The sequence below is a fragment of the Hyperoodon ampullatus genome (assembly GCF_949752795.1).
Source record: "Hyperoodon ampullatus genome assembly, chromosome: 11".
In the NCBI taxonomy this organism is placed as follows: domain Eukaryota; kingdom Metazoa; phylum Chordata; class Mammalia; order Artiodactyla; family Ziphiidae; genus Hyperoodon; species Hyperoodon ampullatus.
The window spans coordinates 54,049,355-54,120,291 of record NC_136924.1 but is presented as its reverse complement, the minus strand read 5'-3'; the positions used below and the strand labels follow the sequence as shown (position 1 = coordinate 54,120,291).

General features: G+C 49.1%; 1 protein-coding gene across 1 annotated transcript; it reads left to right on the top strand.

The window, feature by feature from the left end:
- Positions 1–40,856: 40,856 nt before the first annotated feature.
- Positions 40,857–70,614, top strand: VDR (vitamin D receptor). The gene is made up of 8 exons (XM_079714328.1): positions 40,857–41,004; positions 51,950–52,080; positions 59,650–59,834; positions 60,037–60,157; positions 62,602–62,773; positions 68,538–68,689; positions 68,859–68,975; positions 70,262–70,614. The coding sequence occupies exons 1-8, from the start codon at positions 40,859–40,861 to the stop codon at positions 70,519–70,521; spliced, it is 1,284 nt and encodes a 427-aa protein (XP_079570454.1). The 5' UTR covers positions 40,857–40,858; the 3' UTR covers positions 70,522–70,614.
- Positions 70,615–70,937: the final 323 nt, after the last annotated feature.

Genomic DNA, 70,937 nt, shown 5'->3' with positions numbered 1-70,937 from the left:
AAAGAAATATGTCCAAAGAAAGAAAGAAAGAAAGAAAGAAAAAGAAGGAAGGAAGGAAGGAAAAAAAATGTCCACATAGCTTGCTCATCAGCACATCTTTCACTGAGCTAGTTAGTTATTATTGACTAATGGGCACACATACAATACACAAAAGAAAGTACTATTACACACACAGTTAAACACTAATACTAATATTACAATGAATACTCATATACCTAGATTAAGAAAGAGAATAATATCAGTATATCAGAAGCCCCCGTATGCTCCTCCCCCATAGTTCACCATTATCCTAAACTTTGTGTTAATCATTTCCTTGTCTTTATAGTTTTGCCACCTGTGTATGTATCCCTAGATATTAGATCATCTAATTTTGCATATTTGGGACATTAAATAAATGAAACTATTCTGTATGTATTCTTCCGTCACTTGCCTCTTTTACTCAATATATTTTGGAGATTCACCCATGTGGACATGTGTTGTTTTAGTTCCTTCATTTTTCACTGCCATGTGGTATTTCATTTTGCTTAACATACCACTATTTATGTATTCAGTATACCATTGATGGATATCTGTTTTTCCTCCAGGTTATTATTATTTTGGAGCTGTTGTAAATAATTCTGAAGTGAAAATTTTGCACCTGTCTCCTGGTGCACATGGACACGACTTTCTCTAGAGCTCCTATCTAGGAGTGGATTTGTTGGTTGTAAAGTCTGAGCACATTAAACCTCACTAGGTAGTCATAAGCTTCCTGTGCTCTCTATTGTGGTTCCAACTTACCCTGCCTTCAGCAGTGGATTGGAGTTCTGATTGCCCCACATCTTTGCTAAAACTGGAATTGACTGACTTTTTAATCTGAGAGGTGTGAAGTGGTATGTTATTGTGGTTTTAATTTGTATTTCCCTGATTAATAATGAAGTAGGACTCCTTCTCGGCTCCCCACCCAATATGTTTATGGACCATCTGTGTTTCCTCTACCATGAAAGGCCTGTTCATGTCTTCTGCTCATCTTCTTATGTGATAATTTGTATTTTTCTTATGGACTCAAAGTTGTTCTTTATATATCCTTGATACAGATCCTTCATTGGTTATCTATGTGGCAAATATCTTGTTCCACTCTTTGGCTTGTCTTGTGGTATCTTTTTGCAAATTGAAGTTCTCCATTCAAATACAGTCAGATTTGTTAGTCTTTTTCTTTTATTTAGTTTTTTTTTTTTTTTTTTTTTTTTTTTTTTTTTTGCTGTACGCGGGCCTCTCACTGTTGTGGCCTCTCCCGTTGCGGAGCACAGGCTCCGGACGTGCAGGCTCAGCAGCCATGGCTCACGGGCCCAGCCGCTCCGCGGCATGTGGGATCCTCCCGGACCAGGGCACGAACTCGTGTCCCCTGCATCGGCAGACGGACTCTCAACCACTGCACCACCAGGGAAGCCCTTTTATTTAGTTTTTAAAAAAAGTTTTTAAAAATTACTCAGCCATAAAAAGGAACGAAATTGGGTCATTTGTTGAGATGTGGATGGATCTAGAGACTATCATACAGAGTGAAGTAAGTCAGAAAGAGAAAAATAAATATGGTATATTAACGCATATATGTGGAACCTAGAAAAATGGTACAGATGAACCGGTTTGCAGGGCAGAAATTGAGACACAGATGAAGAGAACAAACGTGTGGACACCAAGAGGGGAAAGCGGAGGGGGGGTGGGGGGGTGGTATGATGAATTGGGAGATTGGGATTGACATGTATACACTGATGTGGATAAAATTGATGACTAGTAAGAACCTGCTGTATAAAAAATTAATAAAATTATATTTAGAAATTAAAAAAAAATTTTATTGGAAAATTTTAAAAATAAAAAAGTTCATAGTTGATCTACAATGTTGTGTTAGTTTCTGCTGTACAGCAAGGTAAATCAGTTACACATATACATAGATCCATTCTTTTTAATTTTTTAATTTTTTAATTTTTTGCAGTTCACAGGCCTCTCACTGTTGTGGCCTCTCCTGTTGCGGAGCACAGGCTCCGGACGCGCAGGCTCAGCGACCATGGCTCACGGGCCCAGCTGCTCTGTGGCATGTGGGATCTTCCTGGACCGGGGCACGAACCCGTGTCCCCTGCATTGGCAGGCAGACCCGCAACCACTGTGCCACCAGGGAAGCCCCAGATCCACTCTTTTTAGATTCTTTTCCCACCTAGGTCATTACAGAGTATTGAGTAGAGAGTCTCTTTAAGTTTGCCCATTTTCTTTTTTGTTTAAGGAATCCTCATTTTAAACATTCAATGAACTTTTAATTTTAGAATAATTTTAGATTTGTAGAAAAGTTGCAAGAGTCTTCCAGATAGTTCTCATATACCCCACACCCAGTGTCCTCTATTGTTAACATTTTACTTTATTATTACAGTGTATTTATCACAGCTAATGAACAAATATTGATACAGCATGGTTATCTAAAGTCCATTTAAAAAAAATTTTATTGAAGTATAGTTGATTTACAAGGTTGTGTTAATTTCTTCTGCACAGCAAAGTGGCTCTGTTATACATATATATTCTTTTCCATTATGGTTTGTCACAGGATATCGAATATAGTTCCCTGTGCTATACAGTAGGACATTGTTTATCCATCCTATGTATAATAGTTTGCCTATGCTAATCCCAAACTCCCATTCCTTCCCTCCCCATCCCCCCTTCCCCTTTGGCAACCACATGTCTGTTCTTTATGTCTGTGAGTCTGTTTCTGTTTTGTAGATATGTTCATTTGTGTCGTATTTTAGATTCCATATATAGGTGATAACATATGGTATTTATCATTCTCTTTCTGACTTACTTTGCTTAGTATGATAATTTCTGGGTCCATCCATGTTGCTGCAAATGGCATTATTTCATTCGTTTTAATGGCTGAGTAATATTCCATTGTATACATGTACTACATCTTCTTTATTCATCCATCTAGGTTGTTTCCATGTCTTGGCTATTGTAAATAGTGTAAAGTCCATATTCCATTCAGATTTTCTTAGTTTTTCTGCTCCAGGATCCCATCCAGGATACTACATCACATTTAGTCCTCATGTTTACTTAGGCTCCTCTAAACTATGACAATTTCTCAAACTTTCCTTGTTTTTGAGGATCTTGACCTTTTTGAGGACTGGTCAAGTATTTTGTAGAATGTCCTTCAATTGGGTTTTCTTTGTCTAAAAGAATTGTTAGACAGGGTTATGGATTTTCAGAAAGAAGACCACAGAGGTAAAGTGCCATTTTCATCATATCATATGAAGGGTATATGCTATTAATATTACTTATCATTGATTACATTAACCTTGATGCCCTGCCTGAGGTAGTGTTTTTCGGGTTTCTCCACTGTAAAGTTACATTCCCTACCCCTTTCCATACTGTATTCTTTAGAAGGAAGTCATAATGTACATACCACACTTAATAAGTAGGGAGTTACGCTTCATTTTCTTAAAGGGGGAGTATCTGTAAAGTATTTAGAATTCTTCTGTATGGAAAGTGGTCTATCCTCCTCTATTTACTTATTCAATCACTAATTAATATTTATTTATTTATCATGGATATTTATTTATGGAACATGAATAGTAGAAGCTTAGTTTCTCACTATTGGAGAAGTTACAGATAAGCAAGGGGACAAGGCTGGAATGAACCATGTAGTTCTTGATGAGAGTTGGAGACATTAATATGAACCCATGTTTAGCTTAATAGAGATATAGAAATAATTATAGATGTATGTATACACATGTATAGTATACATGCATATATTTCCTAAGTCTGTCTGCTGAGAGGGTCTACAGTACCCCAATAGCTATGAGCAGACCCAGTGCCAAGATTTTAATTTCTAATACCATTCTCCAATAAAAAGAACCAGGGATTTTTAGAGAAATGGCTTATTCTAGGACTGGGCAGGAAATATACAAGATGAGCCTGGAGCATCTTATAGTGCCAGAAAGTAAGGAAGTACTCAAAACCCCTCAGAATGATGGGGGTATGTTAAAGGGACACAGCAGCCTTCAGAGCTCCCCATGGCCAAAGCTGGAATAATTTTAACAACACAGTAAATGAGGGAGTATTGGATTAATACCCAAAGTATAAAAGAAATCCATTTTTAATGTGAAAGTCCTATTAGTAATCATCTATATTACCTACTAAGAGTTTTCTAGGTCTGCATTTTCCCATTTAAGGCTTGAATCAACTTGTAATGGGTTTGAGTGTACTGTTTGAGGTAGAGATCCAATTTAATCTTTTTCTAAATGGATAACCATTTGTTCCAGCCTATTCAATAGTCCATCTTTTCCCCACTAATATGCCATACTCATTCTGTTACAAATAGGTCTCCATACATGTGTGTCTCAATTCTGAGTCACTGATCTAGTTGTCTTTCTCTGCACTGATATCCCACAATATTAATTATTAGAGTTTTATATTATGATGATGTTAGGTCGAGTGAGTATCCCACCTTGTTCTTTTTTTTATCAGGACTATTTTGCCTGCATTTGGCATTTGATTTTCCAAATAAACTTTAGAACTAGCTTACCCAGTTCCAAGAAAAGCTCTGTTGGGGTTTTTATTGGAATTGCATTGAATTCATAATTCCATTTGTAGATAATTGACAGCTTTATTATATTGAGTCACCTTAGCCAAGAACATGCTGTATTTCTTCATTTATTTGATCTTCTCTAATATATTTCTATAGAGATTTATATTTTTCTCCTTGAAGAACTTGAACGCCTTTTGTTAGATTTTATTCCTAGGAACTTTATATTTTTGCTTTTATTGTAAGGTGTGTCTTTTCACTCTTTTAAATTTTCCATCAGATAGTTGATGGTATATAGAAATGCAATTGCTTTTACATATTTCGTATCCAGCAATTGTCCTAAATTGTTATTAATTCTAGAATTCATTTGTAAATGATCTCGGGTTTTCCAAACAGATAATCACATCAACTACAAATAATGACAGTTTAGTTTTTTCCTTTCTAACCCTCATAGCTTTCACTTTTATTTCTTGGCTTCATTTCTATTTCTTGACTTATATCAACTGTCTAAGATTTCTAGTATGATGTTGAATAGAACGAGTAATAATGGGCATTCTCATCTTGTTCTAGATCTTAGAAATATTTCAAAGTGTCATTATTAAGTATACTGTTTTACATATGTTTTATCAGGTTAAGGAAGTTCCCATCTCTACCAAGTTTGCAAATTAAAAAAAAAATCAAGAATGAATGTTACATTTTATTGAACACTTTTGGGGTGGCATCTATTTAGATAGTCACGTGGCTCTTTCCCCTCTTTAATCTGTTAGTGTTTCACACATTGCTGGATTTGGTTTGCTAACATTTTGTCTTAAGATTTTTCTGTCTGTGTTTATGGGTGAGATTAGCTTGCAATTTTCCTTATACTGTTCTTATCTGGTTTTAGAATCAAAGTTATACTAGTCTCATAAAATGAGTTAAGGAATGTCTTTTCTTGAATATTTTCTAGGACTTCCTATATGTACCACCTCTTGTGCCCACCTCACATCCTTTTGGCACTCCAGCTATGGCAGTGATAACCAGGTTGATACAGGTGTAACATGACAGAATCTTGCCTCAACTACTCCACCAATCTCTCACTTTCTGTCCTATGGCTTCTCCACTATGGATGTTGAGGGGAGCCTGGAAAAACCCCTAGCACTTGAGGGTTTGAAAATCTGGAAGTTCAAGAAAGTTAATAACCTATGGGGCAACCCTTGACCAATGGAGGATGGAAACTGGTGGCTTTCCCCTTCCATCTCTTGGGCAAACAATTCTAAGGTACATTCCATGCAGCAAGATTGAGCCTTAGTTGCCCATACTAGTGACTCCCTTATGTTGGCTGTTCCTCCTTCCCTGTTTCATTTTTCCTGGTTCTCCATTTCCAAAATAAAACATTTCACTTTCCAAAATAAACCATCTACACCCAAATCCTTGACTCTGGCTTTGCTTTCTGGAGGAACCCAGGCCACAACGACTACCTGTAATTAAGTTGCGTGGCCTAGTGTTTTCTTTGAGGGAACAGTTTTAACTGCCAGTTCAATTCTTTTTCTCTAATGTTTATACAATTATTCAGGTTTCTATTTCTTCTTTAGTCAGTTTTAGCAAATTGTATTGTTCTAGGAATTTATCCACTTCCTTGAAAACTTCAAATTTATTGGCATAAATTTGTTTTTAATATTTTCTCAACTATTTAATTTCCACAGCATCTCTAGCTAGATCCCCTTTTCAACTGCTAATATTGTTTCTTTTCAACTTCTTTCTTTTTGTCTTGATTAATCTTGTGATAGGTTTGTCTATACTGTTTCAAAGTTGTTTCAAAGAACCAACTTTTAACTTGTTGATTTTTTTCCCTATAATATACCTTTTTCAACTTAATTTGGACCCTGTTCATTTTTTCTTTTCTTATACTTTTCTGGGGCCATTTAGCTTTTGTTCCTCCCTAACTTCCTAAACAAAATTCTTAGCACATTAATTCTAAGCTTTGAAATTTTTCTAATGTAAGCATTTGCAACTATAACATATGGACTTGGAAGCCACACTGGCTGAGTCCATTTCCTGGCTCTGCCACTTGCTAGCTGTGTGGCTTGGTTCACTTTTCCGTGCTTCAATTTCCCCATTTACGCCTGCCTCAAGGGTTGTTATGAGAATTAAATGAGTAAAATATGTAGAGCTCATAAACCAATGCCTGCCACACAGTAAATCCTAAGTAAATGTTAGTATTATATATTTTCCTCTAAGTACTATTTTAGCTACTTCCATAAGTTTGGATACATAGTATGGTTATTATTAAATTCTTAGTAATTTCTCTTTTGCATTATAATTTATTCTTCAGAAGTGTGTTTTTAAAATGTTAGTTTTCAGTATTTCCAGTTTTCCTCCCCTCCTGGACCTATGAGAAGATTACACTTCATAGACCCCTGGGAGTTCACCATAGCCAAGGGACTTGCTTTGCTCAATGAAATGTGAGTGGAAGCGTTTAAGAAAGCAGCATGCAATTTTCCATGCTCTTTCCCTTTCTGCAGGGATTGGGGAAATACATGTTGAGATACAGGTGCCACTAGGTCAGAGCAGTCTGGAACACAAAGCCGCCACACATAGTGGGCAGCTGCTCTGGATGTCTCTCAGTACCTTGAGCAAAAAATAAACATCATGGTGTCAAGCTACACAAGTTTTGATGTTGTTACCACACCATAATCTAGCCTATCCTACTTGATATTAATTCTATTTTAATTGAATTATGGTCCAAGAATACAATCTGTTTGAAAGTCATCCTTTAAAATGGTTGGGGCTGGATTTATGGCATACTATGTGTCCAGTTTCCATAAACATTCCTTGTAACGTTTGAAAAGAATATTTATTCTCTAACTGTGTGTGTAATGTTCCTTCAATGCATATTAGATCAAGCTTGCAAACCATCTTCTCCATCCTCACTGATTTTTTGTTTCCTTAATCTATCAATTCCTGACCGAGGTAGTAAAATTTCCCACTCTGATAGTGGGCTTATCATTTTCTTATCATCTTGTCTTCTTGTTCTATATTTTTGGGGCTATGTTATTAACACATACAAATTTAGAATTATTTTAGCTTCCTGATTAATTGACTCTTAACAGCTTATATCTGGAATTCTAAAAATCTGATCTAGCTTCATCTTTCACTGGAACACTTATTTAATTACAACTCTGGGATTATTGACATATTTTGATTTATTGCTACCATCTTATTAAGATGCTTTATCTTTTTTTTAATGGATATGTAAGGATATTGACAACAACACTGGAATAGCAGAGGAATTGAAAATGCTATGCATTGATCAATGGGAAACTAGCTAAATTAATTATATTGCATATACACAATAAAATACCATGAAGAAAGCAAACACACATATAGTCTTTGGTTGAACCATATACCATTCTAAGTGCTCTACATTACATATACTATCTCACATAATTTCCCAACAATACTACTATTATCCCATTTTACATATGAGACAAGAAGTTAAGTAACATGCCCAAGATGACACATACATATATATATTTTTTCTATGTCATAATATTGACATTCAGTCCAGTAATCCTCCTAAGTGCTTTATCTTGATTTTTGTATTCATTTCTTTATACTTCTCTTGACTTCTTTTGTTCCCCTTTACTTGAAGTTATCCACTTAATATCATTTTTTTAATGATTAGCCTAGCTATTTCTTTATATTCATTCTTACTTTAAAAAAGTGTGCAATGAATCAATTTCTGTGTCTCCCCCTTGAACAATACAAAGATCTTGAAAACACTTTAAACTTAATCATCCCTACCCAACCTACCTGCTTTTATCATCCATCCATTCTTTTAGTACTAGCCTTCCCCCACTTCACGAAAATAAGACGTTATAATTACTATTTTAACAGTTACTGTTTGTTGGGATTTACCTAGGTATTCACCAATCTCTTTACTCATCATTCCTTCTTGTATTGCAGATGGTCAATCTAAGATCATTAACCTCTGCTTGAAATAAATCGTTGAGAATTTCCTTTAGTGAGGGTTTGTTGGTTATAAATGCTCTCAATTTTTACTGGAAAATATTTTTGTTTTCTCTCATTATTGAAAGATAGTTGCATTGATATAGGATTCTAGGTCCATAGCAATTGTCTTTCAGCACCTTGAAGATACTGCTATATCCCTGTCTTCTAGTCCTCATTTTTGCTGTTGAGAAGTCAGCCATAAGTCTAAACACCATTCCTTTGTCGGTAATCATTCTCCTTGCCAATGTTCACAATCTTCTCTTCCTTCTTTGATGTTTAGTTTCCTATGGTGTTCCTACATGTGATTTTTTTCTTATTTATCTTCTTGGCATTCACTGAGCTTCCAGAAGTTCTCTACAGTTTTGGAAATATCTCAGACATTGTCTTTGAATATTACCTCTTTCCTATCCTTCTATTTCATTCCAGAGTTCTAGTTTGGCACAGTTCGATTTTCTCTCTCCTTTACGTCTTTTAATCTTTCATATTTTCCATGTCTTGTCTTTCTGGATTACATTCTAGGTCATTTTTTCAGCTCTGGCTTCCAGGTTACTAATTTTTTCCCCAGCCATATCTAATCAGCTATTAAATCTATCCACTGAGTTTTAAGATTCAACACCTATTATTTTTTATCCAGAAATTCTTTTTGCTTATTTTCCAAGTCTAATTAGTTATTTATAGTCTCTTATTTCCTGCTCACTTTTTTGAGCTTCTCTTTTGTTTCTTTAAAACAAACAAACAAAAACCTTATATTCTGTGTCTAAAACTTTAAATATCTCATGCCTTTGTGGGTCTATTTCTGCTGATTTTCACTCAACGTGCTTTATTTCCATGTGTGTTTTGTGACTTGGACCATAAGCTGTGATTTTCCCTGATATTTCACCTGTGGCAAGCCTTTGAGTACTAGGATGTGGTTGAGTTCCCACAAAGAGGATTACAATTGATTCAGCAAGTTACCTGAATAGTACCAACCTAGGATAACTTTAAGTTTTCTGTTTGAGTTTTTGGTTTTTGCTTTTTGGGTTTTTTTTTTTGATCACATAGCACATGAATTTGGACTGCAAACCCAGCTGAGCACTGGCTTGTGGTTGTGAATTCTGAGGGAATATTTATTATTTTTCCTACCATCCAGAATGACACAGGCCAAATTCCTTGCTGCTCCTTTCTATATGGAGGTTTATTTCTCATTCTCTTTACACAGAGAGTTCTGGGGTATACCTTTTGAGAGCCCAAATTTATGCAGGATAATCCCTTGGCCATACCTCTTGTCCCATGACCTGTGAAACCATCAAAGTGAAAGCTCAAGGTTCCCAAGACTCTCTCAGGGTGAAGACCAGCTTTGGTCCTTGCATTCCAACCTGTGTTCCTATTTTCACTTCATTTTGAGTTCTGTAGATTTCTTTCTTTTGTGCCAGCTTGGTGATACATTTAAGATTAAATGTTGTTTAATTTAAATGGTTGTGTTTAAAATTGTTATTTCAACTGAAAGGGTCATTCAAGGTATCTAATCCATTGTACTATTAGAAACAAAACATCTTTTTTAGACTGAGGTTGAGACAGAGGTAATGCAACCTTGACACATACAATTCTTTGTCAGTTGTTCTGGTTCCAACACCACTTGTCCTCAAATGTCCTCTACTTAAAGGGTGTATGCTATTTGGGAGAAAGAAACATGGCAATAAATCCTTAATTGCTGCAGATCAAATGTCAATGTATAGTATAAGGCAGTAAGATAACAAGTGATTAGAGGGGAGACTATTATTAATCACAAAGCAGGAATTGTATCTCCTCACATTCAGGGGTTTGACAAGGAAGTAAACCAGCTGTAGGCACCAGATTAGCCTCTCTATCAGGCTAGATTGCATTGTCACAACTGACAGAGTATATGGTATCAGTCCACAGTTTAAGCCTCATGGAATGGGAGAGAAGATGGGAGAGTGAAAGTAATGTAGAGACGTGTTTCTCTAGAGTTCCAGCTCCCAACATGGCGGAAGGGGTTGAATTACTTTGAGCATCTCTAGGAAGCTACAGTGGAGATTTTGGTATTTGCCTTTGGAATTCACTTCTAATTTCTGTCAAGATCAAGCATAAGGTTCTTGGGAAGAGAAGAGGACAAGGAACTGGGATACCAAGATTACTTCAAGGACACAGAACAAAGACTCAGTTGCTATAATTCATTGTTCTGGGTCTAGCATCCTGCTAAGGAACTCCATCCCAACCCTGTGAGGAGCCTACAGCTGGCGTTTTCATGCCTAGGCACCTGGACTACTTGCCTAAATGTTCTCTCTCAACTCATCCTCACCCATATTTTGGGTTTCACTGGGAGGAAAGGCAGGGAGAATGTGGGGGAGTGCTGGCAACTGAGATATTATTCTCCTTTCTGGGCAGGTCCAAGTCATAGACTCACTGATCATCAGCCCTTGATGGCCCTCAAACTCCCCATCTCTTGACAGATGAGGAGCCTGGTGATGAATAAGGTACAGAGGCATGTGAGGTATGTGAAGTAAACTGGGGAGCAGAGGGAGGGCAGGAAAGAAAGATCTAGGGAGGAGTAACTGATTTGTCTGGACTGAGAAGATGGGTGGGAAAAAGGAGGGTTAAAGGGTAAAGAGATGGAAACCCCTGATGGTTCAGGCCTCTTCACCACATTCTTTCTGGGCTTGGCAGCTGGCACTCAGAGGTCAGGCAACCCCTTCTTCCCAGGTTCCAGAAACCCCAACTGAGCGACACCTCTCCTCGAGAATGTGGGTCGAAGGAAGGTCCTTGGTGGTGCCCAAGCTAAGAATTTAAGGTCTATTCTCCTACTTCTAGTTACCCACAAGTGGCCACCACACCCTTTCTCCCAACCCTGGTAGCCACTGTTGGGAGAGCCTGTCCTGTTTGCCTCTCTGGTTTAATCTGGTTGGGGACCTGTGGCATCAGACTATTGGCAGCTGTGGTTCCAGATGTGCACCACAGTCAATTCCACCTGTATCTTGCCTCAGACTCTGCTTAAATAAGCCAATCAGATCAAAGAATTTAGCTTCCCAGCCTTCAAGAGATTCTCCCTGCCCCCCTCCCCCCCACACACAGAAAGTGCTTCCATTTCTCCACAAAGCAGAGGGAAGAGGAGGCACAGGGTGGTGGAAAGAGCAAGACCTGGATTTCAAGGAAGGAGACTTGGCCTCTAGTCCCTGCTTTGCAACTCACCAATTATAAACTTGAATGGGTCACCTAAACTTGCTGAACACTCTGGGTCCAAATCCTGTTTCTCTGTTCTCTGGAGCAGAGATCTCTGAGGGAGGATATGTTACACGATCCACTGGGTATGGGAGGACAATATCAAAGTCTTCCTTTTTCTTTTTTAAAAATTAAGCTTTAGGACTTCTTTGGTGGTGCAGTGGTTAAGCATCTGCCTGCCAGTGCAGAGGACATGGGTTTGAGCCCTGGTCCAGGAAGATCCCACATGCCGCAGAGCAACTAAGCCCTGCGCCACAACTACTGAAGACCGCGCACCTAGAGCCCGTGCTCCGCAACAAGAGAAGCCACTGCATTGAGAAGCCCATACATTGCAATGAAGAGTAGCCCCGGCTTGGTGCAACTAGAGAAAGCCCATGCACAGCAACGAAGACTGAATGCAGCCAAAAATAAAATTTAATTAATTATTTTATTTAAAAAATTAAGCTTTAGTATGTTTAACATACACATTGACACTGAACCCTCACTTGGTCCTCGTATCAGATGGTCTCCGTGTCAGGTATGTTGGGTGAGGTATCTGAGCGCAAAGAAGTGTTAGGGAAGTCAGTAAAAAGTATCAAGAACATCAATTGAAATACGAATTTACATTCATTAATGTTGATGATGAATCTCACCCTAACTGTGTAGTTTGACTTGAAATATGAGTTAATGATAGAACTTTTAAAGTCATATTCATATATGGGGATGGCAAATTTTTTTTTGCCAATAAGGTTTTACAATCAGAAATGTCTAGAGACCACTTCTTGGCTGTAGGACATGTGGATGATACAAAGCAGTACAATACCACTATCATTTAGTCCAGAGTAAACTCTGTTGGAAGTGGAGATGGACACCAGAAACACCAGTCTTAAGAACAGTGACATCTCTAACAACATGAAACAATGAGGCAAATACAAAGAGAGGGGCGTCCATGCTCAGTAGTGTTTGTCCCAGGTCAGAGGCCAAAGGCAAAGGAAAACAGCTGTCAATAGCCACATCTTTCTGGAGTCAAGGCCCCAGGGAAGAGTTGTTTAATGCATTCCTGGGCTGCTTACAGAATGTCCTTCCTGTTCTTCTGGAGAAAGAAGCAGGCATGCCCAGGATGGGGCTTGTGAGGCTTCTGCTTCTTGGTATGAAGAAAAGGAGATCTTTGCATAATCGCCTTCATTGGAGACTCTCCTCTGGGTAAAGGGAGCTTCCTTTGAAAACAGTCAGCCATTTCCTACTGACTTCTTCAGCAGTGATGTGACACTAAGGGCACTCTCACCTTCTCAGAGGATATCTACTCCCATGCCTCAGAGCCTCTCCACCCACCTGCCTCACTAGGCTCTCCAAGATATGCCTCCCTAGAGGAGCAAAATAAGAATTCCCCAAGGGCTAGGGGATAGGGTCACTTCATTTCCTATTAGAGTGATCGTAATTGTTGCAAAACTTACAGCCACAGACCCTCATAGGTGGGAAAGGATCTTGAGCCTCTTGTTTATTCCACTGGTCTCTGTAGTTGATGTCAGGGCTTGAAGAGTCATCATTGTATGCTGGGGTTTGGATGGGAGCCCAGCAAATACCTGGGAGCCTAGGAGAGCTCTGGAGCTCCCTCTGCTTGGAGATGCAGGTGGGAGTCTCCACCTTCCTTCATCCGGCCCCTAGGCTCTGCTTTACCATGCCAGCAGACACTGTGTGCGGGCCAGCAGGCAGGCAGCCTAGGGCTCAAGGATATGGGAGCAGATGCGAAAGACAAGTGCCAAAAGCCCCGAGGATGGAGACATGAGCTGGGCTACTGGGAATGGAGCCCTGGAGCCACATGCATTTGGATTGAACAACCAGGGGTGAGCTACACTTTCTAGGGCAAGCTGAGTCTGTGGACACTCACTTCTCATGATATTGCACACTACTCCCCCACAGCTGTCCTGCTCTGGGGAAGTCAGGACTTCTGAGATGCCATAAAGCTTCCTGAGGCTGAAAGAAGCCCCCGTGCTAGAAAATGCAGGAGCATGGTAGGATAACAGCTGAGTTAAGGCCATAAAGGCAAACATTGGGTAGATACACGTTGCCTCAGTGACCTAATCCTGACAATGTGGCCTTGGAAGTAGAATCCTCCAAAGCCTTGGAGCCCCCATGGGCTTCTGAGGGTGCTCTGTGCAAGCCAGGCTGGGCTGTCAAAGACCTTTCTGTGGGGCTTCCCTGGTGGCGCAGTGGTTGAGAGTCCGCCTGCCGATGCAGAGGACACGGGTTCGTGCCCCGGTCTGGGAAGATCCCACATGCCGCGGAGCGGCTAGGCCCGTGAGCCATGGCCGCTGAGCCTGCGCGTCCGGAGCCTGTGCTCCACAACGGGAGAGGCCACAACAGTGAGAGGCCCGCGTACCGCAAAAAAAAAAAAAAAAAAGGCCTTTCTGTGAATCTCATGTTGCAGGTTCTAAATGAAGGGATCTCATGATAACAGGAACTTTTTCAAACTTTGGGTCACAGCCCACTGTGGTCTGTGGAATCAGTTTGGTGGATCTGAAAAGATCTGAAAGACAGAAAGACAAAAAGAAGGGAGGAAGGGAGAAAAGAAGGAAGGAAGGGAAAAATAATGGAAAACATTGCAGGGTATCTCTTGTGTTATAAAATGTATATCTGCATGGGTATACTAGGTCATGACAAAAAATTGTTTCTTACTACGGGTTGCAGTTAAAATTTTGGTAAACACTGTCCTGGGAAGACCCTTTTGTTTGGGTTGCTTTCATTGCTTACAGCTTCTTCCATTTATTCATTCCATTTTCACCATCCGGAACATAAACACAGAACAGCCCTAACATGGCTTAGAAAAGATAAATAAGTTCACCTTTCTGGACTTAGTTCTTTTTAATCTAGTTTTTTTAAATCTCTAAAACAAGAGAACTAACTGGGATGGCCTGGTAACTTCTGTCTTTATGAATCCATGACTCCGTGTCTCTCAGATGTTCTGGAGTTTGCTGAGTAAGAGTCTTTCCTTCATTCCCATCATACCTATAACCATAAAATATTTAAGGAGAAAAATGGCCCTAAAAAAGGGAAAAAGAAACAGATGGGAGTGCTCCAGAGAGGGCTCAAAGGGCACATTTTTACCTGGAGAGCAGCCCGGAAGAGGACAGGGTCTGGAGGGACAGGTGAGAGGGAGCAGTTCAGGTATTGGGGGAAGATAAAAAGAAGTTGGTTAGGGATAGAGAGATGGGCTGATGAGCACATATGCTGGGGACTGTGATCACATCGATAATCTTGCAAATCTGTCAGACTCAGAACCTCTGAGTTCTCCAAGGCTGGGTTATCTAGATTGGTGAAACAGGTGGAAAGCCTATGGACATTTTTTTTTTTTTGAGAGGCAGCATGGAACAGTGGAAAGTGCAGAGAGATCTGAGTTCAAGTGGCTCTGTCACTCACCGGCTACAAGAGCTTTGGCAACTCCGCACATCAGTTATACAACAGGGAGAGTACTTCTAGCTGGCCTGACTCAAAAGGTCATGATGAAGATCAAACGAAGAGCTGTAAAAAGACACTGCCAATTACTGTGGAACACTTAGGACTCATCTTCTACCACTTTTTGATAAGGTTTATTTTCAAGATGCCAGGTTCACCTGTCTGGCCAGCTAAGCATTACGAAAGTGACTTCTGAGTGATCAACCTCTTCCAGAGGCTCATGGAACTTTCTGAGGATGTCCCAAAGTGTTGGTTGTTAGAGATTTCCTCTGACACTTTCCTGCCCACGAGAATCACTGCTAGCTTTCCCATGATGCTCTGGGCAAGGGGATTCTTTCTTTTACTTTCATTACAAGCAGCTAATCCATCCATCAGACTGGCAGGACCTCCAAAGGAGGCACTTCCTTTCATCTGTTTCTCAGAATGGATAGCCCATTCCCAAGGTCAATCAAACAATCTGCGTCTCTTCTATTTTTTTTTTAACCTGTCCAGAGAGAAAGTGTCCATGATACTCCCTTAATGAACTGTTACAGTGCTTAACAAACTTCACTGTTTGAAGGTCCTTTTTTCTGTTTAGCCTCAGTCCATTTCTCTTGATCCAGTTATTGAGAGTTTGAGAGGGGCTGGTTATCATACAGTCTAGCATAAGTGTTTCAGAAATGGATCAGAGGCTATTATTTGCTGAGCTCTAGTACTGCCCTTCATTGAATAGGTATGTAATGCTGGGCAAATCAACCTCTCTATACCTCATTTTCCCACCTGTTCAGCTTGTCCCTCTGAGCCGTGGTTTCCTCCTCTGTAAAAGGTGAATGACAACATCTTCCCTCCCTAAAGGGGGTCACCAACTGCTGGATGACTTCCTGGGCATCTCTATTATAGAACATTACATTGTAATTACTATTTATTTATATATTCTCCCACTGGACAGTGAGCTGTACGGAGGGAACCACATCTTTTTCGGCTCTCCTCTAGCATCTAGAGTGGTGCCTAGCACATAGCCAAGGAAACGGAGTAATTTTTAGCCAAGATTTTCTATGGCGAATTTTCCGCATCCACCTACAATCCCAGGTCTCAGATGTACTTTTGACCTCCTTCCATCCCTTCACACCAATGTCGGATGAGATGGGTATGTGAGGCTGGGGTCCAGGGCCCAGGGAAGCTGAGACTAAGCTTGTTTGGATGAGGTTCGCGACGGGCCGAGAACGTGGTCGGCCGTGGTCGCGCCCGAGGGGACATCGAGTAGGGGTGACAATGCAACTCCAGCCTCCTCTTCGGCCCCGTTTTCGTTCGCTCTTTTATACCAGCGTGTGGGATCGGGCTGAGCTCCCTGACGCTCTGCAGGAGTAACACGACGGCGTGCTGCACTGGGATTCTCCAAGAGCGCTCAGAGAACCTTTGGTGCCCGCCGCAGCACCTCTCCACCCCCACCGCAGAGCCCCGCAGACGACGGAGAAGTCCCGGCCGGGTCAGCCCAGGTGGGGGCGACGCACCTGGAAGAGGCGTCCGCAGCAGGCTGGGTAGAACCACTGCAGTGGGGGGAGAGGGGAGGCATCACGGATTATCGCAGGCAGAATCGTGGATCTGCACACACATAACCATCGAAAGCTCTCACGCACGGAGGGCAGAGCTTGCCTTGCCCCGTGGACGGCAGTCTTGGAGGACTGAGCAGAGTCTCCCAGGAGACAGTGCAGTGGTTGATTCCAAGTCAAGATGGTTGCAGCGCAGTTGGAGCGCTGGGCAAGAGAGGACTGGATCTGTGGGCGGGGCCCAGGGGCGGGGAGGGGCGGGGCCCAGGGGCGGGGAGGGGCGGGGAGGGGCGGGGCCTTGCGAGGGGCGGGGCCAGGAGCTGGGCTGTCTCTGCTTGTCAAAAGGCAGCCGCCGATCCCCAGGCGCCGGGAGCGCGGAGCAGTGTGCCCACACGCAGGACCAGGTGCGGACCCAGGACCGGCGGGGAGGGGGGCCCCAGTGTCGGGATTAGGCGCGGGGTGAGGGCGTCGGAGGTACCGGGCCTAAGTGCCCGTGTGCAAGCACTAGAGTCTGGGCGAACTTGGCGACCGAGATCTGGGCTGTCGTGCCTTGAGGCTGGGGCACTAAGGGGACCCTGAGGTCTGAGAGAAAGCTGAAGTTCGTGCCAGGCTGGAGAGGGGAGCAGCGACCTCCTCGGGGCTCAGGCAGCGGATCACAGAAACGCTCCTCCAGCAGGGTGCTTGGCACTTGGGCAACAAGAAACATTTGCTTCCTTCCTCTGTCGGGCCGCCTTGGCATGGACTGGAGGAAAAAGAAAGGGTGGGATTGGCTTTCTAGGGTGCTGAGGTCTTCTGGGGATGGAGTGTGTATAGCCTTGTTATCTTATAGGACCCACACATGGTTACCTGCGATGATGGAGTCGGATATTTTAAGTAGAGGTTTTTTTTTTCCTTTCCTTTTCTTTTCTCGCTATTTTTTTTTTAAAGCCACCAATTATTTTAGACCTGGGTGATCCAGTGCACTGGACTTATTTTCTCAGGAAAGCCCATCCATACATGTCCACAGGAACTCAGGAGCAAGCGTCTAATTGAGGAGGGGGCTCAAGGAGTAGCTTCTATTGGGGGAGTGAGGAGTCCCACATCTGTGGGTGGTGGATGAGGAGGATTTCAGGGGAAGTATCTAGGAGGGAACATCCTATGGTCTCCGGGGAGCAGTTTAACATGGCCCCCCTCCCGCCATGGACCACTGAGGCTGAGACCTAGGCTGCCTAGGCTGGGAGAGCCCTGGGTCTCTGAACCCAGGCCCTTCCCTCACCTCCTCCTCCTCTTCCTCCTTCTCCATGCGGTGAGTGAGTCAACCTCCTGTCTGGGCTCAGCAGCCAGAGGGGCCAGAGCCCAGGCAAGCAGTTGGGCAGGCATTTTCTGAGCATTGCAAAAGCTCTCCTGGGCAGAGTTCAGCTCTGCACCAGCTCCCTGCTGGAAGGCCGGCTTCCTCATGGCTGGTGGTGGCCACTTCTGAAGGGGACACTCTGCACAGCAATGATTATGGGATGGCTATGGTATGACTCCAGAATGGGTTGACTGGGAAGGGATTGTGGCTTTGTGGTAAATCCACATCTCTTATTCTCCCGGGATCAGGAGGTGCATCCCAGCATGGCAGAATTTTCCAGCCCCTCATATGCCATTTCTGCCTAGTGATCTTGTTAGCTGCCTATGTGTGTTAGGGAGGTGGGCGTGCACAAGAGATTGGGAAAGACTCTGGGATAAGGGAAGCCGTGGTGCTGGCAAAGGTTTTAAGTCAGACTGGGAAGTGGGGGTGGTTTGCTGAGGTGGAAATGGATTATCTGGACACTGGAGCCTCAACTTTATGAACCAAGAGTGCTGTGTTTCGGGGGACCTTCCTCATCCCATCCCTGTCCAAGTGCTGGAGGGGATGGTGAGTCCTTCTGGAATGGTGTCAGGATTGTATGCAGCCAGACCACGAGGTTATTAAGACTGCAGATTTCTCTCTGGCTTTTGCTTTGGGTGTTTCAGATCCTTGAGCAGAAGTAGGGGCCCCATTTGGCCCCTACTCAGTGGCCTCTCTGGACCCATTTGAAGACAATCCACAAGCAGGCTAGGGGGCTGACTCAAACTGCAAACAGCTGGGGAATTCACAGTCTGTGCTCTGGCTGGGTCCCATGACTTCAGTTTGGCTGTCCCTCATCAGCCATGACTTGGACCCTTTCCAGGGTAATGGATAAGAAAGGGGGGAAGAGGAAAAGGATAAGAAAAGAGGAGAGTGGGATAAGGAAGGAGGGAAAGAAGAGGGTTAGGGTTAGGGAGCTTTCCTCACCACTCACAGCCAAGACCATCACACTCTATTGGTATAAATACTGTGGAAGGTCTGATGCTGTTTGAGGTGCCCTAGTTACTTGTGTTTATGGTTTCTCGGTCTTCTTTCCCTATTTGACCTCAGAACTGATCTCCTTTGGGCACCGAGTCCCAGAGAAAGCACCAGGAGGACCTCTTGGACCCACACCATCCACTCCCAGAACAAATAGCCAGTGTTAAAGCCAATGTCTTTCACATTTGGAGGAAGGCCTGGGGTCTAGTGGGCCAGACCAAGTGGTTATCCAAGACAGGAGAAGGACTTGCAGTTGTTCATTTCTTTACCCCACATCCTGGGGAGGCAGAGGTCATCCTGCCTGAGAGCCAGAGTTTCTCTGGAAGAAACTGGCCGGTGCTTACATCCAGCAGGTGGGCTCTAGTGGCCGGAGAGCCAGAGTCATGAGCACCTGGAGGTCTGAGCTAGGATGTCACTCCAGTGTGTTGCTGGACAGGATGAGTTATAGGAGCTCCAGCTTTCCATTTGTTACTGCTTACGTCTGGTTTGGATGCAGGTAAAGAGAAGTATGGAAATGACAAGCTTTTCTTAAGAGCCTCTTGTGTGCCCAGCGTGGTACTAGGCCCTCTGAGGGATGACAGGGAACAGAACCCACTAGACTGGGCCTCCTCCCCCTAGACGGTCTGAGCTCAGGCTGGGCAGTGGCTGGAGGGCTCTTCTTACACTACAGTCCAGTTCTCAGGGGGTCCAGCTGGACAGGAGCCAGCCTGGCTGTAGCTCTGGACCACTAAGGTCTTGTTTCTAGTTATGCTTTTCTCCGGTTCCCCATTGACTGTCTCCTGTCTCAGTGCCCTCCTGGATGTGCTAGAGAGAGTGACTGTATAATTTACTGCCCAAACTGGGAGACCTTTGAGAGTGAGAGGGGTGTGATGAATAATTAAACCCAAGCTGTTCAGGAAAAATTGGAACCTTGAGGCATTCTAGCGAACCCCACCCCACACCCAGCAGAGGTCATGGTGATGAGGGGAAGATGGGTGGGTGGGGGTTTAATGAGGAGAAGATGGGGGTGGTGCTTAATGATGAGGGGAAGATGGGGGTAGCCTGCTCTGTGGTGTTATCGCTAAGTGCAGTCTCTCCCTGAGGGCAGCACTGCTCTCGGCCGCCCTCTCTCTGGACTAGCCTACTGTTCACTCCCTTCCCCTTGCCTGTGACTTCCCTTCACCCTTGACTTGTGACTGGCCTCACCTTTGGTTTTCCTGCCCCACCCCTACCTCAGACAGGGACAGGAAGGCCTGCCAACTCCCCTTCAGGTGCCCCTGGGGAACTGGGATTTATACTGAAGCCAAGACTCAGGCTCATGCTTCCTCTTCTCTCTTCCCCCAAATCTTTAGCCTCTTCATTCTGTCCATCCATCTTCCCAGACCTCCTGGGGCCACACCGTCCTGCAGGAAAGCTCAGCATTAAAGCAGGTAAACAACCAGGAAGGGAAGGATAGTGAAACCTTGCCCATGTGGATAAAGGGCACAGGTCACTTGTAATCAGGTTCTGGGGAAATGGTAAGCAAAGTGGAGGTCAGGGCCGAGAGAAGCTGCATAGCAGGAGGGGGAGCCGGGTCCCCTGGACACTGGAGCTTGACTCTTGCCTTGTCTGACTACTGGGGAAATGGTCCAGGGTAGGGACACACTCTTCTCAACCCCGACTAAAGGCGTTGGTGGCGGCGGGTGACTGCAGCCTGCTGTGGAGACACGTGGAAGAGAAACTGCCTTCCCTTCTTGGTCCTTGTGGCCCAGATGCTCAGGGTAGGTTCCCTGGAGAGTCCCCAGAGGTTCAGTATGAGAGACGGGGTGCCGGGCATGGGGGTGGAGCCTCCTTGATGACTGTGTAGTGACTCTGTCCACTGTGGCAGGAAGGAAGTCATTCTCATCACCGACAAATGAAAACGGCAGGTGAAGACCTCTTGGGAAGTCCCACCCTTTGAAGTGACTTATGGGGAGGGGAGAGGAGAGAGCTTTAGGGGTGGCAGGGGTGACAGGCTGGTAGGTAAATGGCAGGAGCCAAAGGCAGAAGGAACAGATGCTCGGGGAGTCTGAGTGTGTGTCATACCTTCGCAAACCTGCCCTACAGGTCCCATGCCAAGGAACAGACCAAGCAGTCTATTCCACAGTCTTTGCCACACGAAGTTCCCATTCTGCACAGGGCAGGGGCCTGATCCTGAGCATGGTGTAGGTAGCTGCACCAGTGAGAAAGTGGAGTTTGGGCAGGACCAGCAGCCAGTTCCTGGGAAGCTGCTGCCTCTCATTGGCCTTCTGATGACAGCTTGAAGCTTTGAGGTGTTATGCAAAGTGTGATATTCTAGGCCCTGTGAGGCACCCATGTGGCCCAGAGCTTAGCTGGTGACACATCCAGTGTGTGCCACCTGCTGGCACTGGAGTTGTAGCTCCAGGAACAGCTACTTACTGAGCACTCAGCCCAGTGGTACCAGGTGCTGGGCCCCGGATGCCGCGTGCACTGCCCCCCAGAGCTGTCACAGCTTGTGAGACGAGAACCACCACCATGTTTGTTTTACAAAAATGGGGAAACCGAGGATCAGGGAGGTGGAACCATGTGCCAAGGTGACACAGCTGGTGAGAGGGAGAGTCAGGACTCACACTGGGTCTGTCTTAACCTCAGGGGACCCTGCCACCTCTGCCCTTACCAGGCGGCCACAAGCATTCAGGGCCTGCCTCACACATACTGGGCCTGCAGAAATGTCCCTGAGCAGCAGGCTTAGATTTATGTAGCAGTTTGAATGAATTGACCTGGGAGCAAGTTCAGTTTGTCCAAAGGTTACTCTGGGGACAGTGGCCTCTCAGAGGAGGCTCCCTCTGCCATACCCTCAGGCCTCGGTGCCTTTCTGGCAGTCTTGGGTACCTTACTTGGGTAAAAACAGCAGACAAGAACCTGAGAGAGATAGCTCTGTGTGGAGAGATTGCAGGGATCAAAGAAGACTTGGATGGTCTGGAAGGCAAATAAGACACTCTCAGTTTCAAACAGACCACTTTATTGATGACCTTCTATGTGCTAAGTGCACCAAGGAAGAAAAGGCCATTGTCCAACTGGGAGCTATTCTCACCTTGTTTACCTCTTCCTCTCCTGGCTACCCCTTAAGGAACACTCCCGAACCTACGCACCTGGAAAGAGAAACAGACTCCAGCCTCACCTGACAGCCTCTGCCAGGCACTGTGCTGATCACTTTCCTTGTCTCCTTTAATCTTCGCAGCTTTTCTTTGGAGTAAGTTACTAGTATTCTCTCCAGCATGCATATGGGAAACGAAGGTTTAAAGAGTTGCAGTAACCTGCCCCATGCTGTAAAGTTAACCCATGACCTCAGCTCTACGTTGTGTGCTGGTGATGGGCCTGGCTGTACAAACCACTTTAAGTGCCAGAGCCAGAGCCTGGAGACAGGTAGAAGGAGGAGAAAACACTGAGCCTACCCCTCAGCTGGGGTTCCCAGGGTTTCTTGGTAAATGACTGAAATTTTAGATAGTGCTATTAGAAGCTGTGCTAGCGGCCTTGCGGAATGGGAGAAATACTGGTTTTGAGTTAGACACACTTAGGTTTAAATTCTGGCTTTGTCACTTTGTAGCTTGTGACCTTGGGCATGTTTCTTAATCTCTCTGAATCTCAGTTTTCTTATCTGTAAACTGGGATAAGAATAACTCCCTTGCAGTGTTGTGTGAGGATTAGAGATGATACAAGTCGAGCGCCTGGCACGATGTAAGCCCCGGAAGAGCTTGTGCAGACTGTCATTCACTAGATATGCACTGAGGACCTACTGTGTGCCAGGTACTATTCAAGACACTGGGAATTTAACAGTGAAAAGAAAAGACTCTTGCAATTGTTTTCAAATTTCCTAGACCAGAAACTCATCATTGTGAGAGGTCCTTTTAGAAGCCAGGAATGGCTAAACTCAGATTCAGTAAATTGATTTCTCTTTCTGTTATTTGTTAGCTGGTGAGCTTGGAAAAGTCGTTTAGCTTCTCCAACACTCTTTTTTTTAAAACTGTGAAATACATCATACACACAAGAGTACACAATAGACCTATGTATACATTAAAGAGTAGTGTAATATATCCTGACCCACCCCCTAAGTTTGGAGTGGAACATTTACAGAAGCTTAAAAGCCCCCTTTCCTCTTCCCATTTGCATCCCCTTCCTCACTCTCCACCACACTGTAACTAATATTATGAATTTTAGTTAATATTTCCTTGCTTTTCTTTGCAAGTTTTCATCTCTGTATGCTTTACAAAACAGTGTATTGTTTAGTTTTACGTCTTTGGAGTCTACCTACATGTGTGTTGTCTGCGATGCACTTTTTTCACTCGATATCATGTTTCTGAGATTCATCCACTTCGAAGCACACAGCTGTAGTGATTAGTGTTCAGTGCAGTGTCGTATTCCATAAGAATATGCCACAATTTGGGCATCCTTCCTCTTGTTGATGAACATCTGGGCTGTTTCCGGTTTGGGGCTATTATGATAAGCGAATACTGCTAGGAAGATGTTGTGCTTGTCTTCTGGTGCATGTGTAGACTTTTCTCTAGGGCACATACCTAGGAATGGAGTTGTTGGGTCACATGGAATTCCCTGTTTGGCATTACTCTACATGTCTTCCACAATGACTGTACCAAAAACACTCCTTTAAGATAAAAGATCCCCCCGCCAAAAAAGATAAAAGTTCCCATGGTTCCCCATCCTTTTTAACACTTGATATAGACTTCATTTCTAAAATGAAAAAGTTGTACTAGATGAGCCTCTTTTTTTTTTGCTGTACATGGACCTCTCACTTTTGTGGCCTCTCCCGTTGTGGAGCACAGGCTCTGGACGCGCAGGCTCAGCGGCCATGGCTCACGGGCCCAGCCGCTCCGCAGCATGTGGGATCTTCCCGGACCGGGGCACGAACCCGTGTCCCCTGCATCGGCAGGCGGACTCTCAACCACTGCGCCACCAGGGAGGCCCTAGATGAGCTTCTAAAGTCTCTTTCGGCTATAACAAGTGTATCATTCTTAACCTCAGGACCTGGTTTCTGGCTTATGTGTGTGCCTGTCTGATGTGTGGTACACAGGTGGCCCCGTAGATGCCACAGCCTGACTCTGAGAGCCCTTTTCAGGGTCCCCAGGTGTAGCTGAAGCCCTTCCTCACTGGGCTCCCACCGACAGTGGGTGAGGGATCCCGTGGCTCTGCATCCTTCCCAACACTTGCTGTTCTGTTCAGTTCAACCGAGAGGCTGAAGTCAGGGCTGGGAACATACCAGGTGCTCAGTTAATACCCACTGAATTGCATTTTTGCCAAATGGATTGGGAGGGATGTATATTTTCCCTGAGCATTGATTTTAAGAACAAGACATGGAAGTATCAGAATCATGTATGAGCTAGCTAACTAGAGCACTGGGGCTGGGGACAGTGATGGGATTTATGTCTGTCTTGGGCTTCTTGATCATTTGAAGGCTCCAGGTGAGGTGAACCGAAGTTAGTAGTCTCCACTGACCAATTGTTCAGAGTCTGGCCTTGAACTTTGACCCTCTGACTTGTCTGGTTGGAGAGCAGGGGGCATCTGGAAGATGGGGTGAAGAGAACAGAAGAGGTTCCAAATAGGCTGGGCAGAAGTAACTTCCCGCCTCTGGCAGAAGTCCGGAAATTCAGAGCCTTTTGGGGCAAAGACTTCTGCCCCGAAGGTGTTTTCCAGCATCATCCTGGCCAGCCTTGAACTGTCCCATTCCCCCTCCACTGGCACCACCTGATGCCACAGGAGAAGGTGAATGCCCACAGAGAATCCCTTCCCCTTCCAAGAGTTGAACACTCTACCCAGGGGTGGAGGGTACCGGTTTGAAAGGTGTTAGATATACTCAGTGTCCTGGCAGCCAAATAAACAGCCAGCTGCCCACCCACCCAGCCACCCACGGGACAAAAGAATGTGGCTGGTTGGGCAGTAGCATGGGCCACCCCAGCCCACAATCCCGTAATTACCCATCTAGTCTGTGCCTGTCAGCTCCACAGGCAGGCGAGCACCTCTGCCCTGGGCCTTATCTTGGTCACCAGGCCCATGCTGGGCTCAGTGGCAGGGCCTCACCTATCCTTCAGCCACTTCTACCCCCAACTCTGCCCCAGTGTCTCTCTCTCTGTACCAACCTTTGACCCTTTTGAAGCTCGCATATCATATAATGGCTGATAATCATAATAAACCAAAAGGTTACTATAACTTAATGTGTTCCAGGCACTGCGTTAAAAGTTTTTCGTGCATCTTCTCATATATGCCTCTCAATAATCCTATGAGGTAGGTCATATTGTTATCCCCACTTTACAGAAGAGGAAACTGAGTTTGAACAAGTTAAGAGGCTAAATTTCTTGCCCAAAGCCATCGAGCTCCCAAGTCAGAACCAGAACTTAAATTCAGGTCTTTCTAAGACCCGACGTGGGGTCCTTCTTCACCTGCCACTGCCTGTCCTGCCCTGCGTCCCAGTCCTTCAGCTCCCCACCCCTTCCTGTCTGAAGAGGGCTGGAAAAAGAGGCAGCAGATGGTGCCAGTGGAGGGGGAATAGGACAGTTCCAGGCTGGCCAGGATGATGCTGGAAAACACCTTCAAGGCAGAGTTCTTTGTTCCAAAATTCTCTGAATTTCTGGACTTGTGCCAGAGGCGGGAAGTTACTTCTGCCCAGCCTATTTGGCAAGCTTGCCAACTTCTTGGGTGCCATGATGTTGAGAATTGGGGGATGGGCTGCCTCAGGTAAAATTCCATTATAATGAACGCCATCTAAGATCTGAATGGCTTGGTTAAAATGGAATTATTTTAACCTGGGTGCAGTGGAAGAACACAAATATGCAGCCTGAGAAACTAGAAATGAAATGGAGTTGATTCACCCTTGGGTGTCTCTTAGGGAGGCTCTGGGAGGGTTTGGAGCCTAGGAGAAGGGTCAGATGCACCCCAGTTTCTGCTTGAATGCCAGGCTCCCCGGTGGTTGGGCAGGACTTGGAGGAAGCAAGGCTGTGACTGTCCAGTTGTCCATTTCCCCCACTGTGCTGTGAGCCCCTGAGAACAGCTCTGAACCCATCTCTGAGGTGTCACCACTCCACACAATACCTAACTCATCATGGGTATGCTCAGTAGATGTTTATTGGGTTGTTTTTAAGGTAGACCGGGTCCCCTAAGCTAGAAAGGAGAGTTGGAGGGCAATCGCTTCGTGTGACTAAAACATCCTTAAAAATCTGGACTGCAGCTCAGATGAATTGAACCAACTGTGCATAATAACAAGCGCTGACACTGAGCAGGTGCCACGCATCAGGCCCTGTGCTGAGCACTTTACGTACATTATCTCATTTAATCCTCACAGATGAATGAGGTAGGTATTGTTATTTTTCTCATTTGACAGGTGAGGGAACAGAAGCGTAGAGAGCTCAGGTCATTGGTTCTGGTCACACCTCTGGCAGGGAGGGAAGGCAGGGTTGGTACCCTGGCAGGCTGCCTCCAGAGCCTCTTCTCTCAAGTGTCTCCCTCATCACAGAGCTCGGCTGAAGCTGGGGGCTTGTTCCGGGAACTAGGGCCAGGTAGGTAACAGTGAGTGCAAACCCTGGTGGGATGGCACAAGCCTGGTTTAGAGGGACAGCCCCGCCTCAGGCCAGCAGGGTGGCCACTGACACTGCAGCACAGTGTGGCCAGATTATACAATATTTTTAATAGGAAGCGGGACATCCAGGTTTTTTCCAAAAGTCAAATCTCTCTATTTTTTGGAAACATTGACAGCCAATTAAAAAAGGTATAATCACTGGTGGTGATGGGTAGGGGGGTGACAAACAGAACTCATCCATGGTCAGGTTTAGCCTGCAGGCCTCCTGTGTGTCCTCTGGTAGTTTCTTTCCTTTAAGAGATGACTGTTGGGCTTCCCTGGTGGCGCAGTGGTTGAGAGTCTGCCTGCCGATGCAGGGGACACGGGTTCGTGCCCCGGTCTGGGAAGATCCCACATGCTGCGGAGCAGCTGGGCCCGTGAGCCATGGCCGCTGAGCCTGCGCGTCCAGAGCCTGTGCTCCGCAACGGGAGAGGCCACAACAGTGAGAGGCCCGTGTACCGCAAAAAAAAAAAAAAAAAAAGGGATGAGTGTTACCTGGAGGGGGACCAGGAAAGCCCTAGTGTATATAGAATTCCTTACTAAAGGCATGAATGATTCCTCTCCATGGGTACCCCTTCCATCGTGTGATAATACTTTACAATGCAGAGTGTTTCTTTCTGGAGAGTTATAATGAAATCTTTCAGTCTGATGATAAAAAATAAATCCTCCCCTTTCCTCCTTATCTTTCTCTCTCCCTCCCTCCTTCCTTCCTTCCTCCTTCCTCCTCTACTGTGTCTTCCTAGTCAGATATTTCCCTATAGATATTAGAAGGAAGGTTCGATGTAGAAAAATCAAAAGGAAACTAACAGTCAAAGAAAGGGTCTCTAGCCCCCGCCCCCCCCCAAAAAAAGTGGCATTTTTGGATTGGGCTCGGTAAGCAATGAATGACGCTTATCAGGCCGGGTCTGAAACCCTCACTACACTGTGGGCTCTCCCGGGCTGTGAGGACCTCATGCTGTAAGAGAGGGGATCACGCTCCATGTTATACTTCAAAATGTTTTCTCACAGCTTTCCCCTTTATGCCTGAGGATAGGCCTCCTCCCCCTCTTAGATACCTGGGAAAATAATTGTAAACTAATAACTAACATTGGTATGCAGTATAACAATTTTATAACACACTTGTTTTTAAATTTCAGCTGATACAACATTCCTGTGAGATAGGCAAATGGGTATAGAATCCCCTTTTGGAGGCTTGGTAAAGTAGCAGTGTTTAATTCTTTTCCTTCTATTCCATAAGAGAGCCGTAGCCAGGGAGGATTGAAACCTGGTGTGCGGGGAGCCCCTGGCTCCCCCAGGCCTTCCCATACCTGCCGCCCTCATTCCTCACCTGGCATCCACAGGTGGGAGGGTAGGGGGGACAGCTGGTAGTCCGGAGCCCCTGACTGAGGTCTCCACCTCCCTGAAATTCCCGCTCCAGGGTGAGTGTGGTGTGGGGCACGCGGAAGGCCCTAAACCAAAGGGTGGCCCGTGGCCAACCTCCTCTCCACGCCCACCCCGACTGCCTGTCACCCTGAGCCATTATTCCCCAAGCTGGGCAGAAAATAGCTCACTCAAGAGAATTATTTTTGTCTGTTAAACGTCAATCCTGGATTACTGAAAAGCCTGGCTGCAGAAATGTGTTTCAGGACAGGAGGAGTACTGGGAAAAGTGGTGAGTCGGGGAGCAAAGGGGAAGCGGTGGGTGGAGGGGTACCACCTCTTCCCCCAGGGGCTGCGATGGCCACAAGCACTGGCCTTCTTGCCTAGAAAGCTGCTCATCAGGCTGCCTGACCAGCAGCCACTCCAGCTGACAGTGTGCAGCCTGCCCAGCCAGCTGGAGTGCAGTTCACTCACAGCTCCTTTGATTGAGTGCAGGCCCTGAGCTGGTCCATCAGATTCCTTCCCCAGGGATGTTTGCCTCTGCCCGAAGGAGTGTTGAGTGAAGGGGGTGGAAATTCTGTTACCTGGTGTTGAGGTCCAGGTGGGCAGCTGGGGGGCTGCAGACAGCCAAGGAGGGAAAGAAGTTGTTGCTCTGGAGTATAGGCCTCCTCCCCCTCTTAAAAACCTGGGAAAATGATTGTAAACTAATAACTAACATTGGTACGGAGTATAGCAATTTTATAACACGCTTTTTTTTTTTTTTTTTTTGCGGTACGCGGGCCTCTCACTGTTGTGGCCTCTCCCGTTGCGGAGCACAGGCTCCGGATGCGCAGGCTCAGCGGCCATGGCTCACGGGCCCAGCCGCTCCGCGGCATGTGGGATCTTCCCGGACCAGGGCACGAACCCGCGTCCCCTGCATCGGCAGGCAGAATCTCAATCACTGCGCCACCAGGGAAGCCCTAATATGCTTTTCTTTTTAATCTCAGGGGATACAACAATCCTGTGAGAGGATTGTTGGAGACCTGGGCTCAGCTTCTCCTGTACCCTGAGGCAGCATTGAATGCCACTCTGTGTAGCGAATCTGTTCCATCTTTGCCCCTGGGTACCAGAGAAAAACAAGGAAGAGGAAGATAGCCAATGGGTAGGGTTGGGGGAGGGGGGTTTAGTTTGGAGAGGGTTCATGGGTTAGGACAAAGGCCACTATTTCCTACCACTTTGTGGCCCCAGGGAAGAATCCTCCAGCAGTTTGGCCTGAAACATTGAAACAAGAGGGTTATCTTCAATGATAGCTCTAAGGGGAAGGCTGTGCTTGTGTCATGTCATCGGCCAGCAGTGAACGTGGACATCTGGACCCAGGGTAGGGGCTGGCGTGTGCCCACAGCGGACTTCCCACACACGTCCATGGCTCAAGTTGTTTGTGACCATAGTGTGTGTGTGGTTGGTGCCCTTAGACGGATTCCTGGCAACAGGGAAGTGACCTTGTTGACTGTGAGAGAGGAGTAAGCCGAACGTGCTGGTGGACGCAAATGTGGGGACCGGTGGGTTCTGTGGTAAGGCAGCTCTCCCTGCGCCCGGCAACCGCATCTGGCCACCCTGGACAGATTGATGCCTCAAATAAGGAGTGACTGGTGATGTGCCACTGAATTGTCCACAACTTCCATCTGCCCTTGTTGAATCTTTTGTTCTTTCTTTGGGTTTTCTCTCACAAAAAGTATGTTTTCCTATTTAGCTGGGCAGGATTTTCCAGAATTCTCTCCTCTACCTCTCCCTTCCAGCTCAATTGCTGATGGAATAATCCCAGCGTAAAGCATCCTCCCCCACAAAGGAGAACAAGGGGTGTGCACCAGGACGGTAGAAGAGGCCCACTGCCTTCCTGACCTGGGGGGCCCTTTCTCCTTGAGCAGTTGGGAAGGAGGCCCATTTTTACTTCCTTCACAAAGCTCAAGGTCAATTCCAGTTGGAATGGGAAGCTGAATGGAGTCTGAAAGTCTTTGGTTGCAAAATATCATTGCAGTAATTTAAAATTCCTGGTATTCAAGACTCAGTGTGTTTACGAGAAGAAGTACACTCGGTAGAGGAAAGAATGGAATTTACTTCCGACTGAAATGAGTGTGGTCAGTTGGTTTATTTCTTTCTTGTGTTCCCTCTCTCTCTCCAGCCATATGGAGCTAGTTTCTCCACCTCCAAAATGCTCCTTCCCTTTTGCCTCATAGCATTTGCTCACATGGTATCACCTGCCCGGACCCCTCTTTACCCTTCTCACCACTGCCATGTTAAACTATGGTCCTTTCTGTCTCAGTTAAGGGGCAGAGGAGTGACCTCCTCTAAAGAACCTCTCTCCCTCTCCAAGACCAGGCCAGGTGCTCTCCCACGTGCTCCCGTCACACCTGTGCCTACCTGTATTGCAGTGCAGATCTGAGTTGGAGATTCCTGTTTGTCTCCCTCAGTAGAGTGTAAGCTTCATGAGGGCCGGGTCTCTGGGCGGCTCACCGTGGTGTCTCTGAGTCCTAGTATACAGCATGCCACATAGTCAGTGCTTAAAACCAGGCAGGGGTCACCATCATAGATAAGGCATCAGAGGCCAGAACCAATACCCAGCACAGTGTGAGGCCAAGAAGAAATGCTGTGGCCTCCTTGGCCCTCCAATATGGGCCCCAAGAAGAAATCTACACAGCACAGCAGGATGGCTGGAATTCTGACCAAACAGAAGCCCTGGAAAAGCTCTATTGGGGAAATCATTCTACACAGGAACTGAGTAGCAGCTTGGGGGTGTCTGCTGCTACCCTCTAAAGTAAATGGAAGCCTCCCCACTTGGCCTCTTCCTGAGAAGCCTCATGAATATGTGAGAAGTGTTCACCTCTTCACTAATAATGCAGAACAGAGACAGGATGCCTTTGGGTAAATCAGCCCCTTATGGGACTGGAGCTGTCTGGTAGAGAGTTACCCAGCCCCACCCATCTCAGAGGACCCTGGGATCCCTCATGGATTCTGACACAGGCCTCAGAATCTATCCTAGGATAAGTGAATGGCTTTCCAGGGCTGCCAAGAGCTGGTGGCAGCCCACTGAGCCAGAGCCAGCCCAGTGCTTAGGTTAGGGGCCACGACAGGGCCACGCTGCTGCCAGGGGGGCTGCAGCCCTTACGGCCCCGCCCCCGGCTCCGGCCCCCTGGCCTCTGCCAGCCGTTCCCATCACTCTGCCTTCCAATGCCTGCTGTGGTGGCCGTGAATGGGGCGAGGAAGTGCCGCTGCCCTGATAACCGACAGGGGGCGCCCCCGGGCTGCTGAGCAAGGTCCCACTAAGGGGAGAACAGATACCCTATAAGCCCTGGATGCCGGAGGAGGTAGGAAAGAGACTCATGGGGTGAGAGAGGGAAAGGACGCGCTATGAGCAGAAGCGGTGAGCAACCGGTGGCACCTTGGGAGTCACGGCCTCATCTTCCTTGTGGAGGAAAAGTCCAGATGTGTAGCTCAGCTTCTCTGCTTGTCAGAGAGAGATTAGAACAATCCATTCTCCCTACCCCGAGCAGCCAGATTTTTAGGAGTCACAGCCAATGGGTGGGGTAGTCCGTTTATTCCCAGTTCAGCAGATATGTGGCTCTCTGGGCAATGTTTGTTTGGGGTGGAGCCTCTGGGATGGAGAACAGGCTTCCTGGCCTCAACGGCACCTCTCTGGGCCCTGAACTCTCCGCAACTGTACTAACAACAGGAACCGCTCTAATAATGAGAGCAAACATATAAAGCTCCAGTGTGCCGGGCACTGTGCTGAGTGCTGCGCAGAGATCTTGGTCCCCGTGACCGCCTGTGACCTGGGCACTATCATGTCCCTATTTGTAGATGAGGGCACAGGGACGGGTTCTGGGGGAAGCTGGACAGTAGTCAGGTAGCCAAGGGTGTCAGGCTGGCCGAGGTGATTGTGGAGGTGAGCAAGGGATCTGATGCCAAGGATCGCGAATATCTCCCTTGGAGCTGGCAGGACCTGGGACTTGGGTACTACCTTTCCCACAGTGCAGGAAGAGTCTGAGGGATTCAGAGATTGCATTGATCCCAGCAGGCGTAAACTTGGGCCTACATGAACTTGGGCTGGGGACCAGGAGTCAGAAAGATGCTTAAGCTGGGTAGAGGGTCATGGGGCACTAAAAACTGGCCTTGGAAATCGCTTGGGAGAAAAAAGCAGCTCTCTCCTGTTGTCCTGGGGCCATTTTTTTTTTTTTTAGAAAATCAAGGAAAATCCCATTTGGCCATCAGTTGCATCAGCAATCCCAGGGGTTCAGGTGTCCCCAGAGGAGGGTTAGATCTGCTCTCCCTGTATTCTTGGTCCTCTCTTTGGGCTGCCTCAGTTTCTACTCCTTGGTCTCCAAGTCACTGGACAAAGAGCCTCCTTGTCCCATCAACTTCCACCTGTGGCAGATGCCCCAGGGAAGTACTCCCACCCTAGTATCCCAGGAAAGCCACCCAGAGGAGCCAGATACACCCAGGCCAGGTGTATCCTGCCTCCCTCTAAAATAGTCCCTCACTGTCTTGAGTCCTCATCCATTTTTTCAGGCCAGAGAAGCCGGATGTGGGAGCAGAGTTGGTCAGGCAGGAGCGAGTGGGTACCCTCACCCACCACTTTGTTTTTCTGTATTGCTTGTAAGGATGGAGTCAGTGCTGGGTGGTCTCACTGCAGTCTGCCTCAGGGCCTCCTCGTGGCCTCTCCACAACTCCCCTCCTCTGAAGAATGAAATTCATGCCCCCTTCTGTGGCCTGTTTCTCTCCCACCTCACTCTGTTCCACTGGGAAGCTGCTCGGGCTGGTGATGAGAGGTCTTGGGACCTGGCCAGGGTGGGGTTGGAGAAGCATCCTCCCTCCTTGTGTGGCCTTTGACAACTCGCTTCCCCTCTGGTGGCCTCAGTTTCTTCTGCTGTAAAACCAGAGAGATTGGGCTGCAGCTACGAACGGGCCGGTTCCCTCTGCTTCACCGGCCACTGTCGCTGCCCACTCTTTCCGGAAGGGACAGGGCATGGCCTGCCTGTTACCTGGAGAACAGTAATCAACCCAGAAATCTTGTTGACAAAGCTGAGGGCTGAGTTTACACTGGAAAAAAGCAGCTTGCAGGAATAATTGTTGATAAGAAGTGGAAATATATCTAAGTAAGCTACGTATCTCCTGTCCCACTGCCTAGAGCTTTGTGGGTTCCTGCCTTTGGGTTTTGCTCAGCTCCAAGAAGCTACCAGTGCTCCCAAGAGTGACAGGACCATCTGCTAAGAAAGAGCCTTGGTGAATGCCCAGTAGAGTGGGAGTCTGTAGCATGGCTTCTCTGGAGTGACCTGCTAACCCGTGACATCGTATGGGGCGTCAGTTCATGACCTTTACCAGGTTCTCAAAGGTGACGTATATTCCCCAAGAAGTTAATTAAGAAGCGCCTTCAGGGGTAAAGTTATTCCTGAAACTGTTGGATCATCAGCCACTTAATTTCCCATCCTTCAGTCAGTCATTAAACAGTTTGGTCCACCTCAAGCATGTTCTTAGAGCTGCAGTGCTGGGGGCCAGCCTCCCCTGGAAACAACTGAGCCTAAGACAGAGGTGGCAGGCTGCCTTGGCAGAATTTATGCAGCTACTCACACTCTTCCACAGGGCCCTTTTCTTGGGCTGGAAACTTCTCTCCAGGTGAAGCCGAGGAGGCAGATGCTGTCTGCACTCACCACCTTATTCACTGCCCTTGTGGGAATCATGATCGTACCTGGGACGTTTATGAGGTCTAAATCAAAATTAAATGTAGCCAGGCTAGCTTCCTGTGCTTCTCCCTGAAACCTCACTTGCATCATAAACTTTGTAATTTTTTTTTAATCTTTTCATGACAATTTCCCAGCAGATGAGGAGTGTGCTTCTTTTTCTAATGTGTGTGGTAGTATCACATGGTGGCCCTACCAACCACTCCTCCAGAGACACTGTGGGAATGGCCTAGTAGATTCATCTTAGATGGCTGTGGAGAGCTGATCTAGGACCAGTGGTTGAAAACTGTAGGGGCTATTTCATCTGTGCATAATGAAGAACTTTCTAAGCATAGAGCCATCCAAAGAGTACGGATTACCGTGGGAGATAGTTCTCCAACAGAAAAGATATTTAAGTCCAGGCTAGAAAACTGGCTAGAATATTATAGAAGCGATGTAAGATGGTTGGAGTAGGTGGTGTTGAGTTTCCTTCCAATCTTGAGATATTCTGAGATGACTGGTATCCACTGGGTTTTACTTTGGAAATTGTAGTCTTCGGAAAATAATTTCTGAATGTTCTCAGCCACGTTTAAGATGTGTGTGTGTGTGTGTAGGAACTGGGGAGACAGTGGGGGAAGAAAGAAATGGGCCAAGTTCTAACTCTACAGTACACTTTCCTCTTTCCTTGCCCTCATTTCCACTCTAACCCCCTCAGCTTCTTCTGGGAAGTAATGCTGAGACTTTTCTGGAGAAAGAATGTGGGCTTATGTTGGAGATGGTGAAGAAGGAAGAAAAGGCATCACCTCAACTGGCCATGATACTGCTGTGCCTAAGCTATGCTAGAATAAAGAGACAGCAAGTAAGAAGTTGAGTAGGTCATACAGCGTTCAGCAGTCTATGGACAGAGTTGCAAGGATAATGAAATGAAAACAACAAGAAAAGGGCGTGCACGCATGAGCACATGTGCACTTGTGGCTGGCGTGCTCACAGGCCCATCCGCTCCAGAGAGAGCCCAGCGTGTGGTTGATTCCGTGTGGGCCGATTTTAGGAAGAAGAGGAATTTTCTCCCCCTCTGCTGGGAAATCACTTAGCTTTGCCTTTCTTCCTAGAAGGAGAGGGAACTTTGAGCTAATGTCAACAATTAGAAAGCCTGTTTTGATCAGTCCAGTCCCAACCCTGCTGAGGGAGGCCCCTCTCCTGGGCTCCCAGTCCCCACAGGACCCAAAGGGGCCACATCACTCCCGCCCTTCCTGCCCCTTAGCATCTGAGGGTGAGGGGCCTCCCCTGTTACTGGGAGGGTTGGGGAGAGCGCTCAGCGTAGGAATTTCACTTCCTCAATGGTCTTCAGGCCTCATCATGATGGGAATTCAGCCTTGGAGTTGCATACTTTCAGAGCTAGAAAAGACCTTAGAAGTCAGACCTCTGTCTGCCGCTTGGTCCTCCTAGAGTCACAGCTTTACTGCCCTCAGGACTCCGAAGAGGGTCTAGTGAATGCAGCACAGTTAAACTGAGCCCTGTAGCACACTTCGATCCTTGTCTTGCCAGGGCTCTCCCCAGGACACCCTGCAGTCCCCACCCTACAAGACTGTCCTAGGTGAGACTCTGCCTGGGGATGCCCATTCAGCAGAAGTCACTGGAAGATGGGGTGTCTGTTGTGTGAGCTGACGGGCAGATGTGTGGGAGAGGCAGTGGTTGTGGCTTCGATGACTGGAAGGAAACACATTATCTCCTCATTTCTTGCTAAATCAAGGTCAGGCCTGGGGTCAGGCTCAGGCAGGGGTTTTGATGTGGGATGCTGACCCCCGAGGAATGGAAGCCAGGGGGCTTTCTGCAGAGCTGAGCTGCTACCCATCTGCTTCTCCGAGGCTCAATACTAGGGGTTTGGGTATTTCTAAAGCAGGGCAGGAGGGGTTGGCTCTGGGGACAGCCCCAGCAAAGGCAGTGGGATGCTCTTATACTCAGAACATGAATTGGGGGTGGGGGGTGTATGACGTGGCAAAGCGGGTGGTGTTAAGCTGGGGGTTTTTCCACTTGTTTTTTTTCCGCCCTGTGTCTTTACCCCACTTTCCATGCACTTGGACCTACAGGCTAAATCTAGGACAATCTTTCCTAAAAGGACAACCCAGTAGTGCAAAGTTGCATGGGGAGGAGAGGCCCATCTTTTGAATGGGTTTTCCCAGGTAAGAGGTGTTGGCTGGCAGAAGAGAGATCCTGGCTGATTTGGGAGCCTTGGAAGAAAAAGTGCCACAACATTCTTCCGCCGTGACCTGGGGATTGCCCTGTCTGCTCCTCCCTGACTTAGAGGAAGTGAAGGGTCTCCAGGGCACAGGGTGAGGAAATGACTGAGTTATCTCCCTTAGGAAAAGTAGAGCAGAGACTCGGGGCTCAGCTGCCTCGGTTCAGATCTGGGCTCCAAAGGCAATCATCTCTGTGCCTCAGTTTCCGCATGCCTAAAATAGGGGTAGTAACAGTACCCACCCGCGAGGTTGTTGTGAGGATTTAATGAGTGAGGGTACAGGAGGAACTTGAAGCAGGGCCCGGCGTGAGTATTAGCACCTGTGCTGGTGATTATCGCTGGGGTGTGTTGAGTTGGCAGGAGGCAAGGGCAGCCCTTGGCCATTGCGGGCAGCCAGCCTGTCCTCGTTTGGCCCCTGGCACCACCACTGGCCTGGCCGTGGGACCCTGGGCAAGTCTCTCAAAGTGCCCTACCTGGAGTTTGGTTTTGCCATCTGTAAAATGGGACTGCCCCTCATCTCACAGGACTGTTCGGAGGTTACATGAGATCCCGGGTGGCACATAGTAGATACTCAAACACTTTCTCTTTAAGCTCAGGGCTGGCAGGCTACCTGGATCTCAGGTCTGACTTCTAAATATCTTAGGGGCTGAGAGCAGGAAAGCAGTGGTCCTTTCTGTACCCATTTGGTCCTTACCTCAGCCTTCCTGAGGAGCAAGCAGGGAGTCTGGGAAATTGCTAAGGCCATGGGGTAGAATCCAGAAGAGCCCAGTTGGCTGGGGGGCCTTGGGCAGTACAAGCAGCAGGAGCAGAGGAGAGCCTGGCTTGGAGGAAGTGGCCACATGTCTGTGCCCTGCAGGTACCCCTCCTCCACCCACGGTCCTTGGGAGTGGGCCAGCCATGTTCACGTTATCTCAGTAGGGTCCACTGACACTTTCCTCAGTTGTTCCTTGGGGGTGGGCAGTGCCTGAGGGGGTGGTAGATGGGTCAGTGGGCTGGCAGTCTTAGGACTGGGCCCGGGTCTTGGATGCCCCTTGGGCTCTCCCCTTCTCTGCCTAGTTGGGCCACGAGGAGGCAGTGAAACAAAAGCTGAGGGTCTGAACCTTCCCCACATGGGGTTTGCCTGAAAGGACTTTGCCAGGGTTCGGGGTCAGGCACCTGCGTATCTATTATCTCCCCAGCCACTTCCTACTGGCGTCAGTGAAGGGAGGAAGTGTGTGTGTATTTGTCTGTCTGGGTGGGCAAGTAGCACTGAGTGTGGGTGGAAGTGGGAAGGGTGAAATTCCACCAGCCCCACCTTGGTGACCCATCACGCCACTGAGACCCAGAGTCTGGACACTAGAGTCAGCCCACCTTCAGCCTTGGCCGAGGCCGGAGGTGTTGAGCATGTCTGGGGAAGAGCTAAAAGTGGCAGAAAACATCCTGTTTGAGAGCGGTGCGTTGCTGTATTTAACCCCTGCAGCACCTGCCCCGCCTACACCCAGTCTCCACAGACAGCAGATCCCAGACACCTGTCTTTGAAGCTATCCCAAGAAGCCAGGGCTAACCTGCACCATTCCCAGTTCCCGAGTGGCCTCTGCCATCGCCCGGGCACCGGTCTCCTTCCCGCCCTCAGCAGCCTGCCAGGCCCCCCTCCGGCTCTGCTTCTCCGAGCATCCCTAAAACCCGGGCGTGGGGCCGTGGGAGCAGTCGCGCTCCCTTGGCAGAAGCCCACCCTCCCCTCCCAGCACTCTCTGGTGCGCTTTCCATTTGCCCCTGTGCTGGATGCCACTCCCACTCCTTCCCGCTGCTCTTGCTGCCCCCGGCCTCAATGGAGGGCTGTTCCTGGCTGCCAGCTGGGCTCCCGCCCCTTCAGTCCTCCCAATGATGACACCGCATGTCTGCCTCCAACAGATCACTTCCGTCAAGTTTTCAGTCCCTGATCTGGGGACTAAAGCCCCTGGAAGGAGCCTCTCATCCTGCTTGATGAGCTCTCCAGCGGTGAGGTCAGCGCTGAGCTGTAAAGTGCTTCCCCCGTTTCATTTCAGGGTCCTTCTGGTTGGAAGCGTCTGCGAGCCCTCACAGAAGGGCGCCTCTGCGCGCGACTTCCCTTCCCTCCTCTGCTACTTCAGGTGGGTGTTTCCTCCTCAGCCACAGCCTCCTGGCTTTCTGTTATCCGGGGAGCGAGGGGAGGTGGGCATGGGAAGGCGGCGGGCAGGGGGAAGAGGAGATATTCCCTTGCCCTTGGCAAACGTGCGTCGGTCCAGTCCTGTGTCAGCAGAGTCCTCAGCAGCCCGCGGCCGAGACCGGGAGCCAGGCTGATCGGGGTGAGGCCTCAGAGGGAGGGGCTTGCAGATGCCCAGGCCAGGACCCCAGGGGGCCATCCAGCATGGTGAGGTTTCCTATCCAGCTCCCAACTCCTTTCTCTTTCCTGCCCTCCACAGTCTCTGCCTGTCACTCCTGGCACTGCCAGATCTCAGGCCATATGTGCCTGGGACTCTTCTCCACCTCTGGACTCTTGGTCCTGGGCCCTGGCTTCTTGGTAGCAGCGCATAACCCCAAGCAGGGATGAGCTGTCTCTCAGCTCACCTGAAATTGTCCTGTTCACTCTGGGCCTCTGGCTGCCGGGTCCAGCCTTCTGTCAGGCCTAACCCAGTGCCTGGGGTCCCACCCCCGGGCCAGGAGCCTTCCTGCCATCACTCTCTTGCAGGAAGGCGCAGTTGCCCAGCTGTGGTGTCGTGTTGTTTCAATTCTCTTGCATCAACACATCTCCAGTGAGCCCAGATGATGCTGAATACTTGTTGTACTGATCTGACTGATTTCCTTCCACCCTCACATTTAATTTCTCTTTTTTCCACCAAATCCACCGGATGTTTGGTCGCTGGATGACACAGACTCTGTAGCAACATCACGATGACTGGGAATTGCATCATCTCAGCTGACCTGGGGTCAAGCCACAAGCATCCTAGACAGTTTCTCTTCTTGCCCCGCAATGGTATTGGGTCTCTGGGATCCCTGCCCACGTCTGGGATGTGGGTGACACTGCAGGAGCCTGGAGTCAGCCTGGACTTAATATGGGCTATAGGGACAGTGTTGACAAACCCAAAGGCACTCTCTTTTATTTTTAGTTGTTTTACAGTTATGCAATGTTTTATGTAGCATATAAAACAGAAAATAGAGTTTTAGTAGTAGTAATAAGAATAATAAGACACTGTATACCTACCACTCAGAGAAATGGAATATGGCTGCTACATAATGCCTCTGCATGCCCTCCCCAATCTTACTCCCTCAAAAATTTCTGTGAATCATTCCTTTGTTCTTTTTTTTTAAAGTGTTTCTCTCTCTGTCTCTGCATGTGTATATATATAAACATTATTGTTTAACAAGTATCAACCTAGCTGTGATAGGGATGGGCAACAGGGTCACTATTATTACTTTAAAGTTCCCAGGAAAGGAAGAGCTGAAAGAGAAAGTTAGGGGATCCAATACATCTGTCTGTGATCAGGGCCCCTCTGCCCCTGCAGGACTGACAATACCTGTCCTTATCTATCCAGCTTCCTTTGTTTGGCTTGAAGCTCTTGGTGAGATTTTTCTTTTTGTAAAATTAAGTATTCGTTTTGTGCACTTTGTAATTATAGTTGCTAGAAAACCTCAATGTTTGGGCTTCTCTGGGCCTCATTTGTAAACCAAGTGATAATAATAGTACTTGCCTCACTGGGGTGAGATGAAGATGGACTGAAATAAGACCTTACCAGGCATTGATGTGTCAAACCTCAGCTCAGATTGAGAGCCTAGTCATTGGAAAGAAGCTTGGAGCTTCCCAAGGGCCCCCGGAAGCTACCTCTCTCACTTCAGTGGGAGGACGTGGCACCAGGGTAGGAGTGGGTAGGGTGCTTGTCCCCTCACCACTGGCTTTCTCTCTTGTTTCTCTTCTGTCCTGAGGGACCCTCCTGCCCTGGAGCCAAGGCACTTAAACCTGTAACAACCCATGTGAGCACTCAGATAAAAGTGGGAGGCAGCAGGGTCTGAAACCATTTCAGGGAGGCAGGAGGGACCCCAGAAGCAGCTCTGAGCTGACAGCAGTGGGGATCAGGGGCAGCGGGTGAAGCCAAGGCCCCAGTTTGCTCAAGGGAAGACCTGTCAGCAGCTTCCTGAGAAGGATCTCCCAAAGCTATATATTTTGTTCCCTCTATCTCTTTCCCCGCTTTCTTCAAGTGTGAAATCCATCTCTAGATAATGCCTATTTGTAAAAGCCATCCCTGAAAACAAAATTAGTTCACTGTATATGACTCACATTACTGAAAAAAAAAGAGAGAGAAAAAGACTGATGAATTTGGTACCAGGACCGCAGGGGCACAAGTCCTGTCCATCCTGAGCTGCGGGGCGGCGAGGACCTGGCACGACAGGGTCTGAGTTGGGCACATAGTCTATCCTCTTCCCCCCACCGTGAAGGAAAGAGGGGCTGAGGGCTTCCCTCTGCGTTGGAGGCTGTCGGAGGGCCCTCGTCCCTCCTGGAGGGGACACTAGGCGAGAGAGTCCTCTGACCTGCGGCAGGTCCCCCTCTGAGGTGGAGCTGAGACCAGTGGCGTGTGTATGTTCATTCGCATAATCCTTCCTCTCACCCGGTGAAGAAAAATGCATTCTTCAGATGAGGACAGTGGGGTGCAGAGAGGCTGAACATCTCGCCCAAAGTAGCCCAGCCTGTAGGCAGCAGGCGCAGCCTCTGCTCCCTGGCACCTTGGTTCCAGGCCACGCCGTGAGCATCACTGCAGCGCCCCTCCACAGTTTTGCTCCGAACTGGGTTAGGAGTCCGCCTTCTGCTCGAGGCCAGCGGAGTGTCAGGAGGGTGAGCTGGGGACCGAGAGCCACGAAGGGAGGGCACCAAAGAATCCTGCTCCGGCCGGGGAGCTGCCCAGCTTTGCTGAGCTCCTGGCGGAAGGGCCGCCAGCCGGCCCTGGCACTGTCTCACCCCTGCCTGCTATCCTTGCAGGGATGGAGGCGATGGCAGCCGGCACTTCCTTACCTGACCCCGGCGACTTCGACCGGCACGTGCCCCGGATCTGCGGTGTGTGCGGAGACCGAGCCACCGGCTTCCATTTCAACGCTATGACCTGCGAAGGCTGCAAAGGCTTCTTCAGGTGAGTCCTCCCCAAGGGCGACGGGAAGGAGAGGAACAGGGTTTCCCAGAAAGAGACCCTGCATTTTCCGTGTCTCCTTCCCTACCAGGCCCGGGAACACGCCAGCTCTCACAGCCCCCAGGGGCGATAGGGTCTCGAGGCTGTCTTCTTCCTCCTCTGCCCTCAGCTCCAGCTCGTCCTCTGACCCCCTCAGAAACTGCTTTCCTGAGGTGCCATGTAGGTCCCCATCCTTCCATTACCCCTTGACCCGCAGCCCCCTGCACCGACCCACGTGTCTGTCCGCCCGGAGCAAACCTCCTACCAGCTGATGATCACAGCTTCCTAATCCAAGAGACCGGCGTGGCCTCGGGGAGGCCCAAGAACTTGGCCTCAGAGCTTGCCCTCTCCCCACCCCCCATCCAAATCAAACCGTTCCCTGGAACAAGGGAAACTGCATCCCTGATTGGACCTCCGTAGTTGATCTGTTGCCCAGATCTGCATCCACGGCTTCCTTGTCCCAGGTTGGAAAACCAACCTCAGAATGCTCAGGAAGCGCAGGCATTCCTGTTTGGTCAGGGCCAGTTTCTCTATGAGCAGCCTCCTCTCTTCTCATGTGAGCCCAGCATTACCAGTGTAAACAGTATGGGAAAGTACTAGAAAGGCTAGACAAAGGCTGTTCCCATCCAGAACCAGGGAGGGAGGATAGAGAAGTGATGCATTACAGGATGGGATTGTGAACCATGAGAAATTAGCATTTGGCATATTTTGGAGAGAGAGAAAGAGAGAGAGGGAGAGAGAAGCCTGCAAGAAGGTGACCAAAAAAGAGCTTCTGTATAATAGTCTTGTTGGAGTTGAGTAAAACTAAGGGCAAGGCTTTAGCCATCAAAGAGCGGGAAGAGTCAGTCAAGTCCAGAACAGGGACTCCCATTTCCCTGAACGGGCATCGAGGGCAGAGTGAATCAGAGGCCTCGGGATGTCTGTGGTGCTCCCCTCCAGCTCGGGGACCCCTGGGCTCGGGGACTCACCTGCCCTCTGTCTCGGGAGCTGGCAGGCCCAGAGTTTCACTGCCTTGAGCAACCACTGGGCCGCGGGCAGGGTTTCTGTGGGTGCTAACTGCCTGTGTTCCCTGGCACTGGTTGCCTACTCAGCTCGGGAACCAGACCGACAGCGTCGCTGGTTCCAGGTCCTGTTGCCACGTCTCTTGTTCCTCTGGCCTGAAGCCCGTGCTTTCTGCAGGGTGGGCCTTCCCAAGCCCAGGCCTTGTGTCCCAGGTGCCACCTGGACCCTTTGCTGCCAGGGCCTGGGGATGGGGGAGCTGCCTTCAGAGTGAAAATGGAGAAGGAGTCTGCGTGCTCGCATCAGGGCCTGCTTCCCATCTTAAAACCAGGCAGAAATGTGTGAGCTATAGTGCTACCGTGCCGTTCATTAATTGTCTGTCTTTGCTCAAATCTCTCGACTTCTCTATGTTTCAGTTACCCCAACTAACCACATGGGTGTATAAATACCCGACCCCTCTAGTATATAGAATAAAATGAGGATTATTGAAATAACGTATACAAAGGTGTTTTGAGAAACAAAGCACAATAGAAATATCTACATATTTGAGCCTGATGGTTCAATACTGACGTCCTTTGTGGAACCTTGCCCTAATAGACAAAAGTCTCTCCAGCCATCCACCCTCCTTCCGTTTTCTCTTTCACACACTGCCTCCCGGATTTTAATGAGCATCTGTGATCCGAGCATTGGACTAGGAGCTAGGGACATGGAGACCCAGACAAAGGTCATATCTCGTCAATCTGTAACCCAAACGTCTCCAACTGCTCTCAGGGCTGTTTGGTTGGTTCATGGACCCCACCCCAAACCCCCTCTCTTTCCAGGTCACCACCCACTGGGATTCTGCTCTGAGAGATGGGACTCTTAGGTGGCTGCTTATTGGATTATGACATGTGGGAGTTCCTCACTAGAGAAGCTCCGACCCCTGTGCACCTGGGCTTGCTGCCCTCAGACACACCACTAGGCGGTGAATCCTTGGGACAGACCCATTAGGCATCCGGGTGGAGGCAGGACAGTCTCCCTCATGTCCAGAGCCAGGTGTGGGAGATACCAACAGGACAGGGATGGCAGGTTTGCACATTCAGGGCACCACGGACCAACAGTGTGGCTTGCTGCACGTGGGCACATTATGCTACTGTAACCCAGCCTTAGCCCCTATCTCTGAGATGCCTCAGAGTTCTGCTGCTGGCTGATGGCCACAATCCCTGCCTGCAAGGCCTGACATTACCAGCAGCAGGCTGCTTTTATCTTGTTACCCTGACCTCGGTCTACCTTATATCTTTACTATCTCTGCCTTGATGACTGAGCCAGGCTGCACTATCTGAAGAGCCAACATCTCTGTTGTTTGGCTTGAATTTTGTTTTATAAATACACACACAAACGCACACATGCATGCACGCACCGTTGATCTTCGCTGTTTGTGGAGTCCGTATCTGCAAATTTGACTACCTGCTAAAATTTACTTGTAATCCCCAAATCAATACTTGCAGCACTTTTGTGCTCATTTGTGGACACGTGCAGAGTGGAGAAAAATTCGAGTCTCCCAATGCACACGTTCCCAGCTGAGGCCACGCAAGACATCCTGCCTCTGCTTCAGCTCTCACGCTGTAAACAAGTGTCTTTTTCTTGGTCTATTTAGTGCCACCCTTTTTTCATTTTTGTACGTGATGGTGATTTCACTGTTCAAGATGGCACCCAAGCCTGGTGCTGAAATTCTGTCAGGTGCTCCTAAGCACAGGAAAGCTACAAGTTGCCTTACAGAAAAAAGACGTGTTAGACAAGCTTTGTTCAGACGTGAGCTATAGTGCTGTTGGCTGTGAGTTCAATGTTAATGAATCAACAATATGTGCTAAATGAGGTGCCTTTAAACAGATAACACACATGAAACAAAGTTATGTACTGATGGATTGACGAAAATGTTGTGGCCAGAGGCTCTCAGGAACCTAACCCGTATTCTCTTAGGAGCGATGGTTCAATATTTGCTTGATAGAACATAACTACCTCGAATAACAAGAATAGACTGTCTATATGTAATTTCTTCTCTTCTTTCCCCCCCTTCCCCTACTTCTCCTCCTTTGCTTCGTACAAATTCTGTTTGATATTCTTCCACTTTAGTCTATTTCAAATAGTTGTTCGAGAATTCCATTGTCACTTATATCTGTTTGTGAAATCTTGATGCTGGGAAGGAAGGCCTCTGTCAGTGGGAGGTACTTCTCTGTGTCAGGTACCACATCCTTGAGAACACAAAGATAACACAAGTCCTTGCTGTCAAGGAGCTCACTCAACCCCACAGTAGCAGTTCTCAAGGCAAGAGCATTACTTCGGTGTTGAGTTATTGGCTATTTTCTAAGCCCTGGGGTATAAGCCCATTTGACCATTTAGTGTTTGATTGACTTCTAAGTCAAGCTAAACCACTCTAGAAGCTAGAGCTCTGGTCATCCCAGCAGGTCCAAGACTCATAATCAAACCGAAGTGTGATTATGGGGGTTGGTCAGTTCTATTGATCCATGGTCAGAAATTAGAGACTATTGCCGGCCAATTCCTCCTGCAAGTTATTTCATGTTGTTTCTGCTTCTTGCTCCTCTGGAATACATGTACTTACTCAGAGAAAGATTTCTAGTGTGAATAAAAGGTTGGCATGGGCAGGCTTCTAGATGGTTATATGTCTTGGTAATAGGTTAACAACCAGAGCATAAGCAAGAGACATAGGAGGAAAATATGTAAGCCCACTACAAAGCATGTATATATACACACACACACACACACATATATATAGTGATGATCTGTGGATGTGGATGAATCTCTGGTCATGAATGGCTTTGTCCAGAGCTTGATAGAAGGGAAAGGTGTAAAGGACAGAAAAGAAAAATCAGAAAGACCCTTTTGATGAAGAGAATGAAGAATACTGGCGACGTTTAAGAGGTGGACTTGGAAGGCACGGTTGAGAAACAGATCACTGCTTGCCTCTGTATGTCGTCTCCCTCCTCTTCATCAGGACACCGTGAAGCTGACATGTGCAGCAAGCACCAAGCCAGCAAAGATGGTGTGGAGAAATGCCTTCTTGTTCATGAGCCCCAGGGTTCTCAGGGACCTTGTTAATGACAGGCCTTGGGGAGCACAGGCTGTTGAGGATCCAGGAACATGAGGAGTGTTCTGGCTTTCAGGAAGTTCATCCCGACAATCTTTGCGGGAGCTGTGCTGTGAAGGGAGCAGAGCAACGGGGCAGGTGTCCAGTGACTCAGAGTGCTTAAAGGCAGTGGAGTAAATAGAGAGGGGAGGGGTGGTCGCTTGGGTCATTCTGTGGGCACAAGTGAATGAGTCACCAAGAGGTTGGTGTTGCTGGAGAGAACTTTGCCCAGGTCAGCTTGGCATCTGGCCTCTCTCCGTAGCTGCTCAAAGATGTGAACGGAAGAGAATGAGGGGGTCAGCTACGGATCAGCCAAGAGTGATGTTTAGAAGCTTGGGGGGAGGAGGCCAGAATCGTTGGAGAGGGAACGCCACTGCAGGTGTCAAGAAAGGCAGCTACGGGGCTTCCCTGGTGGCGCAGTGGTTGAGAGTCCACCTGCCGATGCAGGGGACACGGGTTCGTGCCCCGGTCCGGGAAGATCCCACATGCCGCGGAGCGGCTGGGCCCGTGAGCCATGGCCGCTGAGCCTGCGCGTCCGGAGCCTGTGCTCCGCAGCGGGAGAGGCCACAACGGTGAGAGGCCCGCGTACCGCCAAAAAAGAAAAAAAAAAAAAAAGGAAAAGCAGCTACGTGGACATGAGGAAGAGGGTACATTTCTTTCTGGTCAGTGTTTTATTTGCTTAGGAAGCCAGCACTCTCCTCAGGGCTCACTGGTGTGAATTCCCTCTCGACACACGCTGGGAATCCTCTCCGTGCGATGGCAGTAGAGGTGCCAGTGGAGAGGATGGCCATATGTTATCCCCTACTTCCAACCCGCCCATCTCAGATCCTGCCTCTATCCCAGTGGCTTCTCTGTCCTACAGAAGTCCTTCAGACAGCCCCTTCTTCCTGCTCATGGACTTGGAAGGGCATACTTTTTTTTTTTTTAATAAATTTATTTATTTTTGGCCATGTAGGGTCTTCATTTCTGTGCAAGGGCTTTCTCTAGTTGCGGCAAGCGGGGGCCACTCTTCATCGCGGTGCGCGGGCCTCTCACTGTCGTGGCCTCTCTTGTTGCGGAGCACAGGCTCCAGACGCACAGGCTCAGTAGTTGTGGCTCACGGGCCCAGTTGCCCCATGGCATGTGGGATCTTCCCAGACCAGGGCTCGAACCTGTGTCCCCTTCATTGGCAGGCAGACTCTCAACCACTGCGCCACCAGGGAAGCCCAGAGGGCATACTTTTGACGGCTGCTCTGGCTTGGACTGAGATATGGTGGATTCATGATAAGGACCACATTATGTAAGAATACCAGAGGCTTTGGAATCAAACAGATCTTGATTCTAATCTCAGCTTTTACACTTTTTAGCTGTATGACATGAAGCAAATTATTTAACTTTCCATTGCCTTTTTGTACCACCTGTAAAATAGGGATAATACCTATCCTAATAGGTTGTTGAGAGCATTGAAGAGAATATGTAAAGTACTGGCAGAGAAGGCTCTCAGTAAGTGGTACCTATTATCACTGTCCCTTTGTAGTGTCTGAATTTCTGAGAACAGACAGTCCTTTCCTCTCCTCTATCATGGAACCTGGAACATGTGTGACTTTATGTGTCAGCAAGGGTCTCTGATTAAAGGTCCCCGAACAGGAGTTAAATATCAGGTATGAGAAAGAAAGGGCTGGTCCGGGGGCTCTAGAGACCTTCACGTCAATCAAGGACTCTGTGAGACCTGGTTGGTGCTCAGAGAAACTGGACATTGCTCGCTGTAACTCACACAAGGACTGTGGGTCTAGATATCAGGAGCAACAATACATGAAGCAACGGTACATTTCGAGTTTCTCTGCCTGCAGAGTCCCACACCAGGCACTCCAGGCGTTGGTGTGAGATGTGCTCTTTGCTTCCAGGGTCTCGGATTCTCACTGCTTTCTTCAGCCACCCTTCAGCACTCCCTCCCACTGCCCCTCCCTGCCAGCTTCTCTCCCTTCCCTTTATTTAGTGCTTACTTTGTACCAGGTCCTGCTTCCTTTATTTAATCCTTACAGCAACCCCCTCTGTAAGGTTGTTTCCATTTTACAGATGTGGAAACCGAGGCATGGGCATGGGGAGATTAAGTAACTTACCTAAGGTTGTGCATTAGAGTTTAAACCCAAACAGATCCATCTAACCAAAGTCTGTGTTTCATTAAAATTTTTTAAATAGCTATAAAGGGTGGGGTTTTTGTTTTTGTTTTTTGTCTGGTTAAGTAGTGCCTGTGAATGGTTTTTTTAAAAAGATGTAGACAGTTCAAAAGGGAACATAAGTGAAAAATGTCTCCTTCTCAACCCAATTCTCAAGTCCCTACCCACAGGATGAATTCCTGGAAGTGCTTTACTGTGTGAAAGGCTCTGTGCACTTTATATATTGGTAGATACAGGCATACCTCATTTTTTTGTGCTTTGTTTTATTGCACTTTGCAGATACTGTGTTTTTTACAAATTGAAGGTTTGTGGCAACCCCGCATTGTCAGATGATAATTAACGGTTTTTAATGATACAGTATTTTTTAATTAAAGTGTATTCATGGTTTTTGTAGATGTAATGCTACTACACACTTAATAGATCACAGTATAGTGTAAACATCACTTTTATATGCACTGGGAAACCAAAAATTTGCGTGACACGCTTTATTGCGATATTGGCTTTATTGCGGTGGTCTGGAACCAAACCTGCGATGTCTCAATGTATGGCTGTATTGCCAAATTGCCCTCCAAAAAAGAGGCCTGCGGTCTTTACCACTGCTAACCTACCTTCCCTTAAAGTTGGTTTTTCTTTTTTAACCCACCTGCTGAGAACTCCTTGATGTCACCACACACAAATGTGCCCAGTGGGTCTCATTATCAGACCACACAGGCAGGCCTTTCATATCAGGAGCTCTGTAAGACATCTGCATCCAGACTGGGCTCTGGGATTTCTGTGACACTAGAGCTGCAGTGGAGACAAAACTCAGAGCTAGTATTAGGCCCCAGTTTTGAGTTTTACAAGGTGTGTCTCTGCTGTCAGGGGTTACCTACTGAAAAAGGACCCTCCGGTCCCAGGCCCAAGACCCTGACCCCAGGCGCTTGATGCTTTTGTGAGCTGCTTGTCTCATGTTTTGATGAATTGGTCTCTGTTGCAAGAATCTGTCAATGTCCTTTCTCACCCTAGCTTTCTAGAAACTGCATCTATATTTAGCCTGGTTGCACCACCCCTACCACCACCACCCCCTTCCTGAGCTGGGGTATAATTGCCAACCATCCAGAAAATGACAGGGTCCAGGCTAAGAGCGCTGCTGAGGAAATGGGCTCCCTTGGAAAGCCAAGGCTCTTGTTTCTCAAAACCAAACCAGCTCCCAGGCAATTAGTGTTAGGAGGAAGGCAGGGCAGGGCGTGGATCTTCAGGACAAAGCACAGAGCCAGGGCTGGCCAGTCTGGCTGCCCTAAGTTCTCGTGGGCAGAGGCTAGCTGACAACCACATGTGTGCAAGTGCCCTTAGAAGGCGGGAGAACACGGAAGAACTGGGCCTCAGAGACCAGGGAAACTGTGTCCTGCCAAACAGCCATGCTGGGCCAGACAAGCCAGAAAGGCTGGCTCCAGAACCCAGGCTCCGGGAAGGGCCTGGGTCTGCCTGCTGCAGTTGGTGAGAGAGCTTTCTGGGCCCCAAAGGCTGACCCCACAACCCAGAGCATGATGACGTTGTTCGTGACGTGCAGCCTCCGTCTTCCCAGCCACTATCCAGCGCCTTGCCTCTGATTCTGTCTGTAGAGGAGCCATGAAGAGCTGCTTACCGTATGCTTTCATAATAATAACTTCAGAGCTCCAGATGTTTATAGGCTGCTTTCTGCTTTGCTCAAATAACGTGCAGACACAGTACAAGGTTGGTGGGCTTCAGGACAAGGTGTGGCAACGGATGAAAATTACAGGCTGCATTCTTACCCCCTATCTGAGCCCTGCTGTGAGCCTGGCCAGTAGAATTTTTAACATCTTTCTTCCTCCCTCCCTCCCTCCCTCCCTTTCTCCTTTCCTTCCTTCCTTCCTTCCCTCTCTGTCTCTGTCCCTTTCTCTCTCCCCCTCTCTCTCCCTCCCTCCCTCCTTCCCTCCTTTCTTCTCTCCCCCTTCCACCACCTCCTTTCTCTCCATCTCTCCCTCCTTGTCATGGTCTTGGTCTTCCTCCTCCACCTCTTTCAATCTCAATCCTGTTGCGCTTCATACTCCTAATATAAGGTTGAAAGCGAGGACACGGGTCCCCCTCCCCCAGTATTTTCTTTTAACCCAGCTCTGCATCCTCTGGATTCCTACCCCAGCCTCTTGGAGTCCACTGCTGCTGTCAGGCAAAGTTGGGCTGAGCAGCTATCTTCCACTCTCCTGTATGTGAAAGCCAGGGTTAGGCTTCAGATTTACAACATGAGAAAGATAAAAGAAAGAGAGTGAAGTTTCAAAATCTTTTTTCCAAGCAAATTTGCAGTTGGAGGAGGTGCCCACTGGTGAGGGACAGCGGCAGGCCCCGTAGAGCCTGAGGAAGGAGAGACGAGCCTCGAAAGGACGCTGGGGCCCCCTCCCTCCTGGGGCCTCGGGAAGCTCTCAGCCCCCAGCGCAGGGATGTGAGAGGCTTTGGCTCATGGGTCTAGAGGTGCCGTGATGTGTGTTCTTCTTGGAGCCCGCGGCCCTAGAGAATGAACAGGGTGGCGGCCCTAGAGAATGAACGGGGTGACCTCTGAGCCAGACCAGACAGTGGGTAGGAGGACAGAGCAGCCCCTCAGCTCAGCCCCCAGGCAAAATGTGTGGTTGTTAAAAAAAAAAAAAAAAAGAAGGAAATGAGAGTTTGCTCTAATTAGAAACTTCTGGTCCTTGAATAGGGTTAGAGAATTATGGGCATTCTGGGGCCCGAGCATTTGTGGTAACAGGTGGCGCCTCAAGTGGGAAGGAGACAAGGGAGTAAAAGGGGAGCCAATCTCATGTCCGGGAACATATCGATGTGCCCTGTGGTGATGACAGTATCTCATTTCAGATTAACCAAGGTGCTTCCATGTTCTTCTGTTCCCCTGGGAAGCTGTGGTAAACGTATGGAAGCACAAGGAAAAAGGCTTTCTGTTTCCATAGGCAAGAGCCTGGGATACGGTCTCTCCCTGGGGAGTCACTGCAGGGGCAGGACATGGCCTTCAGTGGGCTGGACTGGGGGCTAAACCACCCGAATAGCTAGCACTCCTCCACCTCCCCGTATTGCCCAGTCTGTTGGTGACCCCTTGGGTATGAGGGTTGTGATGGGGGGGTACCAGGGCCAAGGTCCAAAGCCAACAGCACCTGCTTCCCAGACCACTGGGTGGCCTTTGCCTTGAGCTGTGCTCAAGGGCCAGCTGCCTGAAGCCGTTCGCCTGTGGGCTCAGCTTCATCGAGCTCCTTGAGTTTCTGGGTATGAAACAGTATGTCCAATCCAGGAAGCTAAAAGCTGAGCCTCACATTCCTAGGGTCCCAACTTGGGAGGCTCAACTCTTTGCTAAATCGCCTCAAGTAAGTCTCTTCACCTCAGGGGTCCTATCCATAAAATGAGGACTGCCCTAAGGGTCGTAAGAGTCTGACTACCTATGACTACCTGTTCCTCTAGTCTCTTCTCCCTTCTCCCAGGGGTCAAGTTGGTTTGGTCCCCATATGTCCATGTCGACTGATGAACGTGTTTGTCCTAAATCCGTATGTGTTCTAGTGAATGTGAACAATAAGTCATTTTTCATCAAAAACGTAACTAGTATATGACAACAGGAGAAGACGATATCGGTAGCTCATCTCCAGGAGAGGGAAAGGGTTGAGCCTGGACCTTGGCTTCTAAGGCTTGGGTATCTCCACAGCTCCTTGGAAGATGCTGTTGCTTACAGAGAAAGTGATTCTGCCACCATCTTTCCCCAGCTAAATCCTGGCACCTGTCCTGGGGCAGAAAAAGTGGGGCCTCCCCTTGCTGGGGCTGGGGAGAGTAAGAGGAACCTCTAGGGTACAGATGCCGAGAAGCCTCTGGGGAGCTGTTCTTTATGCAGCCTCATAAACGTCCCATGTGCTGTGGCTGCAAGCAGGGGAGAAAGCCAGAATTAGGAAAACGAGCCTTTGGGCTTGCACGCATGCCTGTGCGTGCACACACACGCGCACACGTGTGCACACACGCACAAATTTACATAGGCTGCGAGGTGGAGCGGGGGGGTGCCAGCTAAGAGCTAAGAGCTCTTCGGTAGTTTTCTGTTCTTACAGAACTCTTAACTTCCTCTACGTTTTGGAAAGGCAAGGCCAAACCTCAAGGCACCCACCTGCTCATGTGGCTGCTTCTCTTTCTGGGCAGGTTGTCTGGATGTCTGAAGCTATGGTTTGGGCCCTTTCTCCCTTCTCTTTGCACCTGTGCACATGTCTGTCCCTGAACCGGGGATGCTCTAGTCACAGATCTCTGACTCTAGAAGACTTAAAGCTGAGATCAGCTTCATCGCCTCTCATGATGGCACTAAAGGCAGTGAGGGCAACTCTGCAGATTTCAGTATTAAATTTTTTTTTTGCTAGCTAATTCACTCATATTTCCTGTGTAATTAAAAGAAAGGGAGGAGGAGAGTACTGTAAAGGTAAGTAAAGCCAATGATGGGGGCAGAATAGGAAATGACTGGGCTGGGCCGCCATCCTCCTTGGGACACATAGAGCCCCGGGGGTGGGGGTGGGGGGCATTGGCAGGTCTCCTGATCACAGCCCTCTCAGGCCACTCTCCCACAGGCAGGGCCGAGGGGCTGGGAAGTAGGTGACCCAGCTGAGGGTCTGTGCTCTCTCCGCAGACGGAGCATGAAGCGGAAGGCACTGTTCACCTGTCCCTTCAATGGAGACTGCCGCATCACCAAGGACAACCGCCGCCACTGCCAGGCCTGCCGGCTCAAGCGCTGTGTGGACATCGGCATGATGAAGGAGTGTGAGTTTCAGGGGCGGGGCGAGGGCGGGGCGAGGGCGGGGTCAGGGGGAAGATCGCTGCTGTTTACGCAGGTTTGGCCAGCAATGTCCTCTTGCCCTTCCCCTGTAGCTGCCGGCATTTGGGGCCTGAGTCGGGAGTCCTGGCATGAGTGGGACCAGCAGCATCAGGCAGGGAGGCTGGAACTCCAAGGTCAAAGGCCCAAGGAGTCCTGCCAGCCTTTTTAGGATCTGTGTGTGTGTGTGTGTGTGTGTGTGTGTGTGTGTGTCCCGAGGCCCAGGAAGGGCCCGTCCTGTGCGAGGCCTGTGTGGAGGGACAGGCAGGGCACTGCCTTCATGAGCCCCCCAGGTCTGTCTTCCTCTAAGACGTCATCGCCATTCTTACAGCAGCCTCTTTCCAGGACCTTCGGGGAAAGGATGCGGCTCAAGGACCCCGGGGTTCTTTGGACTTTGGGAGAGAGGGCTGCTGTGAGTGGGGAGGGGCAGGAGTGATGGAGAGGAGAAACATTCAGAGCCTGGCTGTCATGGGGGGTCTGCCGCACCCTAGCCTTCCAGCCACTCTTGCCCAGTGAGCAGATCAGAGGGCTGGTGTCCAGGACTAGGTGGAAAGATCCTGTAAGGGGAAGCCCTAGACTCTAGGAGGACCCTCTAGATCCAGATTGAAAAAGAGGAGCGATCCTCTAGGACTTCCTGTCCAGCACTGGCATTGCAGAAGAGGACCAATGTGGCAGGTTAACATGTTCTGACCCACCGTTAAAAACAACCCTTGGGGGGGCTTCCCTGGTGGCACAGTGGTTGGGAGTCTGCCTGCTGATGCAGGGGACACTGGTTCGTGCCCCGGTCCGGGAAGATCCCACATGCCACAGAGTGGCTGGGCCCGTGAGCCATGGCCGCTGAGCCTGCGCGTCCGGAGCCTGTGCTCCGCAACGGGAGAGGCCACAACAGTGAGAGGCCCGCGTACTGCAAAACAAACAAACAAACAAACCCTCGGGGACTTCTCTGGCGGTCCAGTGGTTAAGACTCCGTGCTTCCAACTCAGGGGGCGCGGGTTGGATCCTTGGTGGGGAACTAAGATCCCACATGCTGTGTGGCGTGGCCAAAACAAAACAAAGCTAAGCTAAACTAAAAATAACCCCTGGACTTTGCATCTGAGCTCTAGTGCCAGTTACTTGGTAAGCAGAGTAACCATTGAATTCAGCAGAACCTGGGAAGGGCTGGCCAGGCCCTCCTGGGGCTGGAAGCAAGGGCACTGGGCTGGCCTGGTCATGGGTGCCCTCTGCACACTATTCCCTGCTCTGTGCCTTTTGCTCACCCCCGCCTGTGAACTGTACCCTGATCCCTTCCAGGGCCTAGGATGGGGGCCATGCCCTGCTAAGCTATGTGCCTGAGGAGACTCAGGAGGTACATTCAGATACAGCCACCCCTGGAGGCCCTCCTGGCCATGGGGCCAATTCTGGGGTCAGGGGGTGGGCGTTGGAGAGGTTAGGTACAGGGGAGACGTGTCTGGAACAAGGAAAAAGCCACAGGACAGGACTGAGGGGACGGGAAGTTTCTTTCTTGATGGGAAAAAATGCTGGGTTTTTGGGAAACAGAGGCGAAGTGGCGGCCCCTCGGGCCCTGACAGGCTCCCTTCTGGTGGGCCACGGCCCCTCACTCCCGATACCAGCTCCCCAGCCAACACCAGCAGCCCTGGAAGAAGCTTCCAGGCCATTGTTCCTCCTCGCCCCCATGGGAGCATGCAGGCCTGGGCACGCTGATCACTCCTAGCCCAGGTCCCCTGCCCCGCCCAACTCCTGTTTATCCTGGAGTCATGGAGGCTCAAGGCCTGGGTGCCTCATGGAGCTTCTCACACGTTGGCTTAGTGCAGCCTGCTCTGTTCAAGGTGCTAGGCTGGACGTAAACAGGAGGCAGCGTGCACCGCCCCTGCCCCTGCCCGCTCCGAGCACACAGCCTCCACAGGGCAGGGGACCATGGTTCTAAGGCTCCAGCCAACCAAGAATGGCCCAGAGTTACACCTGGAACTCAGTAAGGCTCTGCCACAGGAGTTCTGGTCAGGGCCAGCCTCACTGATGTCCCAGAAGCGCCTCTCCTATGTCTCAGGAGAAAAGAGATGTTCCATCCGCTTAGAACAGGAAGCACACTTAGAAATCATCTGAGACCCAGAAAGGCAAAAATATTAATACCAGGATTGGAGTCGGAAAGCGTGTTGGGTCTAGAATCCAACTCTTTGTCCCTCCTAGATCACTCCTGGTCCCCGGGGAGAGCACTGAATCCACCGTGCTGAGCAGGCCTTGAGTGTTTCGGGGTGCTCCCACCCCAGGAACACCACGTGGTGGGGGGCCAGCAATCCAGAAGCGGATGCCCAGCCCCAGCCCCTGGTCAGCTTTGTGCCTCAGCCACCCTAATCTCAGCCTCAGTCCCTCGGACGGAGCCCCGTGCCCCCTTCCTGCTCTATGCCCAGGGCAGCCCTGTGCCCACCACTCTCACCATGCTAGTGAAGGGAGCTGTGCTGAGTTAGGGATGGGCTGGGAGAGCTGTGCTTTTGGGGTCTGGGCCCCAGAGCTCCGTTTGTAATAGAAATGTTGGGCCAATGCGAGGCTTATTCCTTCCACTGCCCCAAAGGGAAGGTCCTCCAGGAAGAGCTCTATTTCCTGCCTCAGGTTAGCCAAGCTTTGGGGGGCCTGGAACTCCCCAGCTCAGGACCCTAGGAGAGCTGCTTATGTATCACCCAGGCTAGCTGTCATCCCCAAGGCCTAGCCTCCTAGAGACAACTGAGTGTCAACATTAGTAAAACCCCAGGGCACCCCAGGGCTCCCTTTGAAGGGAGCTGCAAACCCAGGCTCCTTTCTGGTGGGGACAGGGAGGTGGCCGTTTCCTAGAGGAGGCATAAGAAGCAGAGGAGATGCCTGTGGGAACTAATGTTTATTGACCACTTACTGTACCAGTGTCAGGCACTAGTACTTTCTTGTTAAAGTCTGACAACAATCCCTAAATATGTAAATACTTCTGTTTTTATTTTTTGTGATAGATGAGCAAATTCAGAGAAATTAAAATATCATGCCTCCGGGGCTTCCCTGGTGGCGCAGTGGTTGAGAGTCCGCCTGCCGATGCAGGGGATGTGGGTTCGTGCCCTGGTCCGGGAGGATCCCACATGCCGCGGAGCGGCTGGGCCCATGAGCCATGGCCGCTGGGCCTGTGCGTCCGGGGCCTGTGCTACGCGGCGGGAGAGGCCACGGCAGTGAGAGGCCCGTGTACCGAAAAAAAAAAAAAAATATATATATATATATATATATATATATATATATATATATATATATCTCATGCCTCCAAAGCTAATCATCTAGGCCTGTTTCCAAAGGTCAAGCCTGTGGGCTCCACCCCAGCACAGCCTCTCGAACCCCCTCCCCTTTTCCCCCCACTCCCCTCAGTGGGCCAGAGCTCCTCCACTGTGCATCTCCAGGCACTGCCTGGGGCCCTAAGAGACGGGCGGGCGGAAGAGAGTTTTTTCCCGCTAAAGACTCTCTCTCTCTCTTCAAGTCCAGGTTGACTTGATGTCCTTGGAGCCCAAGACATTTCACAGTTGAGTTCTGGCCTCTTGTAGACCCGGCCTGCACATGTGAACTTGTTTAATGTTTTCACACATGTACATCTTTTCTGCCCAGCATGAGCACAGCCCCTGGCACATAGTAGGTACTCAGTAAATATGTGTTGAATGATTGAATATTAGCTCCCCATTATGCTTCTTTGTTTCTCTGCATCTCCCACTGATTTATATATCAGGAAGATCTCCCAAATCTGATACTGTCAATGTCATTCATTTGGGAAAATTTTATGTCTGTTCCCCTAATGTTGTCCTTAGGCCACCTGTGGCAAACTGAAATGTTTTTAAGTTGTTCGTGTTTTCAGATCTTGACCCCCTAACTCTATTCTAGACTTTATGGAACAGGGAATATCTTGCACGGGATTAAATTGAGCAAAGCCATTTGCACAGTCAGCAAGGACCTGGGAAGCGACTAAGCAGCCATATGGATTTCACAAAACCCCTGTACACAGCTCATGTCCTTTATTCACTGGAGAGCCCATCAATGGGCTTTTAACTTGAGTGGCTTTTAACTTCAAAATGTGCCTCCTAGAGAGAAATAAATTTCTATCGTTTAGCCAAAAAAACACAAAAAATAAAACAAACCAGCAAAAAAAGTGCCCTCCTACATAATAATAATGGTATTTTAGTAGCAATTCATTGAGAAAATGATTCTTTAAATCCTATGAAATTAACAGCCCCTTTAAACAAACGACTTATTTCATAAGTCACAACAACATCTGCATATGTGAGAGAATTATGACTTATTAGTCCCCAGAAAATGTTGCCTGGAGGGAGGCCCATGGATTGGCAGCCTTCATGTGAAACCAGCGGATCTTAGCATTTCTTCCTGTAGTACCGCACATGGGCTGGTGGTCACTATTCGCTAGGAATAAGGGAGAAGATGAGTGTCATATGGTTAACCTCAAATCTCTTAACTTTTTCCTTTTAAGGTAAATCACTTACAAGCTTTGCAACTTTATTTACTTTTTCATACTCTTCAGATGGATTGGAACACCTTGTGTGTCAGAGCTCCATGGCTGAGGACCAGGGTCCTGCTGAGCATTCATAGCCAATTATAGTCACAGGCAGTATGGGGTAGTGGTTAGGACCTTGGACTGTACAGCCAGACTGCCCAGGCCCAAATACCAGCTCCACCACTTGTTTGCTGTGTGACTCTGAACAAGTTTTATAGCCTCTCTGGGCCTCACTTCCCTCATCTGCAAAGTGAGGATAATAGTACCTGCCTTAGGGGTTATTATAAGGACTAAGTAATGTGAGTTAATATATAGAAGCACTTAGAATAGTGGCTGGTACATTCAAATAAACCTCTATTTTTATTAACAGTATTTTTTATTACATACAGCTTGATCACCAGGATTTCCAGCTCCCAACAGATTAGAAGTAACTCTTAAGGGGGATAAAGGCACGCTTCTAGAGACACACAAATAAGAAGAGACAACACATAGCTGAAGAGAGCGGGCTAGACTGGTATGAAAAGTAGTACAAGAACTCAGAATCACAGCTGGCTGAGTCATATAGTGCAGGAAAACAACTCCATACAATTCTGAGGTCATAACCTTGTCCCTGTGAAGTCTAAGAATTATTCAGAATGATGCCTCTGAATCATCAAGCAAAGGTTACATGATGTTACGGGTGTCCTGTTACAAGGTATTCTGTCTTGAAAATACTTCAGTCACAATTATTTAAATCAAACATGTAAGCGTTGCTCAGTGAACTGGTGGACTGGCATACGGCGTGTGCCATTCCGACATGGTAGGGAATGTGCAGCATTGCTATACTTCTCACCATTCTTTCCTGAGCCAGGATGACAACCAGCACATAGTAGGTACAGCCAGTGTTGATGTGTTGGGTGTCCAGTGCATCAGACTATTGAGGAAGCCCCACTGGGCTAGCCTTGGTGGGGAAGACTCAGGCATTGTAGGATGTGGCCCCCACCCTTAGGTAGCTTGCAGTTCCAGTGGAGGAGACCTTGAACTTCTTAGGTTCTCTCTATAAAGACATTTACTGGGACCTGTACTAACTGTAAATGTGACAGAGTGAAAAACGATCGGGTGCCAGTGTGTGTGGGAAAAACGGCTCACTGCAGATCAAGGCAATAAGAAAGCCTCTCGTCGTACGAGAGGGCTGTGTACTGGTTGCTGGAGAACCAAAAGAGCTTGCATGGCTACTGGGGAGAGAAGACCGAGCTGGACAGGCATCCAGCACAAGGAGAAATGCAGTGGCAAGAGTGAGCAGATCATGTTCACAGGTCAGCAATCCCAACGTGACTAGAGCAGAAGCTGTGTCCAGTGGCACCAGGAAATGAGGTTGGAAAGTTAGGAAGAAGGGAAATAACAGAGAATCTTGACTTTAGTTGGGGCATGGTAAGCAGGAAGGATCCAGAAAAAGTTTCTGAGCAGGAGAGTGACATCATAGAATCACAGGGGGTTATCAGAGCCCTGTCGGTGCTGAGAAGCATGCCTGTGGGCACACAGAGCCAGCCCCCCGGCTCCAGCCTCATCACCTCCTCCGCCTGCCCCTCAGGTGAGCAGGAAAGACCAGACACCTAATCTTGGCTTCCCCAGGCTAGGGCCTCACACCCTGCCTTGAATGGGATGCTCCCTCCCCCACCCTGCTCGATCTCTTGGGGTCTGAGCAGACACCCTCTGTGGGAGGAGGGCTGGCAGCTCTTTGGGCAGGTGACTCAGTAACCTGGGCATGGTGCCCACCCCAGTCTTCCTCTAGGTATAGTTTGTTTCAGCTCTGGAAGAAACAGGCCATCTTTCGCAGCAGGCTTCCCTTTCCTGCTGTGCCCACTCCCACCCCCGACAGGCTCTCCCTCCCCGCCCCCGCCAACTTCTCTCGTCCTTCCCCCACCCAACGGGCCTAGGTCAATAGGCCTTTCTTGAAGCCGGGCACCCACCCACTCTGGGGGTCTGGTTCCTTTCCCTGCTCTTGTGAAACTCTCAGTTCTGTGGGCAGATGCGCTGGTAAGACCAGCACAGAGCACGCAGCTGCAGGCCGAGGGCCCCAGCGCCCACTCCTGCTGTCAGCGCTCTGCAAGCCCCAGCCGGGAGGTCTGTGTGCCCGGCTGCTGTGCTAAGCACCCCTGTTCCCAGCCCCGCCCTCCCGGCAGCTGCCCCAGCACGGGGAGGCCCGGAGCCCCTGCACAGCCTGCAAGGGGCAGGGGATCCCCGAGGTGGGATACACTGGCCAGTTGCTGGAGAGAGCTTCCCAGATTAGAGCTGTGATCTGCTATGCTTGGGGACTTCCAGAGGACTCGAAAACTTCCTTGGGCATCATTTCAAGACTGGATTGGCTGAGGCAGGGGTTGTTTTGGCCCAACCAAAGAGGCAAAGTCTTTCTACGTTGGTCATAGTAGATCACAAGCCTGGAAACTTGGATGTGGGGAAGGCCGTGTGAGGTCTTCTCAGCACCTCCTAGCCTCTGTCGCCATGACTGTGCACCCTCCCTCCCCCCAGTGTCTCCCTCAGGATCAGGGAGTACAGGGAGGGGGTAGAAGTGACAAGAACAAACGTTTCGTGAGCATCTGCTCTGTGGTCTCAGAGCAGTCGGTCCTTGAGGTAGGATCCCCACATACGCATGCTTTACAGAGGAAGGAACAAAACAGGGACTTAGAAGAGATCATCTGGTCCAAACTTCTCATTTTAGAAACAAGCAAACAAAAGCCTGGAAAGCTCAGTCTGTGCAGAATCAGACACCTTGTTACTGAGATCCCAGGCTCCCTAACAATGCCCAAGCATCCCATCTCCCACATCCTCTATCTCCTCCTCTTTCATGCCCCTGCCTTTTCAGCATAGAATGCGCGATCTTCCATTCGTATTGTGGGCCTGGGGTCCCTGCGGCCGGATGGCCCGGTGAGCTCCAAGTGTGAGGCACAGCCCCTTCCATCTCGTGCCTTTACCTGGAGGAAGGTTCCTTGGAGGCGCTGCAGGGGAGCCCCCCTGACTCCCCCTTCCCGCCCCACAGTCATCCTGACTGATGAAGAGGTGCAGCGGAAGCGAGAGATGATCCTCAAGAGGAAGGAAGAGGAGGCCTTGAAGGACAGCCTGCGGCCGAAGCTGTCCGAGGAGCAGCAACACATCATCGCCATCCTGCTGGACGCCCACCACAAGACCTATGACCCCACCTACGCCGACTTCAGCCAGTTCCGGGTACTGCATGAGCCACCAGCAGAGCCCAGGCTCGGAGGGGGACGGAGGGCAAAGGGGGATCTGGGCACACAACCTGGGAAGGGACGGAGGCTGCTCTGGCCTTCTGACACTGGGGAGGACTCCCCCTCCTGTCAGAGATCAGGGCTGGGGTAGGAAGGTGACTTCCAAGTGTGGGCCTCTGACCCTCCACCTTTCCCTCCAGCCTCCGGTTCGAGAGGGTGAGAATGAAGGGAACCATCCCTCAGGGCCTTGGTTGATACACACGCCCAGCTTCTCTGGAAACTCATCCTCCGCCTGCTCAGATCGCTACACCTCCTCTCCAGGTAAGTGGGACTGCACGCCCCCTTCCCCGAGAGCCCAGAGCTTCCCCAGCCCACCTGTCCTTGGCTGCAGCTGGAAGGACAGCACTTACATACTGTGTGCCAGGCAACGTCTTCAGAGAAAAACCTTTTTTAGAGAAGGGGCGGGGCTTTCCTGAGGGCCCACGTGGAGGACGCTGAGGAAGGGGCCAGACAGGGGTCCGGTGGGCAGGGTCTGCCTGCAGAGCCTCTGTTCTTTCCTCTAAGCCAGGCTTCGGCCCCTGGCTCCCTCCCTGGGAGTGACCGGATTCCTTTAAATGGTACTTTGAGCCCGGACCCTTGGGGTTTTTTTGTTTGTTTCATTTGGGGTTTTGTTTTTTCCAGTTTTATTGAGATATAATTGACATATAGCATTGTATTAGTTTACGGTGTATAACATAATGATGTGATATATGTATATATTGCAAAATGATTGCCACAGTAAGTTTAGTTAACCTCACATAGTTACAAAGATGTTTTCCCCCCATGATAACTTTTAAGATGTACTCTCTTAGCAACTTTCAAATATAACAAACAGTGTTGTTAAGCACAGTCACCAGAGCCTGAGTCTTTGGAAGGTGGAATTCAGCATGGAAGGAGAAGATGTGGGTCCCACTACAGCCCGCCTTCCCCTCAAGCCCTGGGGGGCCCCTAAGGTCCTGGAGGACCTGTCCCTTCCAGCTCATCCTTGCTTTCCTCTTAGAGTCCTTTCCTACCTTCCTCTTCATCTTCCCGCCTCATCTTCCCCCTGCCCTTGCCTTCATACTTCTACCTCTCACCCAACCCAGCTGCCCTCTGGTTGGGGCCTGTAGAAAGGCAGGGATGGAAAAGGCCCCTCCCCTCTGGGCAACTAGAATCCTCAGGTATGGTACTTCCAGACTCATTGATGGATCTGTGCCCAGATCCAGAGTAGGTGGGAGGGCTCCCTGTGTCAACTAGACAGAGATAACAGTGGAGTTGGCCGTGTGTCTACTCACCTGCATGGACCACTGCACAGATAACTGATCCTCTGAGCCCCTCACCTTGTAGTTAAGCTTGTAGTAACCCCTCCCCTGTGGTAATTTTCTCTACCCATTTTCCTGCTCTTTTTACTTTATGGTATATTCATTTTTATCAATGAGGGTCAATCTGGGGACTTCCCTGGTGGTCCAGTGGTTAGGACTCCACACTTTCACTCCCGAGGGCACGGGTTCAATCCCCGGTCGGAAAGCAAAGATCCCACAAGCCTTGCGGCACAGCCGGGAGAAAAAAAAAGAAGTGGGCCAATCTGCATGCTATACATTGGTCTGTACTTCAACTTTTCATAATAATTTTATATTATTTAGAAGTTTTGATTTCTCCTCATAGGTTAATTAATTTGAGGTGTTTACCACCCCCCCATGGTATGTTCAGTATAGCATATATTTATTGAAAAATTCAAACTAGTTAACATTTTTAACTTTTAAAAAATTATTATATAAAAGTAATATGTGTTCATTGTAGACATTCAGAAAATATAAACTAAATTATGTATATTATATATATTATATATAATCTTTAATCCTACTGCCCAAAGATAATCATGGTTAACACTGTGATGTATCTTTTCCCAATTTTTTTAAACACATATATATGTTCAGAAATGGAATTGTGCTATACGCAGTCTGGTAACTTGCTGGGATAGTATATTGTCATATCTTCATACCATTCAGTACACATCTAGAATATAATTTTTAAAGGCTGCATAGTATTCTGGGGTGTAATGTACAATAACATATCTAAACCCCTATCACTGGATATCTAGATTTTTTCCCCAGCTCTTCATTAAGATAACAGTATGCTTGTAGCTAAATATTTGCACTTATTCTGAATTTTTCCTTATGTTGAATTCATGGAAGTAGGATTACTGGTCATAGAGTGTACATAATTGTAGGCTTTTGGCCCTCACGGTCAAATAGCTTTCTAGATTAGTTGCACAAATGTATGCCTCCTTTATACCCCAGAGCTGCACAAGGATTGCCTAATTCCCTGCATCTTTACAAACACTGGTGTCAACATATAAACGTACTTGCTTCTAGTTTAGAGGTGAAAAGTAAATGTTCTTCTTGGCCATTCTTTGATCACTAGTGAGGTTGAACATTGTTTTCCACAAGTTTATTGGTTCCAAATGCATCTTTGATTTGAGATCATTAGGAACAACATGTAACATCACATCTTAAAGAAGTCTCTTATCTCAGAGTGTCTCTGATATTTGATTTTCCTGCCCCACTCTGCTGAAGGAAGACACAGGGAACCCTAGGGGGAAGCCTGGGCTGAAGTGACCTTGGAGAGAGGTGGTGACTGTGGGATTCCCAGCTGGCCCTGCTGCCAGGGTGTAGGAGGGCCTCGTGGGGCCTTGCAGAAGGAAGCCTGGTTCAAGTAGTTCCTTCTCTTCCCTCATCCTTCCCCAGATACGATGGAGCCAACCGGCTTCTCCAACCTGGATCTGAGTGAAGAAGACTCTGATGACCCTTCTGTGACCCTGGACCTGTCCCAGCTCTCCATGCTGCCCCACCTGGCTGACCTGGTCAGTTACAGTATCCAAAAGGTCATTGGCTTTGCCAAGATGATCCCAGGTTTCAGGTAAGGAGCTTCTGGGACATCCAGGGAACAGAGTCAGAATCCTAGACTGAGCCCGAAGAAGGCTCAGAAATTACCAATCTACTGCTTCCCAAAATACAGCCTCAGGCCCTACCCCAGACCTCCTAAATCAGAACCTCTGTGCAAGGCCCAGGAATCTGTATTTAAGAAGTGCAGCCCATCCAGCATTACTCGGCAGGTCAGCACTGGAGAGCCATCCATCCCTTACACTTTCTATGTGATGGAACAGGAGCCCAGTGTGGTTCAATGGCCAGCACCAGGATTTCTAGTGTTGGAGCCCACGTGTCAGAGCCGGGTTAAGAACTCTTAGTTCACTGCTGTGTCCACTCCAGCTGCCTTGGATCTATTCCTCATATTATCCCTTTCAATTAAACCTACATTAATCCTGCACACCCAATTCTGAAACCAGGATAAAGTGATAGAGAGGAAAAAGTGTTGGGCTTGTGATGTAATTTAGGAATCCTAGAGGGAGACGCACTTGTACATATAACCTGGGCATCTTTCACCCAATTTACCCTTCACTCAAGGCTGTTTCCTAATCCTACTGAGATCTTTTTTGCCAAAGTAGGTAAGTATAAGGAGTTCTACTGGAGTAAAGACCATCCCTTATGGATTCATTCATACAAGTTTCATTCATTCATTCAAATGTTCTATTGTTTTGGTAATAATGCTATCTATAATACTCATATTTAAATGGTCATACAGTGTTAAATATTCTTAAAAGTGGGCTTCTCTGGTGGCACAGTGGTTGAGAGTCTGCCTGCCGATGCAGGGGACACGGGTTCGTGCCCTGGTCCAGGAAGATCCCACATGCCGCGGAGCGGCTGGGCCCATGAGCCATGGCTGCTGGGCCTGCACATCCGGAGCCTGTGCTCTGCAATGGGAGAGACCACAACAGTGAGAGGCCCGCGTACCGCAAAAAAAAAAAAATTCTTAAAAGTACATAAAAGTTGACGCTTTTAGTAGATATGTTGGGAGGCAGTTATATCTATATTTATGTATATCAATAGCTTCATTCTTTCTAAAAGTTCATTTGGAACATTGTCATCAAATAGATATACATTGTGGTCAAGAAATAAATGAATAAACTTCCCTGGAGGTCCAGTGGTTAAGAATCCACCTTCCACTGCAGGGGGAATCCCTGGAGGAGGAACTAAGATCCCGCATGCCACGTGACGTGGCCAAAAAAAAAAAAAAAGAAAGAAATTAATTACTATCAAGCAATACTCTCATCATTTCAAGTAGTAGCAATAGTTGCAGCTCTAGCAGAAGGGGTAGAATGCTTCCTCAGTACTGATGCTTAGATTCAGCGCTAGAATACTGGGAGCTGGAAAATGACTGGACGTTGGCCAGCTCTGGATGGAAGCTAACACGAGGTGCCATTTACTGTTTGGTGAATCTCTGTAGGGAAGCCATCAGCTCCTGTCTAAATTGCTGCATTGCCAGCTAAATGATGGTAATTCACACAGCTAAACCCAGCGTATCCCAGGTTGTTTCTGTCCTGAGACAACCTGCTCTGTGTTATTTTATGCCTCGCACCAATTCAAATACCAGGGATTCACCAATGTTCTTTCCTGGAATTAATGTGAAAATTATAAAGGAGAGAAACCATCAAATGGTGTTGAGACACTCTCACTGTATCGCACATTTTGGTTACATCAAAAAGAGTAAAGGCCACTCTGCAGGCAGAACGGGTGTCACCTGTGAGGTCAGCATCGCACTGGGCCTGGGGTTTACCCTCCAGAGTCTTTCCTTGGAACTGATGTTCCGCTTAGTACAAGTTCCAGCTCTCTCCCCCACGCTTCTCGTTACTGTTGGCAAACTGCACGTGTTCCCAAAGCCTTGTTTTGTGTAAACAGCTAGAGAAAAAACACTTCAAGGTGTTGATGGATACACTGTAGCAGGCGGCTCTCATCCTAATTCCAGGAGGAGCAGCCCTCATCTACACAGTCCCCAAACCTTGCCTAGTGGGGAGCTGGACCAGAGGGCACCTGAAGCCCTGTCCAGATGCTAAGGTTTGGTGGCTGGGATTGCCCACATGGGAAAACTGTCCTAAAACGAAAGTGACCCATTTAACCAGATTACCTCCACTAAGTAACCTGAGCCCTAGTTTTTCTCTTGGCCCCCATCCCTTCCCTTCGCCACATATACCTTCGCACAAAATAGCGCCACCTGCCCCTCAATTCCTCTCCCCAAGGATGAGCTGAAGTCTACCCCCTTCGTTCCCTTTCAAGCCTCATCCTCCAGAGTTCCCTGGTCTAGCCCTGCAGTCCTGGCTGAAGTGAGGTATATATGAGCAGGTATTGGAGCCACCCAGCTATGGAGGCAAAATCAATTAAGTCGATCCTAAACACGCTTGGGTTAACTTTTCTGACTTCAGCATGTCTTGAGAAGACCCAAAGTGGAATGTTTTCCAACAAAAAGGGAGCAGGCTTCAGCAAGAGCTCTGTGGGGACATTTACGTGGATGCTTTCTGGGAATGGGTGGAGCTGATGCTGCACCAGGACGGGGGCCAGAGCCCAGGCTTCCATAGGACCCAGGCGGGGGCAGCCCAACCGTTCTCTGGTTCTGCCGGTTCCTGCACTTAGAGGTTCTGCTTTTCCAAGAAGTGAAAGAACAGTGGCTGCGTCCCTGATGGCTTTGATCTTGCTGCCTGGAGGCGGGGGTGGAGGGTGTGGGGAGGGCAGGATGAGACGTCTGTGTGGGTGAGTGGAGGGAAGAGTACAGGACAAGATTCCAGTGTGGGCGGGGCTGGATGGGCTGTGCTGGGTGTGGACTGCCCTGTGGTGTGGCCTTGGCCCTGCCCCTGGCTCCCACCTCTTCTCCCTCAGCCTCTTGGTCTGCACCCCACAAATCCCCCTCCTTCAGCCCTGCAAAAGAAATGCATGGAGGAAGTGGTGTCAGGAGCAGAGACTCCGTGGCCAGGAGCCGTCTTGGATCCGAGAACCAAGGACCACAGGTTTCACTGCCCAGAGGGGCGCATGAGAGACCAGGCCCCAACAACCCCAGAGGGCTAAACGCCTTCAACCTCACTGCCATTTCCATCCCCAGGGGCTCCTTCCTGGGTCAGAGGCCTGGGGTCATAGTGCTTCCCTCCTCCTATGCCCTTTCCTCTATATTCACTTATTCATCTGTCCAACAATCAGCTTGCTTATTACATAAACTGTGAGGGATAAAAGATGACTAAGACACAGTCCCTGGCCTGTGGAAGGCCCTCAGCTTCTGATGGAAGAGATAGACATATGAATAGCCGTGGTGAAGAGATAAGGGCTCCAAGAGGTACCGAGGGAAGGCAGATGGGGACAGGCTGGACCCTGCCTAGGGGGGTGGGGAAGACGAGACATCCCCAGAGCACCTCACAGGTGCCCAGAAACTGATGTGGCCACAGGTGTGGAAACTGATCAGGGTGTAAATATTACTCAGGTCCAGGGAGGAGGCCCAGAGCCGGAGCTGGTGCCCATCACAGCAGGAACGAGGTCTCTTACTGAGTCCCCCTTTATCTCCACCGCTACCGCCACCCACTACCATTTCCAGTTCTGGCTGTGAGCTGCACTGAGAAAGTCCCTGTATTTCCAGGCTGTGGGTGGTAATTTGAGGTCATTCTAGGTTTGCTTCCATAGAAGTAGTATGTCTGGATCACAGCAGGCAGTGATCCCGCGGAAATCTCTCTAGCCAGGCACCCATGGGATGTTTGTTCACTTCTGGCCATCCATTTTGTGTGGGCCATTGAACAAAAGGTTATGTACAAAGATGTTCCTCACGGAATTCCTTGTAACAGCAAAACTTAGAAGCAACCAAAATGCCCAAAAATAGGTGGGTGGGAGAGTGTATTTTCCAAAGATTTGATAATGAACATGTTTTACTCGTATAATGAATTAAAACCCAATTGAGGGTGGTGTTAGTTTTTATTTTTTCAATGTGGGTTGAGCACCCAGAAAAAGGTGACAAGGATGGTGAGACACCTAGATGCCATGGCATCAGGGCTATTTATTCCAGAGAAAAGGCAAGGAGGGACATGGTGGCTTTCCTTAAATGGTTAAAGGGATGTCCCACGGCTAATGGAGAAGTCTGGTTCTGTGTTCCTTGAGAGGGCAGAACTACAAGCAATGGATGAGTGTGTGATCACGTGGCTTAGAGCCCAACAGAGGAAGGTATTAACCCCCAAACCAAGCACCCCATGGCTGTATCCAGAGACCAGGAGCTCCCTGGCACTGGGGGAGTCCTGCAGAGGCTGTGTGAGAGCCATCTGTCAGGAATGCTGAGGAAGGAATTGGACCACATAGCCTCTAAGTGGAGCCTTCCAACCCTAGCACTTTGTGATTTTCCTTCAGTGCAGGCCCTTTGGTGGTCATCTAATCATGCAAGCCCTTTCACGCCTCCTCATACATCACCTGTTGATACAGGACTCTCATCAGTTAATATCCGTTTCCCACCTTTTTACTTTCCAAAGTGCAGCCACAGGGGATGACAGCCCATCGACAGGATATCCAGGAGGAAACACACAGAAAGAGAAAGGGAGAAAAAAGAGGAAGCAATTTGATCTGTGGGTCCTGCCTTTTCCTTGTCATTGTTCAGACAAGCCCAGCTCGTGACTCAGAATAGTGGAACTAGTCATGAGCCTCTTGACTCATCAACACATAGCTGTTGACCCTCTCCTCATGCTCAGGGCTCAATGAACAGTGTGAGGGCAACACTAAAGTCATTAAGAGGTGGTGCTGGCCCTCAAGTAGCTTACGATGAAGAGCCAGAGACAAGTATCTGAAAGACAGAGGCAAAAAGAAGGGGAAAGGGCAAAATAGGATTACAGGCAATGTGCAGCAGGTCGGAAAGGAATGGCTCTAATTCTACGAAGAGAATCGAAGGGTGGAGGGATCCAAGGGAGACCTCACTGGATTCAGGACCAGAAAGGTGGGGTGGAGCAGAAGACGGGCGCTCTAAGCTGGAGCTGTCCCATGTTCAAAAGCATGGTGGCATGAGAACGCCTAGCATCTGAAAGTGGAGTAATCCGATGTTGTTAGAATGGAGGGTTGGTGGAGTCTGTGATGGGAACGGGGGCTGGAAAGACAGGTTGGAGCCAAGTTATGGCGTATGGGCTTGATCCTGGGGCATTTGATAGTCAGTGGGGATTTCTGAGCGCAGGAGTGACACGTCCCTGTAGCAGTAGTAAGAAAGGTGAACGAGAGACTTGACTCCAGGATTCCAGTAAGAGGCAACTGAAAAAGATGATGGAGCTCTGAATCAGAGCAGCCCAGTGGGAGTGGGAGTCCAGAGATGTCCTGGAGACAGAGTTGACTTCACTACTGGAAGGACCGAAGGGCAGGAAGAGGGAGAGGGGAAGAAAGCATGGGAGCCATTGAGGATGGCTCTGGCCATGCTTTTGCAGACGACCATATTCATGCCATAGCCCTGGGAGCTTCTTCAGGCTCTATCTTCCTAACCCTAGAAGAGCCATGGCTGCTCCGACCTTGGAGACCCTGGAAAGTCACTGGGTTTTCCCTGTCTTAGTAGCTGAGCTACATCAGTTGGCATTTGGTCCCAGCTCTGAGTTGTTCTCAAGTCGTTCTCCCCCAAGAAACAGTCTCGTTCTTTCCAACCAGGCTGCAAGCTCCTCGATGGAGGACCCAGGGCACATGCTGGTCACCTGGCAGGTGTATACCTGTCAAAGCACTGCACGGATCTGCATGACTTGAGGGTCTTGACCAGTAACCTGACCTCCCCCCCACCACCCCCGCCCCCTCCCTGGCAGAGACCTCACCCCTGAGGACCAGATCGTGCTGCTGAAGTCGAGTGCCATTGAGGTCATCATGCTGCGCTCCAACCAGTCCTTCACCATGGACGACATGTCCTGGACCTGCGGCAGCCCGGACTACAAGTACCAAGTCAGTGATGTAACCAAAGGTGCGGCTGGGCTCTGCCTCCTCCTGCCCCGGCTCCGCCCCTCCTGGGGTCGTGGGCCCCACCAGGCACATCAGAGGGAGTGAGGCAGCACCAGGGAGAGAAGGGTGAGGGTCAGGCTGGAGGTGGGGTGGGGTGGGTGCCCACAGCAGCTGGCCGTTCTCTCTCATAGCCGGACACAGCCTGGAACTGGTCGAGCCCCTCATCAAGTTCCAGGTGGGGCTGAAGAAGCTGAACTTGCATGAGGAGGAGCACGTGCTGCTCATGGCCATCTGCATTGTCTCCCCAGGTACCTAGCAGTGTGGGGAGCGGGAAGGAGGAAGTCCCGCTGGGGGCCAGTAGGGAAGATTGGAGGGAGAAGTGAGCACAAGGAGAGACCAACAAGGAATCACCCACTTTGCTGGGTCTGCCCAACCCGTGCGGTGTGTGTATGTTGAGGGTTCCCTCACTGCCCTTGGCCTTGCCCTTGCCCTAGCAAGACCATTGGTGATTCATGGGTGGGATTCTAAGGAACCAAATAGATGGGGCTGCTCAGGCCACAGACAGTACTCAAGCTCTGCTCTTGTGTGAACTGGACTGACCTCTGCTGACACTTGAGGTCCCCTGGGGATAGGGCACAAAAGCCTGGGGCCTGATAGGAGGTTCTGCTGGCCTGACAGACAGTTTAGCTGACTGATTTTGGAGGGGCAGGGTGCTGTGATCCTTGAGCTCTTCTGCCTCTTTGGGGTGGGAAGAGGGAGAGAAGCCGAGGAGGGAGGTCTTGTGGCTCTGGGGTTGCTGGATTGCTGATGAGGCCTCCACCTGGACTGTGTTCAGAGAACAAGCCAGTGGCCTTTCTCCAGGGATGCTTTCCTGGGCTGGGGGCCCAAGGAAAGGACATGGGTGCCCCTCCTCCTGGCCAGTGAGCATTCACTCATTCATTCATTCATTCACTCAGCAATGATTTACTGGGCTTCTGGCAGGAACCAAGCACTATGCTGGGCATAGGGACTCAGCAGCACCCAGGACACAGACTTCTCTCCCAGGAAGTGTAGAAAGAGACATTAAACAAATACTTTATTTAAAAAAAAAAAAAAAGAAGAACATGATACATGATGCTACAGAGGGTAGAGCAGAAAGTGGGAACCTGATGTCGTCTGGGGCATGGAGGTATGGGGTCACCAGGAATCGCCTTCTTGAGGAAGGTCCTTTAAGCTGTTACCTGAAGGGTCAGCAAGAGTCAGGCAAAGGTAAAAGAGCTGAGTTCTGGGCAGAAGGAAGACAAATGTGAAGCCTGGAGTGCAGAGAGCGTGGCTCGTCGGGGTCCTGATGAAAGATGGAGCACAGAGACAGAAGGAGAGAGAATAGTTGGGGACAGGCCCAGATGGCCCACAGACGGACCTGAGACTCGATCCTAAATGCAATGGGAAGTGGCTGAGGGGCTGGGGAGGACTGTGGTGCCACAGGTCATCAGCCATCCGGGAGTGACCGGGGAGGATGCTGAGGCTGGGGGTCTGTCTGTGTGGGCGGTGGCGGGGAGGCTGAACGGTGAGGGAGCTGCGGCTCAGAGCTCCTCGCCCGCCCCTCTGCCCACAGACCGTCCCGGGGTGCAGGACGCCGCGCTGGTCGAGGCCATCCAGGACCGCCTGTCCAACACGCTGCAGACCTACATCCGCTGCCGCCACCCACCCCCAGGCAGCCACCTGCTCTACGCCAAGATGATCCAGAAGCTAGCGGACCTGCGTAGCCTGAACGAGGAGCACTCCAAGCAGTACCGCTGCCTCTCCTTCCAGCCCGAGTGCAGCATGAAGCTCACGCCCCTCGTGCTCGAGGTGTTTGGCAGCGAGATCTCCTGAGTAGGGCAGCCTGCCCTGGCGCCTGGGCGGGGCTGCCTCTCTGGGGCTGGAGGCTGCCCAGCAGCTCTCCCCACTCCTTCTGGAGTTCAGCCCCTCCTCTCCCACTTCCCCTCCCCACCCAGCCCATCCTCCCTCCTGCCCAACCTAACACCAGGTCCCCCTTACCTGCAGGCCACGGGCTGCCCCCAGTGCCTTGAGACCTCGGTCATGAGGAATTGCTCTTTATTTGACAAAGAATCTCAAGTGCGGGCAGAGGGCAGAGGCTGAAGGTGGGCCCGTGCCCGGGGATCCCCCCTCCCACACTCCAGAAGTGGCAGCTGGCTGGTGCCGAGGGAACAGGCAGGCGGGAGAGACGCAGCCATTCCTCAGGGACAGAGATACCCTCACCTCTACCCAGGTCCAGAGCCTGGTGGGAT

Bases quoted from the DNA above. Each gene is read 5' to 3' on its own strand.
- VDR (XM_079714328.1), top strand. From the start codon at position 40,859: ATGGAGGCGATGGCAGCCGGCACTTCCTTACCTGACCCCGGCGACTTC. The intron at 59,835-60,036 runs GTACTGCATGAG...CTTTCCCTCCAG, and splicing joins CCGACTTCAGCCAGTTCCGG to CCTCCGGTTCGAGAGGGTGA. The intron at 68,976-70,261 runs GTACCTAGCAGT...CTCTGCCCACAG, and splicing joins CATCTGCATTGTCTCCCCAG to ACCGTCCCGGGGTGCAGGAC.